Source organism: Tursiops truncatus, chromosome 18, assembly GCF_011762595.2.
Source record: "Tursiops truncatus isolate mTurTru1 chromosome 18, mTurTru1.mat.Y, whole genome shotgun sequence".
NCBI classification, from domain to species: Eukaryota; Metazoa; Chordata; class Mammalia; order Artiodactyla; family Delphinidae; genus Tursiops; species Tursiops truncatus.
The window spans coordinates 34,416,509-34,488,597 of NC_047051.1; the positions used below are offsets into that span (position 1 = coordinate 34,416,509).

At 38.8% G+C, this 72,089-nt stretch overlaps 2 pseudogenes; one reads left to right on the forward strand and one right to left on the reverse strand.

Moving 5' to 3' along the window:
• The first annotated feature begins 12,869 nt into the window (after window positions 1-12,869).
• Window positions 12,870-19,852, forward strand: LOC141277102 (ferritin light chain pseudogene; annotated as a pseudogene).
• A 2,092-nt stretch (window positions 19,853-21,944) lies between these two features.
• On the reverse strand, window positions 21,945-35,580 carry LOC117308810 (UDP-N-acetylglucosamine--peptide N-acetylglucosaminyltransferase 110 kDa subunit pseudogene; annotated as a pseudogene).
• Between the last annotated feature and the right edge of the window lie 36,509 nt (window positions 35,581-72,089).

Consider the following 72,089-nt stretch of genomic DNA (forward strand, 5'->3'; position numbering starts at 1 on the left):
CTGGTTTTGTCAATTATGTTGGAGAAAGAAATGTTCTCTTAAAGGCAGCTGCCTTTGGTCTATGCAGTTCCATAGCAGGAGGCAGTGAAATTGGCCATGGCTGCCTAGGACTGTCAAATCTATGCATCACAACTGGAGGTATAATGTCACTTCACAGAACCCGTAATCAGTTCAGTACTGCAGTGTGAACCACAAGGTCATCAAAGAGGAAGGATAACTCAAGAGTCCATGTGTGACAGATGCTCAGGGCTGTGCACTGCACATGGCAAATTAATAGTGACAAATCAACGTCAGTCTTCAAAGATTCCTCCTGGTTCGAAGTTCGCAGGTCAGAAATTTCAAATAAATGGCATAGACTAATGGACATCCTAGTGAGGCTAAAACGAAAGAGACTTTATCTTTCTCTCAAATGCCATTGAGTTTCTGCTTTGTTCTTTGGTCAAATTCTGTACTGGATTCTGGGAACAAAAATGTGCCTAGTTTCTCTCTTCTAGGAGTGGGGGATTGATTGGCTTGCTTTTGAGATTGTTTTTAAATTTTGGGGATAGTGCTGTAAAATCAAATTGTATCTTAGTAACTCTTTGGACTCTTTAAAAGCATGGCTCATGAGAGACTTGATAAACTGATAAAACAGCCAAGGCCCTGAGAGACCCACACCTGTGTCAGTGACAGAAGTCCAAGCTACAGATACTGAAGGAGGCCTCAGTCCCATTCAGGCAATGAAAGCCCTGACACTGAGAATGAACCAAATGTACATTTGGGAGGATGGTTTATGGACATTTAGGACTTTGGATTTTTAACCCACAGTAACAAGGAAACTTGATTTCAAAATTGGGCTTTAATACTTTGGGACCTTAATTCATAAGAGCATTTAATGTGTGCCCTTTTAATTTCTCTGTGAAGAATTTGATACTGGCACAGGTGTACTTTCACGTTTGCAACATTTCTATGATTTCTGAATTGTATTACTGGATGCTTTTATGTATTTAATCTTAGTTCTCACTTAACCTCATGAACTTTCTATGGTTAGCTGTGCTGTGGATGGCTGATAGAATAAAAAGTTGTTTCTGATCGTTGGATATGAGTAGCCCTGGAGTTATTTTAAGTTAAGGCAATTTCTCACCCATATCAGAGACTTCTGGGATGAAACTCTAAGTTGTCCACCAGCAGTTCCCGGAGGCCACTCAAATGAGTAGCCCCATAACAGTGTGAGCAGGACTGTCCTGATAAAGGTTTTTTCTTTTTCCTGAAGGGAGAGCCACATTCCGTTAATTACAGGCTTAAAGGCATAGTTGAGTGGGTTAAGAGATTGAAAAAAACAGGGAAGCATTAGTGACAATTTCCCTTCTCATTCCTAATGGTACCAGCATGTGAAGGGAATTTGAGTAGTATAACTTTTAACCTCCCTGCTCTTATATTCACTGACACTGGCTAGGTGAGGTGACCTACTTGACCGGCAAAGTTGGGAAGAATAACTGGCTATGCTTTGCTAAGCTCTTCTTTCCTTCATCTTGGGAGTGACTCTGGTGATAGAGAGACAAAAGTTCTCTGCTCCACTGTGGACATGCCCCTTTCACATGGGTTTGCCTGGCACCAACTTGCTGCAATAAAGTGGGTAAGTCTGGATAATTCTAGAATTCAGTTGACAGACTCAGTTGGCTGTCTCCTGAAGCCCCACTTTCCAACATGGGCTCTAACAGTAAAAAGTGACATAACGTGTGGGCTCCAGTGCAAAATGAAAATATAGTGCCTCTTTTTCAAACTGCAAAGAAAAGGTGTTGTTGAAAGTATTTGCACCGGGGTGCATAGTGTCCTCCCCAAATTCATGTTTACCTGGAACCTGTGAATGTGCACACGTAAATTCTTTTTTCAGATAGAATCGAGATAAGATGACATCGTACTAGATTAGGGTGAGCCCTAAATGGGTTCTATGTGTTGTCCTCTCTTCTCTTTTTCTTATATGTCATCTTTTTCAGCAGAAGTGTTTGGCTAATATTGGGAAGTAACACGAGTAAGAAAGGATATGATAAGATTCCTTGGACATTCTTCTTTCTTAAAAAACAAACTGCTTTCTTTCTGTGTTAGAAGTAAGTTCAGATTCAAATGGAAAGCATGGCCTCCCGGAGCTCTTAACACCTTCACTTAGTCTTGGATGTGACCAGTAGCACAGAATTCTGGTGGAACTCAGTAAGACTCCAAATGGGTACCAAATAAGCATGTCATGGAAAGCACACCATAAGCAGGGTGAAAACTAGATGTGAATGGGGCAGCAGGAATGGTGGCAGACACACATATTGCACATGCCTCCTCTGCTCATGCGTATATTTTATTGTCCCATAAAGTTTACTTACAAACGTAAGTTCAAAGATAAAATCATTAAGAATTTCAAGACAGCAATAGCAGAGCATGAAACCAAGCAAGCGTGGGGCCCTTCTGAGCATGGTTCATGCGGGACTTGATCAACTGGTAAAAGAGCCAAGGCTCTGAGATACCCACACCATGTCAGTGACAGAAGTCCAAGCTACAGATATTGAAGCAGCCCTCAATGCCACTCAGGCACTGAAAGGCCTGTCACTGAAAATGAACCAAAATGTAAATTTAGGAGGATAATTTATGGACTTTTAGGACTTTGGGTTTTTAACCCACAATAACAAGAAAACTTCATTTCAAAAGAAAGTGTGAGGTCTTCAAGTTTGCTTTGGTTGTTGAGGGTCCTTTGTGGTTACATATCAATTTTGAAGTCGTTTCTTCTATTTCTGCCAAAATAGGGGATTTTGATAGGCATTGCATTAAATCTGTAGGTAGCTTTGTGTAATATGGACATTTTAACAATAGTTCATGAATGTGGGATGTCTTTCCATTTATTTATGTTTTCCTTAATTTCTTTCAATAATGCTGTAGTTTTCAGTGTACAAGTCTTTCATGTCTTTGGTTAAGTTTATTCCTAAGTATTTTATTCTTTTTGATGCTATTGTAAATGGAATTGTTCTCCTAATTTCTTTTTGGGATTGTTCATTGTTAATGTGTGGAAATGCAAGTGATGCATATATGTTGATTTCATATTCTGCAAACAAACTTTGCTAAGTTGTTTTATTAGTTCTAATAAATTTTTTGTGAAATGTTTAGCATTTTCTACATCTTTTTCAATAGTTTCCCTTTCAGCCTAAGTGTATCCTTAAATCTAGGGGACATTTTGACCTCCATCTTAGGCTTTCATCTTAATTCTCAACTTCTTCAGAGTCTTAGCTGGTTAGTGGTTAGTGTTCTCCTTATTGTTTGCCACTTTGGAGAATCCAACAAAATGTTGTACTCAAGGTGAGACCTATTTTCTCTTCCACCTCTGAACCTGAATATCACTTATTACTTACTTCATTCTCTTAGAACTTAGCATTCGAAGTTTAAATGGTGATCTTTCTTAAAGGAGGTCAATATGCTCACCGAATTCAAGACCTCTGGTGAGTTGTGTCAAGTGTGTAGGAATCATATTAACTTTTTGGCTGTTAGCCCCCCTGGAAACATTTCTAAAGTGGTGTTTGAACTTGATATTCAGGTTTATTGGACACCGCATTAAAGAGTTTAACAGAGTAAGAGTAGGCTGGTCATTCCTAAAGCAGACTTTATCCAAGGGTGACCTTGTAGCCACCTGCATCAGGCTCATCCTCGTTGAGTCATTGAGTGCCCTCAACCCCCCTAAACTGTAAACTCCTTATAGACAAGAATTATGTTTTATAGCTCTTGTTCCCCTTCCCTATACCTAAACATGCCTGGAATAGAAGGTGCCTCTACAAACAGGTGTTGCTTTATTTTAAACTACATTTAGTACATGTATATGTTCATTTCCCTCTGGGAAAGGAGGCTACATTCCACAGGATTCAAATATCAAGCCTTTAAACTTCCTTGAACCCATAGATATATAAATAATTGCATAACTATCCTCCCTCTATACAATTCTAAGATGATCATATCAAAGTATGGTCATTAATTTTTTTTGTTGTTTTTTTGTTTTTGCGGTACGCGGGCCTCTCACTGTTGTGGCCTCTCCCATTGCGGAGCACAGGCTCCGGACGTGCAGGCTCAGCGGCCATGGCTCACGGGCCCAGCCGCTCCACGGCATGTGGGATCTTCCCGGACCGGGGCACAAACCCGTGTCCCCTGCATCGGCAGGCGGACTCTCAACTACAGCGCCACCAGGGAAGCCCCCATTAATTGTTTTTAATTGCAAACAGATAATAAGCAAAGTGAAAGGAACTTTTTCCACCAAAGTAAAGGCCAAAGTTCAAAAAGTCAAATTAATATTGGATTTGTTACTATTCTAAATAGTAAAGAACACTGACAAGAAATATCACAGTACTGGTTGCTATTATCATCTTTTCATTTTCCATTACAGTTGTTTATATTATCTTCATGGGATATCACTGAAGTTATCAAGGTTTCTTAATTGTCAAATTAAAAAACAAAATCCCTTGAAATACCAATACAAAGAAAAATGAGTCAGAACATGAAAAAATGTTTTAGACAAGTTGACAACATATATTCGTTGCTCATTTCCCTTTCAGAGAGAAGTTCCATCTTATTCACACCCACATGTACAATAGACTGAATAAAATACAACCCCATCACTCAATGGTGATAAAAAAAGGAAAGACAAGCTGGTTCCAGAAAATTCCCCTATTTATTCCTAGTATCTGGTTGCATCTGGCAAAAAAGAGCATTTTGAAATATTCTCTAAATTTTTGTATTTTATTTTATAATAATTTGCTTATTTATCTCAATGTAAATATTAAAAACACATGAGAAATATTTTAACATTTGGCATTTGACTATTTCTATCTATTTCCTTAATGTTTCCTTTGCGTCCTATGATGATCTTTTGGGATAGACAGCACATACCACTCTCATACTCCCCAGAGTCTACAGCACCATACACATGCAAAATAGCTTGTGGGGATGTGTTAACATACACTTGGTTGAGGCAGGAAGGCTGTAGAGTACATAGTTTTTACACCTCAACATTTTAAGTGTTTTTGGAAAGTAACCCTAGTTTGAGTGCAAGTTCCATCGATTTATCAAATGCATTTCAGGTATACCTAGGTATGTCCAGTAAAATGGTAAGGCTATATTACTGGGAGACTATTTACATGAGCAAGTGAAAAGACATCGTGAAAAAATATATTATAACCAAGAGTCAGATATAATATGTCAATCAAATAGAATGTAGATCCCAGAAACATATCCACACATATAAGGACAATTGATTATTCAGCAGAGTTGCAAAGCCAATTTCGAGGAGAAAGGATAGTCTTCTTGACAAATGGTGCCGGAAGCATATAGCACACGGATATCGTGCATAGATAGCCATATGCAAAAGTATGACCTTTGATCCCTACTTCACACCATATAAAGAATTAACTAAATGTAGATCAAAACATAACTCTAAAACGTGGACAAAATCTTTTTGACCTTGGGTTAAGCAAAGATTTCCTAGAGATGACACCAAAAACAAGATCCATAAAAGAAAAAAAAGTGATAAATTGGGTTTCATCTTTGGAAGCCATTATTAATAAAAGAAAAGCCACAGCTTGGAAGAAAATATTTACAAATTATATACCTGAAAAGACTTGTGTCTCTAACATGTATAGAACTCTCAAAACTCAGTAATTAGAAAAAATTTTTTAAATTAAGAATATGGGTAAAAATATTTTAAAAGAGAATCCTGCCAAGGAGGTGCACGGATGCAGATAAGCACATGAAGTTGCTCAATGTAATCAATTATTAGCTAAATGAAAATGAAAGCCCCAGGAGATATCACTACACACGTATTGAATGGCTAAAATTAGAAAAGTCCAACCACACCAAGTATTGGTGAGGCAGTGTAGGAACTGCAAGTCTTTTACACTGCTAGTGGGAAGGAAAATGGTGCAGTCACTTCAGTCAACAGTTTGGCTGTTTCCTTATAAGTTGAACATACACCTACCATATGATCCAGCATTTCTGCACCTAGATATTTATGCAAGAAAAATGAAAGCATATGTTCATACAAAGACTTGTACATGGATCATCACAGCATCTTTATTTTTAATAGACAGAATTGTAACAACCTCGAGCACCCATCAACAGACAAATGAATAAACCTACTGTGGTATACTCATACAGTGAAACACTACTCAGCAAAGCAAAGTGATAAACTATTGATACCCACAAAAATATGAATTACTCTCAAAATAATTACATTGTGTGAAAGAAGCCAGATAAAAGAGTCCTCACTGTGTGAATCCATTTATATAAATTTCTAGAAAGATGCAAACACATGTCTAACGATAGAAAGCCTATCAGTGGTCACTTGGGGATGTGGAGGGGTGGAATTTGAGGGAAAAAAGGGGCTTTATGAATGAGGCATAGAAACACTTGCAAGTGAGGATATGTTCCTTTTCTTGATTGTGTTGGCAGGTCCATGGGTATATGCATATTTCAGAACTTAAATTGTGTTCTTTAAGGATGTGCAGTGTACTGTGTGTCCATTCTGTTTAACAGAGCCATTAAAAAAAGCCTAAGAACAGATGGTTGTCTCAACAAATAAATGTAGCAAAGAACAGAAAAGTCAAGTACAGTATGATCTCTGTCAGTTGAATTTTCCTATAGTTTATTTCCCTCAAAAAATATATCTGAGTCCTTAAAAGAGATGGGACTCTTAATAAAAGGTAAAAAAAAAAACCTGGCAAAGCCATCAGCAGGGTGAGCACCAGCTACTTTTCAATTGTGGGACACTAGGTGCACGGTGCAGACATGCTAGGATGTTTGTTCTTCCTGCCCAATATTTTAGAGAGGATATTAAACACCCCCGTTAAATGCCTGCAAGTGATGGCCAGAGTGGAGCTTGGAGAATGATGTCTGTGATCTTTAATATGGTTGTGCCTTTGTAAAGAGTCTCACTCAGAATTTCCAGGGTAATTTTAGAGTCAACTTTTTTTTGTTTTTTGGATGATATATATTGTTTAACTCACCTCAAGAATATATCCACGTAGACTTGAAGTTAGGGACCAGCTGGTGTAAATTTGTGTGGTTATCTCCTGACCTAACCTTTTAGCTTCTTTTTGTTCCTTGATTGTAGTTAAGCTTCATCTTGCCTCAGGGCCTTTGTATTTGCTGTTCCCATGTTCTGGAAATATTATTTCCAGAAAAATTGTCCATAAATTATTCCTTTCTATTCTTTGACACTCATCTCTTAAAGATATTTTTTTCCTTGATTGTCCTACCAGCCTAACTTAGTCCCAATTTATCAGATTACCTTACTTCTTTCACAGAATAATAATAAAAACAAATATTATCTTTGGTGTCTCTTTGTATTTAGATCAACTTTTTCCCAAAGAACACAAGCCCCACAGTGACAGAGGTTGTTACCTTTCTTATCCCTTATTCTGGGTCTTAGAACTGTGTCTGGCATGTAGTAATAACTCAAGGTCTGTTGACTATGTAAAGAATATGTGAGTAGATGAACAGATTTGGAGTTATTTGAGGTCGCTGTTAATGATGGCTGGTGTTGGTGATTAAATTAAAATTGTAGGTTTTCGAGTTGGAAGTGATCTTACTGAGTCTCACAGCTACGGCAAATCTCTCCCTACTGTAGCATCCCTGACAGATGATCAAGTCTGAGCTTGAATAACTGTATATGAAAGACCCTAACCAGGGCAACCTCGTAGCTTTCTTCAAGCAGATCAGAACCTTCCTTGGGAGTTTGCTCCCTACTATTCAGCTGTAGTTAGGAGGAAACGGTTTGATTTACCCAGAAGCATCTTCTCTCAGTCTCCTTGTTCTAGTTTCTAGAGAATAGACAGGACAGAGTTTCCTCTAAATTACATCCTTTTGGGTTTGCATTCCTGCTTGTAACAAAATAAGCACCATGCTATGGCAAAATTCCCCTTGTCTGCCACTTGTTACTACATTCCTTGTTAGTGTTTAGAAATAATTTGTCTTAATGTTCCACATTATAATTGATGGAGTACAGAAATCAAAGCGATCTGGGGGTTATGTCAGAAGCAATCAGACAGATATATTTTTTTTAACATCTTCATTGGGGTATAATTGCTTTACAATGGTGTGTTAGTTTCTGCTTTATAACAAAGTGAATCAGTCATACATATACATATGTTCCCATATGTCTTCCCTCTTGCGTCTCCCTCCCTCCCACCCTCCCTATCCCACCCCTCCAGGCTGTCACAAAGCACCGAGCCAATATCCCTGTGCCATGCGGCTGCTTCCCACTAGCTATCTACCCTACTACGTTTGTTAGTGTGTATATGCCCATGACTCTCCCTCGCCCTGTCACAGCTCACCCTTCCCCCTCCCCATAACCTCAAGTCCATTCTCTAGGAGGTTTGCGTCTTTATTCCTGCCTTACCCCTAGGTTCTTCATGACATTTTTTTTCCCTTAAATTCCATATATATGTGTTAGCATACAGTATTTGTCTTTTTCTTTCTGACTTACTTCACTCTGTATGACAGACTCTAGGTCTATCCACCTCATTACAAATAGCTCAATTTCATTTCTTTTTATGGCTGAGTAATATTCCATTGTATATATGTGCCACATCTTCTTTATCCATTCATCTGATGATGGGCACTTAGGTTGTTTCCATCTCCGGGCTATTGTAAATAGAGCTGCAATGAACATTTTGGTACATGACTCTTTTTGAATTATGGTTTTCTCAGGGTATATGCCCAGTAGTGGGATTGCTGGGTCATATGGTAGTTCTATTTGTAGTTTTTTAAGGAACCTCCATACTGTTCTCCATAGTGGCTGAACCAATTCACATTCCCACCAGCAGTGCAAGAGTGTTCCCTTTTTTCCACACCCTCTCCAGCATTTATTGTTTCTAGATTTTTTGATGATGGCCATTCTGACTGGTGTGAGATGATATCTCATTGTAGTTTTGATTTGCATTTCTCTAATGATTAATGATGTTGAGCATTCTTTCATGTGTTTGTTGGCAGTCTGTATATCTTCTTTGGAGAAATGTCTATTTAGGTCTTCTGCCCATTTTTGGATTGGGTTGTTTGTTTTTTTGTTATTGAGCTGCATGAGCTGCTTGTAAATTTTGGAGATTAATCCTTTGTCGGTTGCTTCATTTGCAAATATTTTCTCCCATTCCAGACAGATATTTTAACTTACCCTTTTAATGTATTTAATGCTGACAGTGTGAAGAATTGAGCAGTATAGTCACCGCATTATTGCCATTGCTGAAAAAAATGTATTTATGGTGAAATTTATGGTAATTTTGAAAGCATTAGCTGATGGGGGAATTGTCAGCTACATCTTAGAGCTCTGAGCATTTCTCAAAAAGTTGTGATACGAAACACCTCTGACTTTTCTTGTATTTCTGTTATGTTCAACTACTTCACAAAAAGCATTCTTCATATTCCTGAAATAATGATGGGCTTAGTTGAGATTCTTTTGGGTCCTAACGGACCAACATGTGTGCATAATAGTGTCGAGTTACACAGAGCCTGGATGTTTGGCTCCAGACTGAAAGCCTCATGGAGTCGTTTTCTCACATCTGTTCACCAATGTGTATGAATGGAGAAAGCCAAAGTTCTGGTTTGTTTGATCAAGGGGAGCCACACTCCTTTTACTTATGCTGAGACAAACAAGTAAAGAGGTGTAAAATATCTGAAAAGTGTCTCTTAAGGCTTGGTAGAACGCTTAAGTAGGATGTAGAGAATATACAACAGAAAGAAAAGCAAGTGAGTTCTGCTGGCAAACTTTTTCAAGGACAGCTAACAAAATAATAATAGTAGTAACAACAATAGTAAGATTGATTTTAAAAGACAAGAGTGGCATGGATTCCTAACCACTCTACATGTATTAACTCCACGCCACAGCTCTGTAAAGTGGGTGAGGTTATTAAGCCCTTGTTTTTCAAAGAGGAAGTGAAACACAAAGAAGTACCACTCCTGAAATCCCACCACTAATAAGTGGTGGAGCTGGGGAAAAATTATCCAGGCAAATTAATTTCAGAGTTAGTGCTCTTAACCAGTAGGTTATGTCCCACAGGTAATATCTGCACATTTTGAAATCACTTTACAAATACTATTTTTACCCCTAAAGTACACAGGGAATACCCAGGGAAATTGGCATTATATTTATTTTTATTTCTTTGCCAATAATCTGTTAACTTTGGCAGTTCAGTATTCTTCCGCAACTTCTTAAAAATTCAGCCTACAATCCAAGAAAATAAGAGCTAGTGAAAATAAATGCCTTGTAAATCCAGTTCAAGAGAGCAACTAAAAACTAAGGTCCCCTGGATGTAAAAGAGAATGCAAAAGAAAAGGAGACAAGAAGCCCAAACCTTATGATTAAGCTCCACATTGTTAGGTAAAGGGGAATTTAATTAATGCTTCTTTAATACCTTGTGCATGGAGGCATGGCTCTACAGAAGCCAAGGAGTCTCCCTTTCATCACTGACTCATGGTATGCTTCTGGCAGGGTCACTTCCTTCTTTGAGCCTCAAAGCTTTTCATCAAGACAGTGAGGGAAATGGAACAAGGTTAGCTCTCACAAGCCAGCTCTCATGTTCTCTCATGTTACCTGTGAGTCTAGGTAAGTGCCGAATGTCTTTAACATGACAGATTATATTTTTTCTTAACCATTTCTCTTCTCCTGATTTTTACGTGATTTGAACTTTAGTTAAACAGTAAAACGAGCCCTGACTCTACTGGCTGGAGCTAGACAAGGGATATGGATTTAGTGGGATGAGAAGATAAAGAACACCAGGGAGTAAATCAAATGTTTTACACCTGTGCTTAGCTAATTGTTACTCAGATAATTCAGACAATCTTACAGCACCTGAACCCTGAAATTCCTTAGTTCTGTTTAAGAAAAAGTAACTCTTCAAGTAACTGAACTCTGAGAATCATGTAAATCATAAAGAAAAAGAAGAAATCTTATTTTTTGAATTAGTTGATTTCATATATACTGTTTCACTTTCATGATATTAACTAGCTATCTTTCCATTTTATGTTTGAGGAAAGTAAGGCTTTAAGAATCTCAGTAATTTTCTCAAGGTCACTTGTTAGGGATGTGGTAGGCAGCATAATGGCTCCTAAAAATGCCCTCACCCTAATCCCTAGAACCTATTAATATGTTACCTTACATGGTAAAGAGGACTTTGCAGATATGACTGAAGTTACAGACCCTGAGATAGAAAGATTATCCTGGATTACCTCATGGAACAAATCTAATTGCATGAGTCCTTAAAAGCAGAAAACCATTTCCAACTGTAGAAAGAGAAAGAGAGAGATGTCCTAATAGAAGCAGAATCAGAGAGATGCAACATTTTGGGTTTTTTAGGTGGAGAAAGGGGACTCTGAGTCAAGGACTACAAGTGACCACTGGAAGCAGATAAAGTCCAGGGAACAGAAACATCCCTAAGAGCCTCCAGAAAAGAATGTAGCTCTGCCAATACTTTTTTTTTTCTTTTTTAACCATCTTTATAGGAGTATAATTGCTTTACAGTGGTGTGTTAGTTTCTGCTTCATAACAAAGTGAATCAGCTATACATATACATATATCTCCATATCCCCTCCCTCTTGCATCTCCCTACCACCCTTCCTTCCCTATCCCACCCCTCTAGGTGGACACAAAGCAGAGCTGATCTCCCTGTGCTTTGCGGCTGCCTCCCACTAGTTATCTGTTTTACATTTGGTAGTGTATATATGTCCATGCCACTCTCTCACTTCATCCAGATTACCCTTCCCCTTCCCTGTGTCCTCAAGTCCACTCTCTATGGCTGCATCTTTATTCCTGCCCTGCCCCTAGGTTCTTCATAACCATTTTTTCTTTTTTTTTTTTTAGATTCCATATATATGTGTTAGCATATTGTATTTGTTTTTCCCTTTCTGACTTACTTCACTCTGTATGACAGTCTCTAGGTCAATCCACCTCACTACAAATAACTCAATTTCATTTCTTTTTATGGCTGAGTAATATTTCATTGTATATACGTGCCACATTTTTTTTTTTTCTGCAGTACACGGGCTACTCACTGTTGTGGCCTCTCCCGTTGCGGAGCACAGGCTCCGGACGCGCAGGCTCAGCAGCCATGGCTTACAGGCCCAGCCGCTCTGCGGCATGTGGGACCTTCCCGGACCAGGGCACGACTCGTGTCCCTTGCATCAGCAGGCAGACTCCCAACCACTGCACCACCAGGGAAGCCCTGTGCCACATCTTTATCCATTCATCTGTCGATCCTGCCAACACTTTTACTTTACTCAATTGAGACCAATGTCAGACTTGTAAGGTAATAACATTACATTGTTTTGAGTCACTAATTTTTTTGTAATTTGTATGAAAGCAATAAAAAACAAATACAGAGGTCCTACAACAGCCAGGCTATATATTTATACTTAAGTATTTCTGAAATGAATTTACCTTGTGATTGACAGCAGCAGCAGCTTCCGAGGGATCCCACCACACACCTGAGGCAAAAGCAGCCTAATACAAAGCAGTGACAGCATCAGGTCACTGCCCCACACTTGGGGTAGAGGGGGACTTGATCTACTGTAGCAGCAGCATAGCCTGAATGGGAACCCATCCTCCTGTGGCACTAGTCCCATCAACATTAGTCTAATCTGCTAGCATCTGCTGCGCCAACAGGCCCAACATATACAAACCCTCCAACTCAGTAGCATTAAGTGAGCCAGGCTCAGTGTTTCCTGAAACTCATATCCAATGGCACTGGAAAGCCCAGATATCACCTACTGTTATGAAAACATAAAAAAACAATAACAGAAGACTGGGAACTTCAGAAAGAAAAGGGGAACAATGGAATGGGTGAAAACAAATGGGGTAAATATCAGAGACTATCATTAGCCTCATGAGTTTCTTGATGGTCAAAGCAAAAATGATGACACCATCTGATGTGGTTCTCAATGCAGAGAAAGGAAATACTACAGAAAATCATACTTTAAAACTGGGGAATATTAAGAGACCTAAATGGAAGTAAAATTTTGAAACTTCACTTGAAGTAATAAAACACTGATTCCAGTAGGCTATGATAAGTTACATATGTATACTGTAATGCCAAAAACAACCACTAAGAAAACTATACAAACAGTATACACAAATGATTATAAATAAATTAAATTAAAATGGACTTATTAAAAAATGTTTAAGTAACCTACATGAAGGCAAAATAAGAGAAACACAGGATTGAGAAACTAAGGTAAAAGACAAAACAAAAAATAAAATGGTAGACCTAATCTAACATAGCAATAATTACATTAACTGTAAATGATCTAAATAACCAAGTCAAAGACAGAGATTGGAAGAGTAGATGAAAAATCAGAAGCATGATCCAACTATATACTGTCTATAAGAAGCTTACTTTAAACATCATGATATAGGTAGTTCAGAATAAAAGGATGAAAATGATATATCCTGTGAACGTTTATCAGAAAAAGCAGGAATGGCTATATTAATATCAGATAAAGTAGATTTCAGAGCAAAGGAAATTATTAGGGGCAAAGAGGATCATTACATAAAGATAACAGGAATAATCCACCTAGATGACCTAGTGATACTAAATGTGTGTGCACCAAACAACAGAACTTCAAAATACATGAAGCAAACACTGAAAAAGGTAAAAGGAGAAAATTTTAAATCCACAATTATTATTTGAGACTTCAACACAGCAATTTATAGAACTACCAGAGAGAAAAATCAGCAAGGATGTGGAAGAACTGAAAACATCATCAATCAACAGGATATAACTGACATTTAAAGAACACACTCAATAAGAGCAGAATACATATTCAAGTGTCCATGGAACATTCACTCATATACCATATACTGGGTGATAAAAAAACATTAGCAGATTTAAAAGAATTAAAATCATAGAGAGTATGTTCTCTAGCCATAATGGAATCAGACTAGAAATCAATAACAAAGACAACAGGAAAATCTTCAATCACATGAAAACTAAACATCACAATTCCAAATAACTCATGGGTAAAAAAGACAGCATCAAGGAAAAAATTTTAAATTCAGAGAATAAAAGAATGCAGATATAACAGATCAAAGTTTGTGGAATGAAGTGAAAGCAATGTTGAAAGGGAAGTTTATAGCACTAAATTGGGAAAGAAAATATTTCAAAGCAATAATCTAATTTTCTATATTAAAATAGTAAAAAAGGAAGAGGAAAAAACACTAAACAAGCAGAAAGAAGGAAATAATAAAGATGAAACAGAAATCCATGAAACTGAAAATGGGGGGGGAATCAATGAAACAAAAGGCTGGTTCTTTGAAATAAACAATCTAATCAATAAAGATCTAGCAAGACTGATAAAGATAAAAAGAGAGATGGCACAAATCACAGATATCAGAAATGCAACCAGGGATACCATGACATATCCTGCAGGTTAATAAGGGACAAGTTATTATGAAAAAGTCTACACTATAAATTCAAAAATGTAGATGAAATGGACCAATGCTTCTACACCCAAAACTACCAAAACTCAGCCAAGATGAAATAGATAATCTCAATTTTCCTGTAGCCATTAGAAACATTGATTTTTCATTTAAAAACTCCTAAAAGAAATATTCAGGCTTAGATGTTTCACTTTTACCCAAGACTTAAAGAATTAACACCAATTTTACATGACTTGATAAGAAATAGAAGTAGAGGGAACAGTTCCTAATTAATTTTATGAAGCCAGTATTACCTTGATACCAAAACCAGACAGGGATAGTATAGAAAGAAGAAAACTACAGACCAATATGTTTTATGAAATTGGCTGTAAAAATCCTCAGTCAGATATTAGCAAATTAAATCCAGAAATATATAAAAAGAATAATATACCATGACCAAGTGGTATTTATTCCAGTTATGCAAAGTTGGTTAAATATTTGAAAATCAAACAATGTAATCCACAATATCCAATAGATTAAGGGGGAAAAGTCATGTGATCCTATCCATTAATTCAGAGAAAGCATTTGACAAAATCCAATCCCATTCATGATTTTAAAAAAAGAAGGAAAAAAAAACTTCAAGCAAACTAGGAATAGAAAAGGAACATACTGAAACTCATAAAGAGGATCTACAAACAACCTATACCGACATTATATTTAACTGTGAAAGACTGAATGCTTTCTCTGTAAGATCATAAACAAGGCACTGATATCTGCTCTCACCACTTTTATTAAATATATTACTGGAGGTTCTAGTAAGAAAATAAAGCAAAAATAAATAAATACATAAATTTAAAAGTTAAATTTTTAAAAAGTTTATTTAAAAGATAAAAGGACTATTCCTACTATGTTGAATAGGAAGGAACATATCCTACTGAATGTTGAATAGTAATATATCCTATTATATTGACTAAGGAAAAGTAAAACTGTCTGTATCTGAAGATGAGATGATAATCTAAATGGAGAAAATACCAAGGAATCCACAAAAAGCTTGAGAAATAATATTAGTTTGTAAATGTTTTAGAGTACAAGGTCAACACAATTTTATCAAATTATATATTAATAACAAATGTGTAGAAGCTTAAATAAAAATATGTGATGCCATTTACAACTGACCTAAATAAATACTTAAATATAAGCCCAATAAGACATTTATAGGACCTCTATACTGAAAATTACAAAATGCTGATGAAGAAAAATTTAAAAGTCCCAAACAAATAGGGAGACATACTTTGTTCATGTATTAGAAAACACAACATAATAAAGATGTCAATTCTCCCCAAGAGGCTTAACACAATTACTCTTAAAATGTCCTTAAGGTTTTTGTGGATATAGATAAGCTTATTCTAAGATTTATATGGTAAGAAGAGGCTGAAGAATAGCTAAAACAATTTGTAAAGGAAGATTAAAATGGGAGGAATTAATCTACCCAATTTCAAGATTTTGCAGTAATGATGGAGGGTAGATACATAGATCAATGGAATGGAATAGAGAACCCAGAAATAGACTGACGTAAATACATTTAACTTGCTTTTGACAGCAGTGCAAAAGCTATCAAGGAAAAATAGACTTTTCAAAAAATGGTACTGAAACAGTTGGACATCCCTCGACAAAAACAAACAAAAAATGAACCTTAACCTAAACCTCCACACCTTACACAAAAATTAAATCAAAGTGGATCATAATCTTAAATGTAAAAGCAGGACATTTTTAGAAAAAAAAATAGGAGAAAATCTTTGACATCTAGAACTAGGTGAATAATTCTTAGACTTGACACCAAAAGTATGATCAATAAAAGCAAAAACTGATAAATTGGATCTCATCAAAATGAGTTAAAAATGCTTCATAGAAGATCCTTTTAAGTGGGTGAAAACTCAAATTACACAGTGGGAAAACATATTTGAAAATCCCATATAAGACAAATGACTTGTATCTATAATATACAAAGAACTCTCCAAACAACTTAAAAAAATCCAACTAGAAAATAGGCAGAAGACAGGAACAAACATTTCATGGAAGAGAATATACACATGGCAAAGAAGCACATGAAAACATGCTCAACATCATTAGCCATTAGGGAAATGCAAATTAAGACCATAATGAGATATCAGAGAATAACTAAAAGTATAGTGACAACATCAAATGCTCGCGAGTACGTAGAAAAATTATATCACGTAACTGGTGGGAAAATAAAATGGTTTATCCACTCTGAGAAACAGCTTGACAGTCTCTTTTAATCCTAAAAGTAGATTCACCCTACAACGCAGTAATTGTACTCTTGAGCATTTATCCAAAAGAAACAAAAACTTAATTAAGTTCCCACAGAAACTTACACATAAATGTTCATAGCAGTTTTATTTATAATAGCCCAAAACTGGCAACTACCCAAATGTCTTTCAATGGATGAATGTTGAAACAAGTTGTGATAAAATCTTATGATAGAATACTACCAAGCAACAAAAAGGAACAAATTATTAATATATGCAAAAATTGAAATGAACTTCAAGGGAATGATGCCGAGGGAAAAATTTTAAAAAGCCAATCTCCGAAGATTAAGTAATTCATGATTATGTTTACATATTATTCTTAAAATAACAAAACGGTGGAAATGGAGAACAGATTAGAAGTTGCCAAGGGTTAGAGATGGGGGTAGAAGGTACAGCAGGGGAACTTTGTGAGGTTTTTGTGGTCCCAGTACAAATAATACAGCAATCTTGGTTTTAATCCCTAAAGATTTTTAAAAGCAATTCCTAATAAGAGATGTCCAGATATTTAGCAATGGCAGCAGATTAGAGGTATAGCTCCCCAACATGACAACTTCAAAACAGATGGTACTAATTCAATGCATATGTTAATTTTTAAAAGGCCAGTCACAATACTTAAATGGTATATATCTTAATGATATTATTCTAAGGATCCAGCTATACCAGATGGACTAGCAGGATTTCCTGTACATTCAATCTTATTTAAGACAGTAAATCTTATAATAAGACAGTTAAAAAAAGAAAAAGAAAAAAAACAAACCAACTACAGGTGGATATTCTCATAGTAAGATGAGGTGAAAATATGTAGCAGTGGTTCAAAAGCTTAAGCAGTGGCACCTAAATTTGGCTGCACATTAGAATCATCTGAGGCACTTTTTTAAAAACCCTCACACTGACGGTTGGTCATCCTAGACTGATAAAATCATTTTAAATCTCCTCAGACGATGCCAATGTCTAGCCAGAACTGAGAACCAGCCGACTAAGCAGAAGGGGATGTTTCTACGAAGATTTCTTAACAATAAGTCCTTTCACCCAATCAGATTCACCTCCCCGCAACTGGGTAAAGAACGCTAGATGTTGTCCATACTTGCTTAGCTTTAATTAGCACTTGTGACTTGCCCAAAACCTAGATCATGTTTCCCCTAAATTTCATGTTATTCCCTACGTTTTTCAAACCCAGGGCTAAGGGGTTTGCCAGGATGAGATTTTAAGTGCTCACAGAGGGGAAGTCCCTGGCAAACCAGGACAGCCGTCACTCTACATCGAAATGTAAAGCATCCTAAATAACCCTGCCACTGCTCCCAGATCCTAGTCTGTGCCAACCAGTGGAGAAAAGGCATTCTCCATTACTACCACGGCAAATGCTGCTGTACTTGCCTTGGCTGGTCCCTATCTTTTCCAGGCGCCACTCCCCTTCACCTGCTGGTGGACGCTTTGGCCAGCTGACAATGCAGATATTTTCAAACTTTAACGTGAATAAAAATCACCTGGAGGGCCTGTTACAACAGAGATCACTGAGCCCCACCAGAGTTGCTGATACCATAGGGCTGGGACAGGGCCCTAAAACTTGAATATCTGACACATTATCAGGGGACGCTGGTAAAGCTGGTCAGGTTGTTACCGAATGCAGGTTCCTGTGTCTGAAGCACAGTGAGGCCAAACAAACTTAAAGGTTGGAGTCTGGAGCAGAGAAAGGTTTATTGCAGGATCAAGCAAGGAGAGGGATGGCCCGTGTTCCAAAAAACCCTGAAATCTCCAAAGGATTTCAGCAAAGCATTTTTAAAGGCCAGGTGAGGGAGGGACATCCCAGGGAATGTGATCAGCTTGTGCAAAATCCTATGATTGGTTGATGTTGAGGCCACAGGGCAGGTAACATTATCCATCCTTAGGTGCCAGAAGGTCTGGGAGCTACATGCTCATGATCATCAAGGAGTTAATTTCCTCCATTGGGGGGTGGTTTTTAGCATCTGAAAACTCAAGAAATATGCCTGAGATACTATTATCTGAGTACTTCAGAGAGGAACTACAGCAGAGGATATGGAGGATGGGTCTGTCCTAGGAAGGCCCCATAAGGTACTGCTTGGTTACAAGGTGACCATACTTTGAGAACCACTGCTCTAGTGGCTTGGAATGTTAAGAAAGTAATGGAAGAATCCCTTCCCAAATCTAGATTCTAGTATCGCCAGCTATTTTGGTGGGGGGAAGGGTAAGTTTTTTCCTTTCTTGGACTTCTTGTTCATTTATATCAAAGCCTATTTGAGGCAGTGCGCTCGGCGGTCCTGCAGATCTGTCTTTTGCTTCAACAGTGTTTGGAATGAACAGACCCAGGGACGCTCCTTGCTCCAGCCCCCGACCACCCTCCAACATTTTTCCTGTCGCAACCTTTGGAATCATCCACTCAGCGATCCTCAGCCTCCAGGACAGGCCAACACCATTTTTTTGAGCTTAGCTCCTTATCACTGATCAACCACGAGTTCCCAGGTTCGTCAGAATTATTCCATCGAGGTGGAGGCGGCCGTCCACCGCCTATTCAACATGAACCTGTGGACACTTACCTCTCTCTGAACTTCTATTTCGACAGCAACAATGGGACTCTGGACAGTGTGGGCCACATTTTTCGCCAACTGGCTGAGGAGAAGTGTGAGGGTGCCCAGCTTCTTTTGAAGATGCAAAACCAGTGCTGCGGCCGTGCCCTCTTCCAGGATGTGCGGAAGCCTTCTCAAGATGAGTGGGATAAAACCCAGGATGCTGTGGAAGCCACCATTCTTAGGGAGAAGAACCTGAACCAGGCACTATCGGACCTGCGCGCCCTGGGCTCTGCCTGCGCAGGCTCCCACCTCTGTGACTTCCTGGAGAGCCGCTTCATGGAGGAGCAGGTGAAACTCATCAAGAAGATGGGCGACCACATAACCAACCTCCGCAGGCTGGTGGGTCCACAGGCTGTGCTGGGCGAGTATCTCTTTGAAAGGCTAACCCTCGAGCACAAACAGGAGTCTCTGAAGTCCAGCGGCCTCTGAGAAGCCCCTCTGGCGTCAGAGCTTCTGCCTGAAGCACCGCTCTGCAGCCACTAGGCAGCTTTGTAACTGCCCTGGAGCCCTCTACCAAGCCTTGGACCAAATGGAAACAATAACGCTTTTTGCAGAAGAAAAACGAAAAGCCTATTTGAAACACCAACAGAATAAAGAGAAAAGATATATATAGATATATATATATATATATATATATATATATATATATATATATTCATCATGTTCTTTTAACATATGAATTGCCCCACTTTATCTGTGTGAAATAAGTTTGTTTCCGTTATTGGGCTTGTTCTCAAGCTTTGCTGCTCGTTTGAATTACCTGAAGAGCTTTTAAGAAAAACATTGGCGTCTGGATCCCAGCCCCAGAAATTTTGATTCAGTAGGTCTAGGGAGGAGCCTGGGCACGGGGAGGTCTCAGAGTTCCCCAGGTGATTCTAATGTGCAGCAACTTTGTGAACCACCTCTTGGCTTCAATCCAGCTAATGATCAGATATTAAATCTAAGACACATGGGCTAGTGCGTGAGCTCTGTTGCTAGGTGTATTCCATTTTCTTCCTCCTGGAAGATTCGTGCCAGGGAAAATGATTGATAGTTGTGTTACTTCTCTGAAATTGATTGAAATTTCCAATTAGCGTGAACAGGGGAGGGTGAATGGGTGAATGCAATAAGGTGTATCATTTACGTATTGCCCTATATGTATGGCTAGAAGCTTTTGCAACTGAGGTCTGCCCTACTTTTCATGCTAATGGTAATGCTTGTCCTCCTAATGCAGCTGTAAACTTTATAAGCCCATAGGTAGACAGCATCACAAAATATTTACCCCTCCCCACTAGCCCACTCTCAAGCTTCACTCTGCTTCCCCAATACACAAATGTACATCAATCCACTTGAGACCAATATCAACATATTGACCCTCAATTCTTCTACTTTGCAGCTTCCCTCTTATCAGGAGATGTCAGCATTTAGTGCAAGGACAAATGCTTACCTCTTGGTGAGTAACGTAGACAATGCCTCCAAGAGACAAATAGCCCTTAGGGAGGGGGAAAAAGTCTTTCAAAAAGGTTGATGCCCAGAGGAGGCATTTTCAGTCATCTCAGCTTAGAGGTCAAATATCCAAAATAAAAAAGGTTAAAAAGAAGAAGAAGAAGAAGAAAGCAAGGAAGAAAAGAAACAATTTTCTTATCTCATAGTAATAAGGCAGTTTTCCTTAAAAAAAAAAAAAGACTTAAGCCTTAAATTCTCTTTCCTAATCAAAATGTGCTTTTCCATCTTTAGACTATTCCTCTTATATCCTGTATTATTCATGATGTTTAATTCTTGAAATAGCACATGGCTGAAAACAGAAGCTAACCTCTTGTCCACTATGAATTAAATCTTCTTTTCCTAGGACCCGTCTACAATGTACAATTTGGGGTTTGCCAACATAATCATTTTCTCTGAAATAAGTTACAGCATTTTGCCTTTTCACTATATATAGTTATGCAATATATTGTTAACACAACATAGTTAATATAGTAAATACAACTATAACACACATGATATGATGCCACTTTGGTGATTTTCTTCATCCATGTAACTCTGAAATTTGACAGTATAGTTTTCATATTCTAATGAGCTGAGTATTACCTTTGCAAGGATACAAAAATAAAATAAATTCATAATACTCTTGTGTGGTTTGCCCCTGGGGTGGATTACCATAATGGGGGGATATTTGAGCCTTTCCCCAAGTCATTAAAAAACCTCCAGCGAGCAGTCCCTTGTCCTCTCCAGGGAGTGGGGGGAAAGGATCTTTAATCATAATAATCCTGGGAGATTTCCTGAGAAATCTTGGAAATAAGACATCTGCTTCTGTGCCTTGTTGTTTTGCAGAATAGCAATGATTGCTTTAGCAGCTTCTATTGCCATATGTGTACAATAAGTAAATGAACATAAAATTGAATGAACGCATAAAAGAAGGATAAACCCACCCAGCTTAACAAATCCACTCTCTCACCTGCTGTGCCCTGAAACATGAAAGAAAGAATCACGGGATCATAAGGATTAATAAAATAACAGTCTCTGTTAACAATATTGACAGGAGGTATAAGGATAATTTGTCTGATGTGGGACAAACAGCTTAACTGCTTAATTTTTTTTTTTTAAGGGCAAATCATTCATTTATTGTTTAAAGATTGCAAGACAACGTCTGAGTTTCTGTAGCACAATTTAAATGTTTTACTTTTTTGATAAAGCAGAGTATAATAGAAAAAACAATTAGTTTCCAGTAATATCTATATCTCTATTCAGAATTAAGTCTTCCACAGACATGTAACCTGGAAACAAAAGACTGTTACAATAAGCAAAGCTTCAACAGAGCAGCTACTTTTTGGGCCAGGGAAAGGTTCATCCCTATAGGAGGATGATGTGCTATGTAAAATGGCTGCAAGGTCACAGCCTTGAGGGCATTGGAAGTCTATTATCCTATTCCACATTAAGTAGTTTGGTGAACTTCAAACGTCCGTTCATCTGCAACCAAGCTGGCAACTTTTAACTGATATTTCAAGCAGGTAAAAAATAAATTAAAAGAAATCCCTACACTGATGTTCCTTGATTTACACTGTAAAATGGTTCATTAACATGTAATTCTGGCTAAGAATTACATTTGAGACTCCTTGCTCAGATTTTGGTTAACAGTACAAATCTTTCAGAAATTCAAGTTCTTATTAATCAATAATTTTCAGCTAGGATACCTTCAGGCATCAGCTGCAACTACAGAATAGGTGCACTGCCTCAGCGCTTTGGAAAGACATAACCTAGAACACTACTAGCAGACAAAATACCTGTTACTAGACAGCATATGTGCAGTAGAGCAAGACAAAAACATATATTCATATGTGCTGCGGACCAGCCGGAGAAAGAGGATTTCACCGCCCAGGACCAGAAGGGAAGGGGTAAGGAACTGAAGTAGCACCGATGATTGGGGTCAGAAGGACGAAGACAACTGATGGTTGCAAGGCAAATTTTATTGCGCTGCAGTTGCAGATTATATAGACTAGAAAAGGGAAGGTTGCCAGACGGTGGTTTACATTATGTACAGACTGTCTCGGCTCAGGGTTAACTTCCCTGGGAGAAAACCCATAAAGCCAGAATCATCAAAAATAACCTACACGTGCAGGGGGGAGACAGCTTTGCTTATCTCAGTTTACGTTCTTTCTGATCTCTGGGCCCTAGTGATTTATTTCCCATGGAATGGAACAAGAAGGGGAACAAGTAGGGACAGTCCCTTCGAGCAGGCAGTGAGCGGCAGCATGCCTGGCACATCCATAGCCTGCTCTCATGGCTGACTGCTTCCCACAGGTCCCCCTTTTTTATTTTTTAATTTTTGCTGCAAAATTATTCCATGAAGCTTAGTGCCGAGAGTAGTATATTGTTGCATGAGGATACGAAACAGACATGAGAAGATTATTATCAATAATAGGCAAATTATGGCCAGGGTAATAAATCCTGACAACCTTCCAGTAATCCAAGACTGAGGGTTTAACCACTTTAAATGATCCAGTAAAGTTTGAATTACATCTTCTGGTGAAATATCATGAAGATGTGCATTTTGTATAACCTGAATTTCAGCATTTAACTTCTTAAGATCAAGACTAATATTATTATCTGACCAAACACTCAGCAGATGCATTTTTACTTTTTCCCATTCCCAAATACAGTCATTGTACTTTTTAGGAGTAACACAAATCCATGTATACTTTGCATGACAAGCTAAACGCATCCTCAATTTTAATGCTGCCATCTGATCTCCAATCCCCATAACTGCATTTTTAAATTCATCTAACTTGTTATTAATCTGTAAATCTATGTGACTTTGTAAAGATAAAGCAAGACTGGTATTCTGAGATAATTGATTAGCAAAGTGAGCATGATTAATACTCTGTGAAAGAGCAAGACCGGCAGTAGCTGCGGTAGCAGACAGAGCAGCCAAGGCAAGTAAACTTACTATTAGCCACCCAATAAAGCATCTCCTTCTCTGCAAGGCTTTAGAGAGTTCCATCCATGCCTGTACTCCAGTATCTTCATACCAAGGTTCTCTCAGATGTACAGGCACCATAACATATATGGGTTGCTTTAGTATAAGCACAGATTGCGTTCCTGCAGAAGGGAACACACAACTACTAAAAATACAATTAACACAGCTAGTATTATATCCTCCTTTGGAAGAACTACCAATGTTAATAGAACCAATCAAAAGTGTATATGGAGGAGCAACACAAGTTATAACAGGTGTATTGGAATAAGTTAGAGCTAGTTTCCTTATATCCCAGTTCTTTTGAAATATGATTGATAAACCTATCTATGAAGGGAATAGAAGAGATAAGAATTGACCCCTTGGTATAATCTATAGTACACCATATTTGGTTATTATTCCAAGATGCATTGCAACGTTCAAAACTGGATCCAGGAAAATTAATGGTCATAAAAGGAGGAAATTGATTTTTTGATTTTCTGTTAAGAATAGTAACCTTATGTCCAGCTATAAGTATCCCTTGTCCTCCAAGTAAACACTTCATACAGAAATAATTTCCTGAATCTTCACCTGTAACCTTGGCTATAGTAATAGTGGAATCCCTAAGTGGTGAGGCGTATGAGATTCGACCTCTAATATTAATAGGTTGCCCATTTTATACCAAATGATGGTATCGTTAAGATCCTCTCGTCGGTTGGTAGCCGGGCATGTAAGAGTAATGTTGGTTCCTGTAAAACGAAGGATGCCTGGAGAGTCTGACAAACTAATTGATTGATCCGTTCCCTCATAAACATCTGTATGCTCATAACTAATAGCCTTTACACATCCAGTTTCCAGATTCAATGGGCTAAGACAGACAGGATGGGTACTAAACCAGTTAGTATAATTTACAGACATATTGATTTGTTTTATATTCCCAATAAGAGGCCCATAAACAGTATCATTGTAAAATACAGGAAACTCTGCTTCAGACCAAGATATGGGTTGTAATAGTGGAGGATCAGGTACATAGGCCCAGTAAGTTGCTGCATTAACAGAGGGAACACATGAAATGGTTGCCAACATAGCCAAAAATAAAGTTACAGGTGTAACAGGATTATTCTGTTGTTTCACTAACTCTTGAGCTCGTGAAACCAATTGTTTAATTTGTCCCCAAGTTGGAACATCACTCCTTTGAGTCGTCCTGGCAAGTGGTCTCCTCTTCTTCTTTTTCTGAATCAACAGTGTCAAATTTTCGGGAGAGATGCAGAGCTTCCTCATCTTCTGAACTAGTTGTGGGCTGTGGCGAGCCATCTATTTGCTTGACTAAGCGCTCAGAAAGCCAGCGACGTCCAGGCGCTGATCTGGGAAAGATACACACGTGACCACGGCCCCAAATCAACACAGGATCAGGACCATGCCAAGTGCTGGTTAACGGATCTTTCCAGAGGAGCTCCGGAGATTGAGAGGCCAATCTTGGCTCAGCCATCAACCTCTCCCCTGCAGACCGGCCAAATTTATCAACAGTGCGAAAATTTAAAATAAACAAAGCATGATTTATAAGGTTATGTGGTGTTGTTCTGTATAATTCCCCCTTTTTTATTTTTTCAATAGTTAGCTTTCAAGATCTATTTGCACGTTCTATAATACCTTGTCCTTGAGGGTTATATGGAATGCCTGTAATATGGGTAATTTGTAATGAATTACAAAATGTTGCAAAAGCAGCACTAGTGTAAGTGGGCCCGTTATCTGTTTTAATAATTTTGGGAAGGTTCGTGAAAGCAAAACAGTGTAATAAATGAGTGATAACATGTTTAGTAGCTTCTCCGGTCTGTGCTGTAGCACAGAGGAAACCAGGATAAGTATCAATAGTGACATGAACAAACTGTAATTTCCCAAAAGACGGGATATGAGTAACATCCATTTGCCATAAATGACTAGGTAATAATCCACGAGGATTAACACCATAATGTGGAACAGGAAGGTGACGTAAGCATTGCTTAACAATTTGTCGGGCAGCTTCACGAGTAAGGGAAAATTGTTTGCGTAATGTAGCCGCCGACTGATGGTGTAAAGCATGCGATTGTTGTGCTGCTTGTGAAGCAGTTTGATCATAACTTACCATAATATGAGGGTGTCCAGGACATGCACCATGAGTATCAACAGTATGAAGATAATGAATGCAATACATTAGCCATTCTTGACAGCATGACGAACAGAAAGTAGGAGTACGGTAAATTGGGATATGTCCTGCTTTAGGGAAAAGAGATTGAGGAGGAGGAGTAACTTCAACTCTATTCTTGGGAGGAAAGTGCACAGGATAAAGGTCACGTTTAGATGGAGTTAAAACATCTGCTGTCACATTAAGTTTAGTCAATGGACCAGGCAAGTTAGAATGAGCACGGATATACAGACCTGCAACAGGACCATCGTGGGAACGAATAAGCTGTTGAAGCAAACAAAAAGAGGATGATAATTCAGGGTCATTAGTATGTCCTATGGTCGCAGTCTCCAGAAGAAATAATAAGCTAATAAGATATTTACTATCAGAAAACAAATTAAAAGATATAGAAGGCAAATGTTTAAAAGCCATAATGACAGCATACAGTTCAACACGTTGAGCTGAAGTCAAGGAAGTTTGTCTAATGAGTTTTGTTCCGTCGTCAATGATTACAGTATCCACTCCTGAAGAAGAACCGTCTGTAAAAACCAAAGGTACATGAGGAATAAGCTGTTGCCTAATTATAGAAGGAAAGATATGAGTTAAGTTTGCTGAATTGGATCAATTTATCAGCAGGGTAATGGCATTCCAAGGTATCTGAAAATCCTGCAAGAGCAAGACCCCATTAATTACTATGTTGAAAAAGCCAATTTTGTTGACTAACTGAATAAGGGATAATAATTTGAGAAGGTTCTGTATTTATAAGTTGTAAGCATCTAGTTCTACCTTGCATTATTAAATTACTAATAAGTTCATAATAAGGGTTAATAACTTTAGAGGGTGTAGATTTCATATGAATCTATTCAATAATTCCAACAGTTTGCCATAAGACGGCAGTAGGCACATAAGGAGTTGGACAAATTATTAAGAAAATTGGAAGGTGAGTATGAACTCTAGTTAATTGTGTAGAACTGACAGATCTATTGACTATTTGTAAAGCTTGAAATCCTTCTGGAGTCATAGAGCGTGAAGAAGAAGGATCTGAGTCACCTTTAAGAATATCCAACAAAGGCTGTAATTGAGCAGTAGTAAGTTTTAAGGAAGCCCTTAGCCAATTAATATCTCCAAGTAATTTTTGAAAATCATTTCATGTTTTCAAATTATCAACTCAAATTTGCAGTTTTTGAGGCCTAATAGTAGTGTTATCAATATATTTTCCCAAATATAAAAATGGAGATTGTCTTTGACTTTTGAGGCAATGACCAAGCCAAATGATCGTAAGGATTGTTGTAAAAATTGAAAAGCAGTCTCTAATAAAGAAATATTATTAGTGGCTAAAAGTATATCATCCATATAATGTATGAGCTATAACGTTGGCAACCTTTTTCTCACAGGAGTCAAGGCCTGAGCCACATATTTTTGGCATAATGTAGGACTATTTGCCATGCCCTGAGGCTATATTTTCCATTGACATCTCCTCATGGGTTCCTTAAAATATAAGGAAGGCAAGCTAAAAGCAAAATGTTTTCTATCTTCAGGAAACAAAGGAATAGTGAAAAAACAATCTTTTAAATCTATAACTAAAACATGATAATTGTGTAGTATGGCTGTTGGAGAGGGTAGGCCTGGTTGCAGAGCTCCCATTATTAGCATAGTTTTATTAACAGCTCTTAGATCCTGTAATAACCTATATTTTCCAGATTTTTTCTTGATAATAGAAATAGGAGTATTCCAAGGACTATTGGAAATTTCTAAATGCCCTAATTGTTCCAGTACTAATTGTTCTGCAGCTTCTAATTTCTCCGTTGTGAGGGGCCATTGGTCCACCCACACAGGGTCATCAGTCAGCCAAGTAATTGGATCAGCAGTGAGTGGAGGAGAATCCAAGGCCCCTAAGAAAAACCTAAAGCTTGTCTATCATTTTTTATTTTCACATCAGTAGGATAGACAGTTCCTTGTTGATTTGTTCCCAGCCCTTTTGTGGGAAGAAATCCTTGATTCAACATCATATTAGAGACTTGAGAATTTGGACTATAAAGTAATACTCCCATTTCTTTTAATATATCTCGGCCCCAGAGGTTTAAAGTCAGCTCAGGCAAAACATAAGGCTGGAAGTATCCTGAATGGCCCTCACTATCTTGCCATAATAATAACTGACTACTTTGCACAGGAGAAGAACTTTGTCCTATTCCTTGAAGTTATGTAATAGTAGGACTAATGGGCCAATGTTTAGGCCAGTGTATCTGTGCATAACAGAGACATCAGCTCCAGTGTCTAACAAACCTGAAAAAACCTTTCCATTAATGGTTAATTTCATTTCTGGACGTTCTTTCCCTATCTTCTGAATCCAGTAGGCAGCATTAGATGATCCAAAAGCCTCTGTTTCTCTCTTTTGATGTTGTAAAATTTGTCCACGAGGTACAAAGGGCAAAAGTAGCAATTGTGCAATTTTATCGTCAGGAGAAATAGTTATTATATTTTTAATAGTTTGTGCCATGATTTTTATTTCTCCTTCGTAGCCAGAATCTATGACTCCTGGCATAATAGTTAAACCCTTCATGGTGACACTACTTGTTCCCAATAACAGTCCCATCAAACCCTTGGGTAAAGGTCCATAGATGCCCGTAGAGAGGGCCTCAGGACCCATTTCAGGAGTTAATACATATCGGGTGGAGGTACTGAGGTCCAGTCCTGCGCTTCCTGGTGTTACTCTGGAGAGCGAGGATATTGTATGTTTTTGTTTCTGGTTAATGTCTGATTTATAATTTGAGAAGGATACACAGACATTGGCCCTATTGTTTGTTGGGGCCGGGGAAGGCCCCGGCAGGAGTTTTCCGACAGTGGTGTCCCATCCTTGTTGGCCACTGAGCAACAATCTCGTGCCCAATGTTTTCCCCTATTGCATCTAGGGCATAAACCAGGGATTTTCTGACCATCTGGAGATTTTTGAGTAGGGAAGGAAGGACTAGGTTTAGAACTAAAAGATCTACATTCTCTAGCAAAATGACCTGCCTTTCTGCATTTAAAACAAGTCTTTGTTTTCTTTTGATTGTTTTTAAACCCCACTTTAGTTAATGCTGCAGCCATAGCAGCACCCTGTATATAAGCAGGCCCAATGTCTGCACAAAGGCGAATATAATCCTCCAATGTTCCCCGTTTTCTCCAAGGTCGAATCGCAGCCTGACATGCATTATTAGCGTTTGCAAAAGTTAGTTGCTTAACTACAATTGTACCAGTGAGTCCATCCACAATGAGTCTCCCCACCGCCTGTAACAATCTATCTACAAAATCAGCATATGGTTCATTAGGTCCCTAATTTTTGAAAGATCCTCAGTTGTGTGTGTATAAGGTAATTTCCTCCAGGCTTCTAATGCTAAATGATGTATTTGAGGATAAGCAACAAAGGGATAAGTTAATTGATCTTGTAAAGAAATACATTGTCCTTCCCCAATCAGCATATTACAATCAACTGGAAAATTATGGGCCGCATTCTTTTCTGCTTGTTCAACAGCCCGTTCATAAAAATCAAACTTCCATATTAAATAATCTCCACCATTTAAACAAACTCGTGCTATAGATTTCCAATCAGCGGGGGAAGAGCTTCTCCTGCAATAGCTTCTCCTGTCAACCATAGCAGTAGTAAAAGGAGCAGTGGGCCCATATTGAGCACAGGCAGATTTTAAATCTTTCAAAACTTTAAAAGGAAGAGCCCGATGCTCCCTAATAGCTTGTTGAGGATTATTAGGATCAGGTCTTTCTATGACAGGACAACAGAAAATAGGATCTTCTCCTCGTTTTATTGCTCCTTGTACAGCACGCTGCAAGGGACTGAGCATTTTTACAGATGTAGATTTTTGAGGAAGACAGTCCTTACTAATTTGAAGCTTTTTCACTGACTTATTTATCATAGCCATTAGAAAATGTTCCTCTTCGGGCTTCCCTGGTGGTGTAGTGGTTGAGAGTCCGCCTGCCGATGCAGGGGACACGGGTTCGTGCCCCGGTCTGGGAAGATCCCACATGCCGCTCATCTGAAATATTTAAATTAATTAGCTCTTTCAGTTTATGAAGTGGCAACGCAGTAGCTGATAATACAGTCTTTTCTTCTGTCAGAGGCTTATGTTTTTTTGACTTTACATTCAAATCAACACTATCATGAGAAGAATCTAAACATTCTTTTATCAGATTCCACACACTAAATGTAACAACAGGAGTATGAGTAGGCCCTCGAGACTCATAATAATTTTTTAAATCTCCAACTTTCTGCCAGATTTCTATGTCAACAGAGCCGCCATCGGGAAACCAGGGAGATACATCACGGATATGCTGCAAAAACTCAGTCAGCTGTGAGGTAGAAACTTTATTACCCCGAGCTTTAAGCATCGAAAGTAAAACCTGAGCAAATAATTCACACTCCTTTGAGCCCTTTTGCCCCATCTTATTTTACTTCTGACTATTGCCTTATGCCTCTATTAGTTTCACTTTTATTCGTGGCCACACATATTTTGCATAAGGGTTCTCTTACTTGCATTTTCTTTTTCTTTTAATTGCCTTCACGCTTCAGGTCCCTGTTTGGGCGCCACTTGCCGCGGACTAGCCGGAGAAAGAGGATTTCACCGCCCAGGGCCAGAAGGGATGGGGTAAGGAACTGAAGTAGCACCAACGATTGGGGTCAGAAGGACCAAGACAACTGATGGCTGCAAGGCAAATTTTATTGCGCTACAGTTGCAGATTATATAGACTAGAAAAGGGAAGGTTGCCAGACGGTGGTTTACATTATGTAAAGACTGTCTCGGCTCAGGGTTAACTTCCCTGGGAGAAAACCCATAAAGCCAGAATCATCAAAAATAACCTGCACGTGCAGGGGGGAAACAGCTTTGCTTGTCTCATTTTACATTCTTTCTGATTTCTGGGCCCTGGTGATTTATCTCCCATGGAATGGAACAAGGAGGAGAACAAGTAGGGACAGTCCCTTCGAGCAGGGAGCGGCGGCATGCCTGGCATGTCTGTAGCCTGCTCTCAAGGCTGACTGCTTCCCACACATATGTTGGCTTGTTTAAGCCTCAAGCCCTCGATCCTTTGTGGAAATACAATAATTTCTTTCCTATGGTTTTCAATACCAAAAACTCAACTTCCAGAAGGGCTAAAGTCTAATTTGTACTCTAAACCAAGTAGCAGTGCAGTTCACTACTACTGAGGCTGAATCCATAAAGACTTCAAGACCACGTCCAGAAGACAAGTTTTAATATATAATACCCTAGAATATCTGAAACATAATTATCATATACATAGCTGGTCCTTCAGAGCTTTTTACCTATAACGTTTTTTGATGAAAGTTATTTAATGTACTGGAGATAACTGTGACTTACTGATCAAATATTTGAATACTTATACTTACCTGGGATTTCATTTCTGCTGAAAGAAAAAGGAAGAACAGGACTCAAAAAAAAAAGCAAACTTTAGAAATGAAAGTAAAAATCTTATCACACACTATCACTTTTGGAAGCAGCATAGAGGGGCAGTCAATGGTAAAACACTGGTGAAATAGGTCAAAACTCTAGGCCAAAAATCCATTATTATTATCATCAGTGACAGTACCACAACTGTGCCCTTCATAATTAATAATCACTCCTAAGAATCTTCATTTGGCACCAGATGATGCGGTTAAGAGAAACACTCTGGGAGGTTTTGAATCAGACTTGGTTTTTTGTTAGCCAAGTTACAGGAGAATTTTTAAAGTGGGGGGAAGGGAAGAAGGAAACGGACCAGAAAAAGAATTTAAGCCATCATCTATAAACCAACAAAGCACTGATAGTTCCAAACATTATATCAGACACTAAAATGAGTGATACAGGCTCAAGTGGTTTATAAAACCTATAAAAAGACTACACCAGCAAAGTCCCCATTTATCTGTAGGGTTCAGAAACTAAAACAAGGAATATTTTAGCTTAAAACCTTATCTCAAGAGAATCATATACACTTCACATGAACAAAAATACCTGAAACCAAACATTTTTAAAAGCTCCAATACCTAAAATATAAAGAAAAAAAATTATTCAGAAGACTCAATCAATCCATGATAATCACAAAACGGCTGGGCAATCTCTATCTCGCTTCCACACTAACTATCCATCCCATGGAAGACCAAGGGAGATCAGACCTTCCAGACTTACCTTCCAGACCTTCCAGACACCTGGCTGCTGCAAAATTCTATGGAGACTCCTTGTGGAACAGCAGTTTCCCATCTCTTGTGTCTCTCCCTATCATGATCATGCAGGAAGCAAGTCTGGCTGTGCTATTTCTTATCATTGTCATCCATCTTCAACATGGTATTGTACAGATAAGGAGAAAGTAATTCCCTTTCCCCCAGAAGGTTGAGGCTCAGGTACAGGGGTAATTCTCTTGTACATACAGTCATTATTTAGGCCGACTCAGTGACTTCAACAGGCTTAATCATGTGATCAGGTTTGTTGCCAACTGCATAATGTTCCCACATCTGTAGATAGAGCCTCTCTAGTTCCATTGTGTATTGTTTGGTGTTGAACAGAGGGCTAGATGTTCTCTGCTTCCAGACTTTGCCACGAATTTTCTTCAGGTATTCTAGATCAGTTCGCAGTTTCACAGCTATGTCTTCGTATTCTTGTCTATTTTTAGCAATAAGCTCAAGACAACCTAAACAAGTAAGCTGGGAAGCTGCAACTCAGGAAGCAAGAGTCTCTCCTGGCATAGTCACCATGGGTGTCCCTGCCCAAAGGACATCCATCCCTGTGGTGTGTCCATTACAGAGTGGAGTGTCCAAGCAGACATCAGCCAGCTGACCTCTCCGAACATGTTCCTCTTTAAGAGCAACAGGTGAAAAAATGATACGGTTCTGGGGGAAGGCCCATATTTTGTGCATACTGTTGAATATTAGGTTCTCCTACTGCTGGAAAACGCAACAGCCACAGTACACTATTGGGAACACCCTTCAGAATATTTGCCCACATCTGCAAAGTAGATGGGTCAATTTTATATAACTGATTAGTTACAGTACACAATGGCATCTTCCAGTAACCCATACTGAGAACGTGTGGTTACAATAATGGTATGGGGAACCTCCTCTCCAGTGGCAGCCTTATTGTTGATCAAGGTAGTTGCCAGCCCATTGCTAATACTGAATCCATTAATTGCTATCTGAATTTGTCCTCTGTTAATCATTTCAATAACTGCTTCTGCAATAGTATTCATTGGAATGACAGGCATATTAAGAGCTGTATTACTGCTGTCGGTGTTGTGTCCTCCATCAGGACATTTCATCTTGACAATTTTCACATCTGGTAGACTATCAAGAAATGCTTTGAGGTCGATGTCATTCAGCACAATCCGATTGTCATAAATGTGCCCATTGGACTTAAAATCGATGACTGCTTTCTTCTTCAGGTGAGGGAACATATTAGCATGATCACCAATAAAGAAAGTATGGGGCATATAAGCCAGTTTCTCAGAATACTGCTCAGCAACTTCAGCAGGTGAAGTTTCCTGATCAGTGATGATATAATCCATGAAAAGCGTGCCACTAGTCCCAGGGTACCCCAGCCACATTGCCTGAATAGGAGCTAGCCTGAGAGCAAAGAGTTCATTTCGAGCACCCTTGGTATAACCATTCATATTTACAAGGATGTGTATACCATATTGATGGATGCGATCAGCTGCTTTTCCATTGCATGGAATCTGAGAAAGATCAATGAAATGATTGGCTTCTGCCATCACTTTCACTCGGAAGTTTGTGCCATCATCTGGGCTCAGGGCATAACAGAATACCTCAAATTTATCAGGATTGTGCATGCCTGGAATAGACTGCATAAGATGAGAAGTAGGATGATTCCCAAAGTCAGAACTCACATATCCTACACGCAGTCGACCATCACTGAGCTTCAAGTCTTTTGGATGTTCATACGGTGGTTTATGAAGGACATTTATGTTATCCAAGCAGAGGTTCCCATGCCTCTCAGCAATAGCCTTCCTGACGCCATGAGAAAGAGGATACAGCATACTATGATGAGGCTGCACAGAAGGCAACCTATTCTTCTCTAACTGGTCAGCCACAATGCTGACCAACTTCTTCATTCGCTCATCATAGTCTGTCCAATCAGAGACAATCTGCAGGCAATGAGCCAAATGACAATAAGTGTCAGGAAAATCAGGTTTAAGCTTCAGAGCAGTGCGATAAGAAGCAATTGCTTCTGGAATATTCCCTGAATCCTTGTGAATGGAAGCCAGATTGCTGTGGGCATCCGCAAATGCAGGGTTAATCTGAATGGCACGAGTATAACACTGCAAGGCTCCCTGAACATCCTGCATTCTCCTTCAGAGTGTTTCCCATATTAGAGTATGCATCAGCAAACGTAGGACTGATTCGAATAGCCTCCTTATAATGCATCAGAGTTTCCTGCAGTTTTCCCTGATGCTGCAATACACTTGCTAAATTTGAATGGGCAGCAGCAAACTCTGGGAAGACTTCTAATGCTTTACAATACAAGCGAACTGCCTGTTCAATGTTTCCCTGTTCTCGTTTGAAATTGGCTAGGTTATTCAGAGAGTCTGCATGGGTGGGACACAGCCGGAGAGCTGTATTATAACAACCTTCTGCTTCGGCAACACTGCCCCTCTCTTTGAGAGCGTTAGCTAGGTTGCAGTAAGCATCAGGGAAATGTGGTTGCAATTCAATAGCTCGCCTGTAGGTGTCTATTGCCAGATCTATCAGGCCTTGCTCATAGTATACACAAGCCAGGTTGGCATGTACCATTGCATGATTTGGACTCAAGCTTAGGGCACAAAGGTAAGCTGCCACAGCTCTGTCACAAATCCATGCCTCTTTCAAGACATTTCCTAAATTGATATAAGCATCCAGAAAATTGGGGTCAAGGGTGACAGCCTTTTCAAAGTAATGAATTGCAAGCCAAATCTCCCCTTGTGCATTGAAAACACAGCCAAGATTACTCCAAGCTACCACAAAGTTCGGTTGCATCTCAATTGCTTTCAAATAACATGCCTTGGCTTCTTCCAAGCCACCCAGGGCTTTAAGCAGGTTCCCCAAGTCACTGTGAACACGGTACAAATCAGGATTGTACTGAAGGGCAGAGACGTAAGCTTGTACTGCCCCTTCCATGTCACCTGCTGCCACCAAAGCAGCTGCCAGGTTAATATAACCATCGATGAAATCTGGTCTGAGATGCAATGCATACCGGTAATGCTCAATTGCTTCCTGCAACTGCCCTGTTTCCTTGTACACATTCCCCAAATTCGAATAGGCTTCTGCCAGAATAGGGTTCTGTTTAATTGCCAGAGTACTAAAGTGGGCAGATCTGTCCAGCCTTCGACACTGGAAGTGTATAGATTAAAGTAATAAAAGTACACCAGTGTTGTCTGGCTCTTGTCTCCAGAGCTGCATGCAGTGTCTCTCAGCTGCCTCAAAATCTCCTGCCTGATATTCTCGATGTGCCAACTCAGCTAACCCTTGGAAGGAAAGCATACGTTTCGTTGGTTCTGTGCTGTCGGCCACGTTGCCCACGGAAGACGCCATCTGGAGCTTCTGGAGAGAGAGCGAAAAGGGGGTAATTGAGTCCCGCTGCCGCCACTACTGGCAAGAATGTTTCTAGAGGTAGCAAATACGAGGGCAGCAGCCATACCACTGCTTTGGCAGGCTTAAGCGACGGCAACAGTTACAGGCACCGAACCTTAGGAACTCTGGTTGGCCATCTACCTCTCACGGTCTTGAAATCTTAATTCTTAACCCTGCCCTCTTCCACCATTTTTCTCCTACTCAGGGAATAAAAATTACCTATACATTTGCCTTAGAAGAAATCAAAAGTCAGTAGTCCACTTTTTAAAATTTTGTTTTCTGTCCAGTTGGAAATGAAATACATGATTGAATTTTCTTCATCATTCATATAGTCAATGTGGAAAACATTAGGGCCATGAATTTCAATACGGTAAGATCAGAAAATTTTCAATTGGCCTTCCCAAACCACTAATAAGTAACCAATGTTGTATATAATGTTAAAATCTTAGAGACTGAGTTTGATATTTAAAAAGTTCTGAAAACATTAGCTAATTTTTCCTCATCATATTTCTCATGCCTCAAACCTGAGTATTACTTTTTTAAAAATAAATATTTATTTTTATTTTGGCTGTGTTCGGTCTTCAATGTTGTGTGCAGGCTTTCTCTAGTTGTGGTGAGCGGGGGCTACTCTTTGTTGCGGTGCCTGGGCTTCTCATCACAGTAGCTTCTATTGTTGTTCCACAACTCTATGGGTTCCTTTTTAGGTCCTACGAAGAAGCCTAGAAATTAGTTCATGTAATTATAGGTTTTTGCAAAATTGTCAAAAGTGAGATATTTTAACTTCCATCAGGGAAGACCAGCATCTCTTTCTTTGCCAATTTTCCTTCCATCATATTCTGCTACACTGGATCATATTGGAATGGCCACCGGCTTTTTTGAAATCTGGCTAAGGATATATATATATATATATATATATATATATATATATATATATATATATATATATACTTTTGCGTTCCGCGGGCCTCTCACAGTTGTGGCCTCTCCCGTTGCGGAGTACAGGCTCTGGACACGCAGGCTCAGCGGCCATGGCTCACGGACCTAGCCGCTCCATGGCATGAGGGATCCTCCCAGACCGGGGCATGAACCCGTGTCCCTTGCATCGGCAGGCAGACTCTCAAACACTGTACCACCAGAGAAGCCCTAAGGAGATGTTTTAAGTGAGGCTATTATGTGATTTTCAGACACCACCATATGTAATTGACTATATACTATCCCATTACAGGAATAACTTCCAGTACTCCTACTGACTACTCTACTGACTTAACTAGCACAAGACACAGAAGCATAAGGACAAAAACCACCTTACAATATAGCCATGTCTTGCACTTCACAGCTCTCAAAGCATGTGCGTTTGAAGAAGAAAAAAAGAACTGAAAAGTATAAAACCATAAGCTATTCTGTGGAAAATTATTTCAATCATCAGGCATGTGAAAGATAAGTCAAAGATTCAGTTCTCATCAATGCTTAGTCAAAACGGAAATTTTCTTCTCTCAAGAATATACTCCAGGGTCTTCCCTGATGGCTCAGTGGTTAAGAAGCCACCTACCAATGCAGTGGACACGGGTTCGAGTCCTGGTCCGGGAAGATCCCACATGCCGCGGAGCAACTAAGCCCGTGCGCCACAACTACGGAGCCTGTGTTCTAGAGCCCGTGAGCCACACCTACTGAGCCTGCAAGCCACAACTACTGAAGCCTGCGTGCCTAGACCCCGTGCTCTGCAACAAGAGAAGCCACCGCAATGAGAAGCCTGCGCACCACAACAAAGAGTAGCCCCCACTTGCTGCAACTAGAGAAAGCCTGTGCACAGCAACAAAGACCCAACACAGCAAAGAAGAAAGAAAGAAAAGAAAGAAAGAAAGAAAGAAAGAAAGAAAGAAAGAAAGAAAGAAAGAAAGAAAGAAAGAAAGAAAATATTCCATCAATAATGTGTGTAATGGAATGGTGTGAATGAGTATTTTATCAGAATTCCTGTTATGCACAAACCTATAGCAGTACTGAAATCAGTAATGCATTTATAATAGTAAATATTTATGAGGAAGTAATCTATAGAGGTTTTCTTAAAGTTAACAATGAAAATTAATGTGACATTATCAATAATAAATTGTGAAGCTGAAATAAACTTTTCTAAACTATTAATAACTAAAAGCAAATTCTAATCAACCATGTTAAAAGAAATCTATGTCTATAAACTACAAAGTTTATTTCTTAAAATTTTATTTCTAAAATAGATAAACTGTCATATGAGGAGGCAGTTAAAGAATATATAGATAAAAGAGTGGGGGAAAAGTTTTATAGAGACACACCTGGCAGTAGTTAATTTTTAAATGTCATTTTTCTAGATTTTGTGACACCTATAGTATTGATATTTGAAAGCATTTAAAAAATTGTAATTTGAAGATTTGCTACTTCCAGGTAGAATAAAATATTTTGAAGCAAAACAACATTTCCACTGAGAAAAACAAAAAAAAAGCCAAATAAAATAGCCAGCATTCAATCAAAAAGTTCTAGACATACCAAGAGATAGAATCATATGACTAAAATTCTAAGAAAAGAACAGATAATACAAAAATATTTATATAAGATATTGTGTATCTTTATCAGGAAAAGTCTTTATCAATAAAATACTTTAAAATCATCAGAATATTATATTTTATTTATTTGTATATTTTATTTATATATAGATATTTATATATTTATATAAAGAACTTAAAGATAAAGCCCTAGTTAAGGCAGTGACAATAGCAGTAGCAGTGGGAGTGAAAAGAAATGGTTATATTCAAGCATATTTTGTCAGTAAAAGTCCAAGATCAGATGTCTGACTGCATACATGGGATGGATAGACGGAGTGGGAAAAATCAAAGTTAACTATAGAGGTTCTAGTGAAGATGGGGTTGCCATCACCCAACCCAAGGGGTTGCGATCATCCCCAAGGTCTAGGAGGCTCAAAGGGAAGGTTATGGTCAGCAGAAAAGTTAATTGGTGGGAAAATAAAACTCCCAGTCTCTCCATCTCCTTATACCAGTTTTTTTTTAACATCTTTATTGGAGTAGAATTGCTTTACAATGGTGTGTTTCTGCTTTATAACAAAGTAAATCAGTTATACATATACATATGTCCCCATATCTCTCCCCTCTTGCATCTCCCTCCCTCCCACCCTCCCTATCCCACCCCTCTAGGTGGTCACAAAGCACCAAGCTGATCTCCCTGTGCTATGCGGCTGCTTCCCTCTAGCTATCTATTCCTTATACCAGTTTTGTTTTTCTGCTCATATACGTAGCAGCATTTCATTCAAGGGGAAAGTCATTGATCTGACTGGTCCAATTAAACAACATAGTTCAAGGCACATTTACAGTGGTTACTTCCTCCACAATTTAGAAAGTCACGTTCACAATTTCCCTCTTCCTACACCGTGGAACACATTGGTCATTCCTCCAAAGTTTCCACTCCATAGAGTGGACTAGAGAGGACGTTAGCTCAGAACTGAGAGCTTGGCATGAGATGGTGTCAGCCCCACGCAGAGCTCTGGCATAAGTTATAACCCAACCCAGCTCTACAGAGAGCTCTGCATGGAATCTTGGGAGTAAACTCAGCCATAATAATGTGATTCTGTTTTTCATTTGGTTTTCTTCCTTGCTTAACTTTCCTTGGCCACTCTGACAAACAAACTTTCAGGCATTCCTGGGCCACTCACTAACTTTATTCCATTTAATGTCATTCAGATTCCCAAGAAAATTAGTAACAATAAGGAGGGAAATTTGGAACATGGTGAGTTTTAGATGCCTGAAATATATAGGTAATTGAATCCAGTTAAGTAGCAAATTATCTGGATCTCAAATATGCCAGTAGAATAGCAGACTAAGCTCAATTTAATGTACTCTTACTGGAGACACATGTAAATTCTGGGTCAATTTTGAAAAAATTAAAAGCACATAGCTGAGATTAAAATAAAGAAAGGAACACTGCATGTTTCAGAAAGTAACAGAGAAATTAAATCCAGAGAAATAAGAGCAGACTGATGTCTATGGGTTCTGTTCCTTAGTATAGGCCTTATGTAAATAGGGGCTGGAGCTAGAAATCTAACATTACCTTGAGGCCAGGAATTTAGACTCAGGATGGAACAATATTGAGAAGTTAGTACAGATATCCTACAGAAATTTCTTGAGGAACTTCTTAGTCCATTAAGAGGGCCAAGGGAGGTGGTGAGGAAGATTGGTATCTCTTGAAAACCTTCAGGTACAGAAAACATCAACACCTCTGAAAAGTAGGCCTGTCCTTCCCAGAGTTGTGATGGCCAGGTTGTCACTAACCTGTAAGGCCCTGTATGAATCAGAAACTGCAAGGAGAATAATTCAAAGAAAAACAGATGCAGGATGGGTGTGGCAATAAATCCTAGGACCCTACCAAAAACAAAATTAAAACCACTCTAAAGGGAAATTTTAACAAACCACAGCAGATAGTATCCTAACCAGAATAGAATAATAATTCTGAGGAAGTTACTTTAGTTATTTAAGTAATATTCAATGCATTTCCATGGCTAGGCCCTTTTGAAGAATTCTAAAACATATACAAACAATTCATTTACATCTTATATCCCACCATCCAGAGCAAAATTCACTTAAGAACTGTACTGGTGGAAATTGGGCAGCACTATGGAGACAATAAAAAGGTGTTTATCATCAAAAAACGTGAAGGTAAGAAAGATAATGTCTAATTTTTAATTATCCTGTGGTTTATTGAAATCTTTTGGAAACCCAAAATAGAGAAAACCTAGGAGGAAATGAAGATTTAAATAGTTAGAGATTTATCAACTCATCTACAAAAGCTTTATTAATCTCTTCTTTTAATAACATTCCTGAGAGGTATAAATGTGTCCAGTGATAGGGTTGTATAAGCCTGAGAGAATTTCAATTGTTTACTATTCTAGGTCAGCTATTAAGACCTTTCAGGAGCATCTTTATTTTCATGGCATCATCCAACAAAAAGCAGAATATTTTACAGGAAGTCCTGGTCCACTTTTTGGCTTGCTTTTGTGTTTATGTTTTTGTTTTTTTCACATTGGGCGGTACATTAGGCTACCTATTGCATACTCCCTCATTCATGCATGCATTTATTCAAACAATATTTACTGAGTTGAGACATTTAATTAACACTCAATAAATGATGTTTAGATGAATGAATGCGCTTTTTATCAAAGTAAGTGTAAGTACTGAGAAAAATTACAGAATGTATGATCCCGGCCCCGCAAAAGCTTATAACTGTGTTGAGGATATAACATACGTTGTTGAAATAACTAATATATCATATTGGCCAGTTTCTAAGTTCAAAAATGAGTTTTTATAAATAATCAGAGCCTAAGGAAGACAAAGAAGGGACAGTTCATTATGGGTTGAATCTATCAATAAATGTACATTTCAGATGAGATTTGAGATTGACCTTAAAGAAAGAAGAGGACTTAGATATATGAACAGAGAACAAAAAAGGCATGGTGATAGCATGTGCATAGATAGTGTGGCCAATATTTATGTTCTTCATTAAGTATAGTCAGAGATAACCCAAATGTAACTGTTCCCATGGGTCCATTCTCAGTATCCAAACAAAACGGCAAATCCTATCTTAGTAAAAATAATGAAAAACAGTCTTTAACAAAGAGATTGTGAAGGAAAGGGGGAGAGAAAGGCTTGCATCCCACACCACACAACAAAACTTATTTAATTATTTATTTAATTTTCTCCCTCTGAAAATTTCCTCTCCCTCTCTCTGTACGTCTCTCTTCTCCCACATCTGGCCACACTCTACCAGCCATCTTTCCAGATCTTTCCAGAACTCTCCATCCTAGTTTTATTATACCACAATTTAAACATCTCACAGGTCTCCAGGATGCATCCCATCACTTATTCCACAAAGACAAACAAAGGACACTTCTCAGGATCACGTTTCTTTGAAGGAAGAGGTCATGAGGCGTGATTATAAATAATATAAGGTGGAGAACAGTGACTTAAAATACCATTTTTCCTCTTAGAATGTGAAGACAGGGAACTTTGGAAAACTAGAAAATCTAGAAAGGATTCATTGATAATTATTTATTTTCAATGAATAAAATAAAATGTAATAATATGGCTAAACTCTGACAGATTAACTTTTTCAAAAGTTGATTTCACACACCTTCACTACTGGGATGTTTGATAAACACAACCTTCCTTCTTTACTTTCTTCTTTCTTTGCAGATATACTGGCACCAAACTTTCAAATAATAAGAACCTTCCCATAAGTCCCTTGCCAGGCAAGATTAAGGTATAACAATCCAAACAAATTTTTGAAGAAGATAACTGGCTGAAAGCACAGGAAAAGAGCTGGGTTTCTCTTATTCAACAGTCACATAATGAGTAATGTGGGAATTGGTTTAAAATGTCTCTCTCCATGAGGGGCTAAGGTTAAGATTAGAACTTCTGAGGCCAGAAGAGCAAAATAACTACAACAATCCACATATTTTCAAGAGCCGCCCTTTGGATGTGAGGGATTAATTTTTCCCACTATTTTTTCAGCAACACAACTGGTGTCTTTATTAAATGACATAAGAGAATACAGTGTGGCCAAGAAGGCTTAGATTTCCTTAGCCCCAAGTCAGATATTCTCAAGTGACTGTCCACTCAAATTAAAAAGAGAGATTTACAAGAGGAAACTGGATACAATTGAGTGTACTTTTATTTCAACCCTTTACCTGAATTTTTTGTTTTGTTTTCAATTCTCCACTGAAGTGCCTACATTAATATATTTTTAAGAACATTTCCTTAAGTTGAAGTATTCATTCAGTATATTCATTTACTATAATTTAGAAAAGCCAAATGACTTAGGCAAATTCATTTCTACGTTGCCACAGCAGTGTATTGTGAACTAAATGACACCTGGCAGTTCTTTACTCAGATACTAACTCAATTAGAAGGCAGAACAAGGATACTTACCCATTCAGGGAAGGAAAGGTCACTTAGCCTCTGTAGCTGTCTTAGGTCTCTTATCATCACAGTAATAAACTGAAGACTAAAAACTGTATGATCATCTCAATAGATGCAGAAAAAGCTTTTGAAAAAAAATTCAATATCCATTCATGGTAAAAACTCTCCAGAAAGTGGGCACAGAGGGAACATACCTCAACATAATAAAGGCCATATATGACAAGCCCATAGCTAACATACTCAATGGTGAAAAGCTGAAAGCATTTCCCCTAAGATCAGGAACAAGACAAGGATGCCCACTCTCACCACTTTTATTCAACGTAGTTTTGGAAGTCCTAGCCACAGCAATCAGACAAGAAAAAGCAAATAAATAAAAGGACTCCAAAATGGAAAGGAAAAAGTAAAACTCTCACTGTTTGCAGATGTCATGATACATAGAAAATCTGAAAGACACCAACAAAAAACTATTAGAGCTCAAAAATGAACTTGGTAAATTTGCAGGATACAAAATTTATATATAGAAATCTATTGTATTTCTATACACTAACAGTTAACTACCAGAAAGAGAAATTAAGGAAACAATCCCATTTAAAATCGCATAAAAAAGAATAAAATACCTAAGAATAAACCTGCCTAAGGAGGTAAAAGACCTGTACCCAGGAAACTATACGACACTGATAAAAGAAATTAAAGATGACACAAACAGCTGGAAAGGTATACCATGGTCACGGATTGGAAGAATTAATATTGTTAAAATGACCATCATACCCAAGGAAATCTACGGATTCAATGAAGTCTATACCAACATATCAAGGGCATTTTCCACAGACCTAGAACAAATAATTTTAAAGTTTGTATGGAAACACAAAAGATCCTGAATAGCTAAAACAATCTTGAGAAAGAAGAACACAACTGGAGGAATCATGCTCCCTGGCTTCAGACTGTGCTACAAAACTACAGTAATCAAAACAGTATGGTATTGGCACAAAAACATCAATCACTGGAACAGAATAGAGAGCCCAGAAAGAAACCTATGCACTTATGGTCAATGAATCTATGACAAAGGAGGCAAGAATATGCAATGGAGAAAAGTCTGGGCTTCCTTAGGGATGGTTTCATCAATTAATTTGTTTTCTTAAATGGCCCATACTTTTTCATGTCTTTGTATACCTTGTGATATTTTTGGTTGAAAATTTGGCTTTCAAATATTATAATGTGGTGTCTATGGAAATCAAATTCTCCCACTTTCCCAGGGTTTTCTGGGCTTTTGATTGTTGAAGGCTGTAGTAGTCTGTTTGTTTAGGGACCTTTCCAAACTATTTTTGCAATGACTGTATTCCTTATCGTATGTAGGCACTGAAGTCTCTGTTCCTTTAGTTCATGTTTAGCTAATGTTTTGACAGAGATTTCCTTGAATTCCTGCACCTAAAACAAACAAAAACAAATATACACAAGCACATCCACATGCACACTCAAAACCACACACCTCTCCCCAGTGTGCAGATTGCTGGATCACTCCTTCAAGATTTAGCTGACCTGAATTGAGTTCAGGGCTCAGCCCATGGTAAAAACTTAGAGACTCCTCTGGTGTTTTCAGAACATGCATCTTATCTTGAGTATGCATGTGGCCTTCTTAATTTCTCTGGACACGTGTACTTTTTGAATGTTCTTATTTCCCAAAGAATCTCCCCCAACTTTTGCTCCTGCATCTTATGTGGTCTATTGTATTTCAATGCACAGTCTTCTGCCCCAGCCATCTGTGCTTTGTTAGTTCACCTTGCACTTTTTTTGAGCAATGACCGCTGCTTTTCCAGACTGTGTTCCAAGTTAGCTAAGACAGAGATAAGCACCTTGTGTCAGTCCTTCAGGTAGCTCCCAGACAGGTTAGAACAGATACACATAATAATCTGAGTGTACAGTCTCTTCTGCTCCCTCCTGAAGCAGGATTGAGGGTCCCATACTAGGAATGGTCTGCTGCTACTTTAAGACTATCACTGCATTAAGACTCCACCACTTTAAGACCATCACTACACTAACAGTGGATGGGGCAAGGGCAAGTAAAAATGCCACAGAGCTTTCCTGCCATTTTCAAATTGCCTCTTCCCTGGTTCAGTATGTGTTTGGTTGCTGTAAATCTTTGGCTGATTTCAGGACTAAGAGAAACTCAAATAACCCCACAACAAGAAACAGTATAATCAAACTCTCAGAAGCCAAAAGACAGAGAAAGAATCTTTTCTCCCAAAGGAGAAAGAAAAAAGAAATTTGTTACAAAGTAGGGATCCTCAAAAAGATTAATAGCTAATTTCCTATCTGAAACCACGGAAGCAAGAGGCCAGACATATTTAAAGTGCTGAAAGAAAAAACTGTCCACCAAGAATTCTATATTTGGCCAAACTGGTTTCAAAACTTAGGGAGAAATTAATACATTCCCAGATGAACAAAGGCTGAGGGCGTTTGTTTTACAACTTCCTACCACTGCCCTATGAGAAATGCTAAACTGAACCTTCAGGTTGAAATGAAAGGACACTAGACAGCAACTCGAAGCTGTATAAAGAAATAGAAATCTCCAGTAAAGATAAATACATGGGCAAATACTAAAGCCAGTATTGTGTTATTGGCTTGTAACTCTACTTTTTATTTCTTACATGATTGAAAAAACAAATGCATAAAATAATCATAAATCCATGTTATTGGGCTCACAAAGTATAAAGGTGTAATTTGTGACAACAATAATGTAAAGAGGAGGAATGGAACTGTAGAGGAACAGAGTTTCTGTGTGCTACTAAAGTTGGTTTCAATTCAAATTATATTGTTTTAACTTTAGAATGGTAAATGTAATCTTCTTGATAACCACAAAGAAAATATCAATAGACTATAAGCAAAAAGAAATGAAAAGGGAATCAAGAGTTCACTACAAGAAAATCGGCTAAGCACAGAAGAAGTCAGTAATGCAGTAAATGAGGGGCAAGAAATGCATAAGACATACAGAAAACAAGCAGGAAACAGACAGAATTAAGTTCTTCCTCATCAGTAATTTTTGAAAAAGTAAGTGGATTAAGCTCTCCAATAAAAAGATAAACATTGGCAGAATGGAGTTTAAAAAGAACCATAATCCAAGTATATGCTGTCCGCAAAAAACTCACTTGATTTCAAAAGACACAAGTTGGTTGAAAGTTAAAGCATAGAATAAAATATCCCATGCAAATAGTTAAAAAAAAAAAAAGAAAGAAAGAGAGAGAGAAAAAGAAAGGAAGGAAGGAAGGAAGGAAGGAAGGAAGGAAGGAAGGAAGGAAGGAAGGAAGGAAGATAGATCTGGGATGGCTACTTTAATATCACACAAAATAAACTTTAAATCAAAAACTATCACAAGAGGAAAAGAAGGCCACTATATGTTGATAACAAGTTCAATCTATCAAGAAGATATAACAACTATAAACATATATGTACCAAACAACCCTGAAATATGTGAAGCAAACATGACAGAATTGAAGGAAGAAATAGATAGTTCTAAAATAACAGTTGGAGATCAATACCTTGCTTTCAATAATGGATAACACATCTAGACAGAAGATCAGTAGAGAGGTAGGGGGACTGAATAACACATTTAACCAACTAAACCTAACAGCCATATATAGATCACTCCACTCAACAACAGCAGAATACACATTTTTCTCAAGTACACATGGAACATTCTCCAGGGAAGACCATAAGTTAGGCCACGATACAAGTACCAATACATTTTTAAGAAATTGAAATCATACAAAGTATCTTCTTTAGCCACAGTGAAATGAAGGTAGAAATCAGTAACAGAACCATTGGTAGCCATTTCCCATCATGCCTGCCACACATGATATAAAGCAAAGAAGGGAAAAACATATTTTACCATTTAGAAAAGTGGGAAAGAGGACATACCACTAACACAGAGTATGTGCTGTTTCCCGTTGTCAGGGATAGAAATAAATTAGCATCATTTATTCATTAGTGCATTAATTTCTTGGTCAATCATTGGGCAGCCAGTGTTTCTGCCTGATGGGAAGATTTCCTATACTCATGTTGAGTGGAGCCAACCTTGAAAGGGACATTTAAAAGGATTATACTGTGATGGGTTTCGCAGTATCCTTCCTCCTATGCCAGTATTTAGGCTGGGGTATTTCCATGGAGTGTGTACAATCATAGGCCCCAGGTCACCAGAATTTAGTTTGATTCCTTTTGTTAATACATTCCCTCAGTACTTTGTCTTTTGTATCCTTTTGCATTTACTTCATTCTTTATTATCACTGCAAAACAACTTTGTTTCCTGTTCAGTTGCCAAAAAGTGGATATCAATATCTCCTGAGTTTTACACCTCACAGATTAGTTTTACATATCAGGGACAGAGACAGCAACTATTTCCAATGACTTTGAGACATACTTTGAACATGTGATTAACATGTGGAGTGTTGAAATGTGTGTCGAGCTCATTATACTTGCTCTAAAGATTTAAAAATCTTTATCTTTGAATAGTTTTCCTGCGCTGTCCCTTTGTGTCAGACTGTTAATGTGCAGTCTGGCACCTTCAAATAATGTGGCTTTGTAACCAATTATTTACATGTTGTTTTATCCACAGAGAATCTTTTTTTTAAAATAAATTTATTTATTATTTATTTTTGGCTGTGTTGGGTCTTTGTTGCTGCACATGGGCTTTCTCTAGTTGGGGCGAGCAGGGGCTACTCTTCGTTGTGGTGTGCGGGCTCCTCATTGCTGTGGCTTCTCTTGTTGTGGAGCATGGGCTCTAGGCGCTGGGGCTTCAGTAGTTGTGACACGTGGGCTTCAGTAGTTGTGGCTCATGGGCCCTAGAGCACAGACTCAGTAGTTGTGGCACACGGGCTTAGTTGCTCCGTGGCATGTGGGATCTTCCCGGACCAGGGCTCAAATCCACGTCCCCTGCACTGACAGGTGGATTCCCAACCACTGTGCCACCAGGGAACTCCCCACACAGAGAATCTTAAGGTCAAAACATATAACTCGATTAATTACACTTCCTCCTGTTCACATTTCCCTCATCTTTTCTTCATCTTCTGTCTATGTTTCCTTGGCCCTGTTTATATTAAGTGCTTCTGCCATTATATTTGATTGTCTGTATTCCAGTGAGTTACCACACTGCTTTATGAGACACGGTAGGATATAAATGCATCTAAGTAATATATGTGTGTGTGTGTGTGTGTGTGTGTGTGTGTGTGTGTGTGTGTGTGTGTGTAGTTTGCTTGACTGCAGTGTTTTTTGTTTTCTGTACTGAATTCATTAGCATGGGTTGGTATAAAATTTAGCATAGGTCGATATGTAATTTGTAAACTAATAAAGTCTTAAAAGTGAGGAATTAAGTCTTTTAAATTTAATTATTTATTGCAAAGAGCAGAATAGCATACATAAACAGGTGCCTAATGAAAACTTGTATTCTAATTTAGAACTCTCACGAACACCTTTTTTTTGGTTCTTCTAATGGTATGATAGTAGGCCATTTGATTATTTTTATTTTTATGGCTTTAACTGTAGAACAATGAAATATTCGTAAATTTTAAAAAGTATTTTTCTTTATTCGATGTGGGTGGGATACTGGAGAAATGAAAGGTCAAACACCTATTGAGGAATCCATACTTGTCTATATATTGTGTACTTTTATTTCAATAACTGATTTAAAATTCCTAAAAGGATGCTATAATAAGTTATTATGCCATTTTACAGACTGAATTAAGTGAATTTTAGGGAGGTATGAAACTTGCCTAAGGCTATCGAGCTGCCAAGTGGTAGAAGTGAGAATTAAATCCAGGTATACCTATCGCCAAAGTTTCTGCTCATTTCTTTACATCATCCACTTTTAATAGCCAATGCTTTCCTGCTTACAAATATGACTGAGGTTTCCAGACAGTCAACATTGCTTTTTAATCAGATAGAAAAATTACTGTTGATTCTCTAAAGACATATTCCTTTTCCATTAAGTGACTTTAGTTGTCCAAATAATACTTCCAGACAGTAGTAATCATACAGTTGGAGACTAAGAACAGAACCCAGGGATGTGTCTAGCAGTCAATAAAGACCAACTGGGCTCACTGATGATATTTACGGTCATTTCCTCTAGACTAACATAATCTTATTAATAAGAACCTAATAATTCACAGTACTGCCCTTGCCTGATTGTTTGTTCTTCTCCCTCTATCACTCTCTCTTTCCCCATATTATTATTTTTTTGGACAATTTTTGCTGAATTAAATTCAGGGATTAATATTCAGGAGTACTAGTCACAAAAGCAGAGAATCTTAGCTCACACCAAAGGAAGAAAATAGAGAAAAAGTATAAACTATATGAATACACACACATACACACATGTACCAACTATATGTTGCACTTCTCTAAAATCTATTCGGTATCTGCACATTTATTGTATATTAGCAGTAAGACTAGAAATGAGCGTAATGCTCTATTTACAAGATACAGAAAACAAACCCAAATATGGAAATTACTAGCAATGAGAATGGGGAAGAAAGACTACAACAGGAATCTAGATGATATTTTTGTTTCCTAGCTATGATGCCAAATATTGAACTTTCAACTTGAGACAAGGAGGTCATAAAAAGTTGTATTAGTTTCCTAGAGCTGCCATGACAAAGTACCAGATACTGAAGAGGTTAAACAACAGAAATTTACTCACTCACAGGTCTAGAGGCTAGAAATCTGAGATAAGGTGTCAACAGGATTGATTTCTTCCGAGGTATCTCTTCTTGGTTTGTAGAAGCCATGTTTTCCTTTTGTCTTCACATGATCTTCTCTCTGTGCATGTCTGTGTCCTAATATTTTCTTTTTATAAGGACGCCAGTCATATTGGATTAGAGTCCACTCATTTGACCTCATTTGACCTCAATTACCTATTTAAGGGCCTTATCTCCAAATACAGTCATATTACGAGATATTGGGGGTTAAGACTTCCACATATTAACTTGAGCAGGACACAATTCAGCTGATAATAGAAGATAAGAGTAATTTAAGTAAGTAACTACTGTTTACAGTGAGTTGCTTAAGGATATGAATTTACTCAAGAAAAACTAGAAGAAATTACATAACACTGTACGTTATACAAAGATATTAAATAAATCATCATAACATCCTGTGAGATGGGCATCAAATTAGACTAAGCAAGATTAAGCAACTTATCCAGAATAGTATAGTTGGTACTTTCCAGAATTTAAACCAGACATTTTCCCAGTTCCATTCTACATTGTAACTTCATTATTTGAAATGCATTTTGAGTCTTCATTTTGCTTAGTTTCTTAAGTTATATGGGGATAGAATGGAGTTGGATATTTTCAGTGACATTCACACATGGGAAAGGAAATTGAGTCCAGAAGCTTCAGCAATGTTTCCATGGAGAACGCTAACAACAGAACCAGAAACATCGTTATCCTTTTGGTTCAGTGATCTTTCCTAAAGCACTACAAGAATCAATTTTAAGAAGCCCAATGTTTTCTAAACTTTCACCAATGGGCTCTGTAGGGTCCTCTAACAATATCTAAGAGACTAACTAGTTTCACATTCCAAGCCACTTAAGACAAGGAGTTCTGATTGTTCTCTGTGAGGAAATCAAGTGACAATCATAGCTGGTAATTTAGCATAGTTTCTTCAGGGCCCAGGCAAAACCTAATACACAGTAATAATCATTGTTAACTGCATCTTTGACAAGGATTAATGAAGTATCAAAGAGGTCTATAAATTGGGAGAAATTATGATCAAAGAGAAACATAGACCACAGATATTTAATTAATGCTCAATTATTTATGAGTTTAACTTTGGTTAACCTAATTTTCCTTCTTCTAGACAATTTCCAATTCATCTCTGCAAAGAGACCAGAATACTCACCTTCCAATACAAGATTTATTGTGTTCCTTTAATTAAAAGCATACAGTGACTTCTACATTCACTCCACAAAGTTTTGCTATGAGAGAAAAGGAGCCATTATATTTTGTCTTGAATTAGATCTGCCACCATACTTGACTTAGCTCATCTTACTGGAAGCACGTTGAGGGCAGATCCTACAGTCTTGTCTTATTACATCCTCTACAGAATAAAACCAAGGGAATCACACATAGTTACAGCTGGAAAAACACTTGTTCTGGGTTGATATTTTCAGCCTTTACCACCAAGACTTTATCACCAAGACCTATCTTTAGAGTCTCTAAACAGAAGACCTTCTTGCCTTCCATTTTCACATTGACTAGGAATGTAAAGGGAAGAACTGAGAAGTAGCCATAGTCTGCTAGCTGCCAGCCCACATAACCCATCTACGGAGATACTGTTTCTTTCAAAAGATATAAACCTAAGAGGAAGTCCTAGAGTTTGTAACAATTGTGCATAATAAAATTCCATGAAAACCTAGAAATCCAGATGCAGATCAGTAATATATTGGTTAAATAAGCTGTTATGTTCATGTAATGGACAAGTGTACAGACATTAAGAAGAACGAGATACTCTTTTGTATGAGATTCTCTTTTCATTGAACTCATCAGTGCTGCAAAAACAATGTTACATAATACTTTTTCTTTAAGATTATATCAGGCATCTTCATCTTGTCCTGCATTTATTGCCAGTGTTACTAAAGTTTATCATTTACCTCTTTCTTTTTTAGACATATAATTTCTTCTTATTTTGGAAGCATTCATCAATCCCTATTTTACTCTTTCTTTTAAATTACTAATGAATATTGAATTTTATAAAATATCTTTTGGGGTATATTTCAAGTGATTGTATAGTTTTGCTTTCCTTGGACCTTGTTATATGGTAAATTATATTTTGTTATTTTATATTATGCTATTTATTATATATTGTATTATGTTTACTAATTATATTTATTATATTATAATTACATTATAATTAAGGTAGCATTTTGTTTTAGATAGACAAAACAACCAGTGGAATAGGAAGCATCTTAAAACTAGATGCAAGAGCATAAGGGAATTGAGATTAAAATAAAATTCACATTTTGGATCAGTAGCAAAAATTATTCAACCAAAGTGGGAAAATATGGCTATCATTACTAAATTCTAGATACAGAAATTAGTTAAAAGTTTAAAAATAATGAAACTGTAAAAGTATCAGAAACCTGGTAGACTTGAAATAAAGTATTCATGAGGAACACCTTTCTAAGATACAAAGAAAAAAGGATACATTTAATTATATAAGAATTAAAATTTTCCTCATGCACTACAAAGGTGAGAAAACAAGCAAAAGAAATTGGGAAATATATTTAGAAGTGGATATGCTTTCTTTACAACTTTTGAGAGAAGCACATGTTTCTTTTTCGTTTAACCTGCTATGTGGGTATTAATCTATAATGTAAGTGCATGGTTCCTTTCCTTTAACGTGTAATGTGAGATTTAATCTATATGGTAAGTGCATGCTTCCTTTCATCTGTAATGTGAGTGTCAACATGTGGCACTGTTTCCAAGCACAGACTTTGGATGTTCCTGTACTGGTCCCATCACTGACCATCCACAAAAACTTACAAATGTTGCTTTACTTTCCTGGGGGTTAGAGTCTTAGATAAGAAATGGAAGCAAAACAGAAGTTTTCCCCAGGGATGATAGAAGGTTTAAAGGAGTAAATATGTAAGTGACTTAGCACAGTGCCTAGTACAAGAGAGATCAATATAAGTATTTATCAATTTTTTAAAGAGACAGATGAAAGAAAGAAAATGTGGTGTTTGCAATCTATTGATATATATTCTTGACATTAAACTACCTTTTCATTCATTGGATGACCTAACTTGCTCATGCTTTTTCTTACTCTAGTGAACTTGAGTAGCTAATATCATAGTTTAAAATTTTTGCTTTTATATTTACAAGTAAATTTGACCTGTAAATTTCTTTTTCCTTAGAGCCTTAATCTATTTTCAGTATTAGGATTATATAGACTTCATAAGATGAATAAAGGAGCATTCTTCCTTTGCTACTCTCTAGAAGTTTTTCTTTGTTAATATTGATGTTATCTGTTTAATAGAAGTTTGATAGAATTCACCTCCCAAATGATCTGGGTGGGTCTGTTATTTTCTTGGTAAAAGATTGTAAACTATTGACTTAATTCCTTTACTGGTGAAAGAACTCCAGCTATAAATTTCCTCTTGTGTCAGTTTTGGTAAACTTTAGGAGCTAGGAAATTGTCCACTTTACATAAATGTTCAAATTTACTGGCATTTCATACATTCTCTGCTATAACATTGTCCTGATTCTTTCTGTATATTTAATATTTAAAGTATAAATATACTTATGTTTTTGTTTTACTTAATCAAAGTGTGCTTTTTAAATATTTTCACAGAATATTCTTTTGACTTACTAAATCACCTCAATTTTATACTTTTTTCTGTTTTATTAAGTTCTGCTCATATCTTTATTATCTATTTTTTCTATGTTCTCAGGATTTATTGTTTTGCTCTTCTGCGTACCACAAAAAAAAAAAAATGAATGAGTCAAGTTTCATCTAGGATACGTTAGTATTTGACTTCAGTTTCTGATTTGGAAAGCGAGCAAGCCAAAATTATCTTCCACTGACAACCAAAGGAGACAAACAGAAGAAGAGCTGGCATGCTATTCTGGATAACAAGGAAAATATGTAATAACTCTCTCCATTTTCTCAAACACATCCTGTCTTATTCTTCCACTTCTAAAGGGTGGGATTCATTGAAAGTAAACAGCAAAGGGCTTCCCTAGTGGCGCAGTGGTTGAGAGTCCACCTGCCAATGCAGGGGACACAGGTTCGTGCCCTGGTCCGGGAAGATTCCACATGCCACGGAGCGGCTGGGCCCGTGAGCCATGGCTGCTGAGCCTGCGCGTCCGTGGCCTGTGCTCCGCAATGGGAGAGGCCATGACACTGACAGACCCGCGTACTGCAAAAAAAAAAGTAAAGAACAAAGAAAAGCAGTGTGAGGAAGCCCCCAATAAAGCCAGGCTCGCCCCTCAAAGCACACACATAATTCCTGTTAAGGTTAATAGGAGTCAACTGCACGTCGACAAAGAGAAGAGACGCAAGCAGGGAAACCAAGTATCTGGTAATAGGCTTTGAGACTGAATTCTGGGCCTCCTTTGCACAGCTAGTAGATATTCTGGTTGACATTTACATCAAAAATTTAGTGTCGGGCTTCCCTGGTGGCGCAGTAGTTGAGAGTCTGTCTGCCAATGCAGGGGAAACGGGTTCGCGCCCCGGTCCGGGAGGATCCCACATGCTGCGGAGCGGCTGGGCCCGTGAGCCATGGCCGCTGAGCCTGCGCGTCCGAAGCCTGTGCTCCTTAATGGGAGAGGCCACAACAGTGAGAGGCCGGCGTAACGCAAAATAAATAAATAAATAAATAAATAAAATATAAATAAATAAAAATTTACTGTCTACCCTCTTTGATATTGTGCTGCCTCAGGCTCCCCAGGTGACAGTCCAATCATAGAGCTGGAGCAGCAAAAAGGACACATGAGTTAAGGGGAAAAAATATTAAAAGGGGGAAGAATTAGGAACCTGCATTTACAAAGAATCTGTATTTACAGTCATCCCCCGCACATTTACCCATCCTACTGTGAACGTAGATCGTATCATCACAGCAACAGTGTCATAACAACTAGAAATTGAAGATTAAATTTGCACGGTGCCCGAGAGTGTCCCTGCTGTGGGGCTGAGGGAAGGAAGAAAAAGATGAAGGGGAATCGGCTGCTCCCAACCTAGCAAGACGGCTGTGGAGGGAATTCAAATTCCACAGGACAAGCGCTGTGGAAGCACAGAACTGAGCAAGTACCTCTGCCTGAGGGAAGATTGATGGTTTCAGAGGAAGGGAGGTGGGAGGGGTCAGGACAGGGGGAGACAAAGGAATGGCATCTGGCAGAGAGCTGTCTCTGCCAAGGCACCGGGGACACCAGCAAGTTCTCTGCAGCACCTGGGGTGCTGGGTGCCTGGCTGGGGACAGGACTGCAGACCGCAGAGGGCCCTGCGGACACGCTCTCCTGGGAACTGGATCGATCAGATCCTGGAGGAGCAAGGAGCAATCAGGTCTGCACGATAAGGAGTTGTGCGTTTTAGATAAAGCACTAGGACATAGAGGCTGGAGGGTGGGGACACTGGGGGAGAGGCCTGCTAGAAAGCTCCCACAAAGAACTTTCTAGGTCAACAGAATTAGGGCTCGTGACCAAGACAGGGACACTGGGGAGTTTCAAGCTTGGGCAGTAAATGCAAATGCCAATAGGGACCCAACGGTCATATAAATGAGTATAACAGGCCCAACATGACAGACTCAGCACAAACTCCCTACATTACCTGTTAACTGTGAGGGCCCGTTCTTTACTTCAACAGAGAAATAGTCTCCCTTTTCCTTGAAACACACGGCCCTCCCAGTCTGTTTCTCCCACTTTCAGAGACACGGGGATTATGAAATAAGACATCTGGATTTAAATCATCTTCCCATGTTCCAGTAAGGGCTCAAATTGTGTGTTTTAAACCCTGTGAGCCACGCCGAGCACTGCCGTGGGCTGTGCTGGGCCACTGCTCCCAGGCGTTATCACTAAATCCCAGAGCAAGGGCAGCACCTGTGGCCTGAATGAGTTGGGGGGCAGGGAGAAGGTGCCAGGCTGACAGAGCGCTGGCAGGGGGCTGGGAGGGTGTGGAAGCAGCGGGTAATCCTGAGACTGCAAAGCTTCCAGGACAGAGTCTGAGCAGCGCTCCCCAGGGAGTCTATCAGGGAAGCTGATAAGGATGGTTGTGACTGGAAAAGTGGTGCCACAGTCAGGCCTAGAAATTTAGGAAATCCTGAACTAACAGGGCTACACGGGTTTCTTGACTCAACTTCCTAGAGCGTCTCAAGAGCTCCGGTGAATCATGAACTCCCAAGAGGATAATTCATACAGGAACAGAGTTTTCCCCAAATGCTTGTGGCTGAAAAACCCACTGCATCTCTGGGATGAGTATTCTAGAATGCCCACTGAGAAACCCCGGGACTCCCCAAGGTACCAGAGGGGTGTGTGTGAGGGGAAAGGCACCACCTCAGCGCGAAACAGCATCTCACAAAGGTGGTGAGGGTTAGGAGGGCGCAAGAAAACCGCAGGCAGTTGGCGAGCGATGACAAGACACTCGTTTCAGTGGTGTCTGCTCCAAAAGACAAACCAGAAACAACAAGGGCGCGAAGAGTGCATCCTGTGGTGAGAGAAGCCCACAAAAGAGTCACTAGGCTTCTCCTGACTGCCTAACTTTTAAATAAAAAATTAACTCTAAATTTGCATATGATTAGGAAAACTAGAGTAAAAATATAAAGATCTATTCCCTTCCATAGAGGTGGTTGCCATTAACAGCCTTTTGTGCATTTTCAGGATCAGATACACAAATGTGTATACGTGTATATATGCGTGTTTCCATATGTACATATATACATATATAGTATTTACAAATACAAACACTGTGGGTTTCTAACTGGAATAATAGACATGTCCTTTTCTACACCTGCTCTTTTTCCTTTTGACCTGATGACGTATCATGTCATTTTCCCAGTTTGCTCACAGACCTTCCCTGTTCTCCACACACACCTTACTCCATACCACCGATGGATCCTAATTTCCTTCATCAGACCCCTCCTGAAGGACATCCGGGTTGTCTCTAGATTTTCCCCATTACATAAGTATCCCTCATTGGACTTGCGGGTGCCTGATTTTATGCACACTTCTGTGCAAGGCAGAGTACTGGCAGAGGGCAGGTGCCTAGAAGTAAAAGTCTTTGGACAAAGAGCAAGAGAGTTTTGAACTTTGATGGACGCTGCAAACCTCGCTCCAAAATTGAACACATTTATTACACTTAACATAGGCAAAGTGTGCTTGTTCCCTCGTCTATACCAGATGTTATCAGTCTTTAGAATTTCTGCCCATCAGAGGGGAAGAAAATCCCATGGTTTTAATCTGCATTTCCTAAAGAAGTTGGTCTCTCTTCATTTGTCTAGTAGCCAGCTGTGCTTCTTCTGAGTTGTTTGCTCATACAGGTAGAAACCAGCCCCTGCCTTTTTAAAATTTGGTTATCCTTTTTCATTTATTTGTGGGTTCTTCTCTATATCAACAGTAACCTTTACATGTTAATATACTACCAAATTTTTGTGTCTGTCATTTTGTTTTGTTTACGTCTTGAACTGTAGAAAAGTTTTAAATTTTCATGTAATTAAATATCTTTTACTTTATGGCTTCTGAGTTTTATGGCTTACTTAGGAAGGCTTCTGTACTCCCTACACTTACACCGAAATTCTCTCCTGTATTTTATATTTGCTTCTTGCAGTTAGGTGCATTTGCACCTTTTCGACTGACTAGAATTTATGTATGCTGTGATGCAAATATCTAATTTCTGTTTAAATGAATTATCAATGCTTCAATCAGTCAATTAGACAAAAAGTCAAGTTAGACTTTAAAATTGTCTAAGTTAAAATACAATTCTCAAGTAAACACGGATCACTTTCTGGACTTTTCCACCGATCTGTCTTTCCCTCTGCCAGTGGCTTTATATGTTAATAGATCATATGTTAACATTATATTTTATTAATATTAACATATATGTTTAAAATGATTCATCTATCCTTTTGCACTAACTTTTTCAGGTGAACACTGAACTGACTTCTAGATATTTACTAATTTTTGTGACTATTGCAAATGGGATCTTTCCTTGTTTTTTAGTGTTATTTCTGGAGAATGGGAAAGTAACTGACTTTTACATATTAAGAAACAACTGATCACAATTCTGAACGTGATCCTTTCTAGTTTTTCCACCGATTCCTGCATTTGGAAAAAAACAGTCATTATCATCTGTGATAATGGAACCGGCCCTCCCCCCGACTCTCCCCATGTCCTTTTCCTGCCTGATCCCACTTCCCCGCTGCACCTGACCCTAACCTGTCTGCGCTGCTGTAAAACACTGTCACAGGGTTGTGATGCCAAAAAAATGTATTCATATCTGTAAAGCGCCAAGGGCTCTGCCTACTTGACTTTGGGGTTGTCACTAGACACATCACATGCTTCCCTCTCTTTCCTAAGGCCTGGACCCCACAAGAAAGGGAGAAAAGGTGACCTCATATCTGGATATGGATTTTGTCACTTCATGAGCTTTATCATATTAAAATTAATATCTAATACATATTAAAAACTATGTGTCAGGAACATCCTAGGTGCGTTCCATAAGAACCACCATAACATAACATTACATAACATAACATCCATAACAAATAATATTAACAGCTAACCGTTCAGGAAATAATTAACCGTTAAGGAATAACCATTAAGGCTGTTTTAATTTTAGCACACCGGATATATAAGGGGTATAAGTTCTAGTAACATTAAAAAAAAGAAAGAGTTACCAATTCTAATTGTAGCTTTTCCTTTTCAACCACTTCCCAAAATTATAGTTCTCTTTTTCTGTCTAGCAGCTTTGCATGGTTCCTTCACCGATGGAGAAGTTATCCACTGGTACTGAGAAAGCAATGATAAATATGCCATTTACGTTACAGGTAATTTAGGAGGGTTTGATCTTCATTGGAAATTAAGATATTTTAAATTAATAAAAGGTCTTCAATCTGCATTTCTGGGAAGCTAAATTAAAGCATCACACAACATTTTCAAAACCAGAAAAGCCATTTCATTTGACTAAAAACTTAGTTTTAAGATGGCAGAAAGTACCTTGATAATTTTCTTTTAAGAAGGAAAGAAAAACAAGCCATTAAAGAGAAATTCTTCCAAGAGAATTAAAACATATTATATACCTCTGACTTGGCACTCCTTCCATTCTGGAGACCTTTTTTGATAACTGTTTTCATCACAGAATGATTTAAAGTAAAATAAATTGAAATTAGAGTAATTATTTCCCAATGAGTGGCTACTGCCATTTAAAACCAAAAGCCAACTAATTATTGCTCTTCCCATAAAATTAAATATGAAATCTACATTATGCAATTATACACTTATCTCCCCCTTTGTGTATTCTAATTTCTTCCTCAGAAACCTAAGATGCCATCTTGCAGACTGCCTCCAGTGGCTACTATTTTGGCAGCAGCAAAGGTCAACTTTAAACATTTTGCATCTAAAGTGGCTTTAGATACCTTTGGATAGAAAGTACAGTCTGAGCACTGTCCAGACACTTAGATACCTAAAGGGCATCTAAGATAACAAACCAAAGTCCTGATATTCCCTCAAAAGCTGCTCCTCCCATCAGCCCCCTTTTTCTAAGTGATACCACCCAGTTGCACACATAATCATCAATGACTTGTCTCCTTGTTACTATTCCCTTCATACCCCACATCTAATCTATCGGCAAGCCTTGTCAGCTACACCCTCAAAACACAACCTGAATTCAACCACTTTTCACTTGCTGCAAAGTTCCAACCTAACCTAGGCCATAAACATCTCTTATTTGGACTCCTGTGATAGTCTCCTAACTGGTCTCCCTGTTTGTCTTCTTTATTCCCCCAAGTCTATTCTCTATACAAGGTCATCTTATTCAGATACTATTTGGATCATACCTTTTTCCACTTCAAAACCTTCTACTCATATAGAATAATCCACACCTTTACTCTGGCCTTCAAGACTTGACAAGAGCAGACCCCTGGCTAGCTCCTTGACCTCATGTCATACCACATCTTCTTCACTCAGTACTCTGGCCATGTTGGCCTCCTTGCTTTTCCTTAAATACTCCACCCACCTACCTGCCTGCATACTCATTGCCTCCTTGCTTTTCCTTAAATACTCCACCCACCTATATGCCTGCATATTCATGGGCTCCTTGTCCTGGAATGTGCTTACACCAGATCTTCCATGGCTTGCTCCTCTCTTCATTCAGGTCTCCGTTCAAATGCCACTTCTCCAGTGAAGCTGTTCCCTAACAAACCTATCCAATGGAGTCCTACCTGCCCCCGCTCACTCTCCTTACATTACGATATTTTTGCACTTCCTACTATCTAAAATTATATGACTTATCTGTTTACTCATTTCTATCTGAACTACTTCACTAGAATGTAAGCTCCACGAGGGCAAGACTTTTGTCTGTCTGGTTCACTGCTTTATCCCTAGTGCCTAAACCCGTATCTGGCACACAGAAGATATTAAAAAAATTACTTGTGAATCTGACAAATGAATAAAGTACTCCTTGCAAGAATTCAGAGGTTGCACAAGAAAGAAATAATGCTCTTGGTGGAAGCAGGTTTAGTATCTAGGTTCACCTCTATTCAGAGTAGGGATAAAAACAATTTGCAAGTATAATTCACTTTAATTAGTAAATTACCTGCTAAAAACATAAGTGCAACACTAGAAAAGTACAGATGACTCTTGAACAACATGGGTTTAAACCTCGCAGGTCCACTGACATACGGGTATTTTTCAATAAATATGTACTATCATGCTACACGATCCAAGGTTGGTTGAATCCACAGATGTGGAACCACTGACTATAAACTTATACCCAGATTTTCAACTGCATAGGGGTCAGCACCGCTAACCCCACGTTGTTTAAGGGTCAACAGTATACGATGAGGAAAGTTAAACACATTAAGTTTTAAAAACTGTCAATACATGAACAAATTCTTTTTGTTTTGTTATGTGTTAATCAATTTTTAAAAAGTGACCAAATACCAACAAGTGGATATTTTCTTACATCCAGAAAGAGCAGCGTTCTGTTGGTTTCAAGGGCCTTTAGTAAAGCCTTTGCTCCTTCACTGGTGAGGCCACACTGCTGCAGGTCAAGTGTTTTGATGAAAGACAAAAGGTCACTTGCTAACTCTACAGATTTAACACATAGACAACTCTCATTTTCTCACGTGTCGAAGAGTCCTGCCCAAGACAAGTCACGGCAGGTTTGTAATTTTGGGTATGGAAAAACAAAAGAAAGGTATACGCACACACATAATGCATAATCCAATTTAAAAACCTCTTCTTGTGCAATGATGTGCAATGATAACCCTTGCTTTAGTACCAATAAATCATCCAACATATTTTACAATTACAGAACTGAAGAATAACTGTATATATAACCTGTGAGCAAAAAGCATCACAAAATGAATCTCAGTTCATAATTAGCAAGGGTGGCAGTGGCATGTAAACCTCACAAGCAAAACCTGGTGGAGCTCAGAAATGCAATGCATTCTTTTGATCATGATCTTCAGCTCCAAATCACACTTGAAACTAGTTAAAAGGGGAAAACAAAATAGAAGAAATGTAATAACTGTTAGTTTTAGAGCAAAAAAGACAAGTCTAAGAGGATACAAATAATAACAAATTTAAACAATGTGTGAATAGAGAATACATACTAATAACAAATTCAAAAAATGTGTGAATAGAGAATACATACTAAAAACTTATCATGAAAGTATGATGGTCAAGAACTCTCTCCATAAAAAGTCAGACAAAACCCAGAAAAACTGATCATGAATTCCAGTAGTTCTGGGGCTGAACAACCTACTCATTTAAACAAAAGGGATCATCACCAAAGCACAGGTATTAAAAAATATTACATGAAAGGAAACTATCATGAGTCATTTATTTAAGTGTTGAGTGGACCATCACATTAAAATAACTGGAGTCTTTCAACACCCCATAACATACAGAAATAGCAAGTCAGACATATGGATCTGACAGGATATGATACAACCCCTACAAACTCTCACTACAGAAGAATGGACACACGGTGTAATTAACCAACTAGCCAAATACAAGCAGCCAGTAAACCTCACCAGGAAATCAAATGAATACAAAATAAAACAAAATGTGGCTATTCTCCTATCAGATTAAGCCAAGATTCTGTAAGAAAAGCCTTTAAATAATGTCTATACCCTTTTGATCCAACAACTCTCTTTCTAAGAATTTAACCAAAAGAAATAGTCAGAGATATAGGTAGGGATATATAGCAGAGTACAATTTGTAACTGAAAAACTGGACAAAGCTTATATACAAGAAAAGATAAGCTATATGCACTGTGGCATATTCATATAATGGAATACTGAACAATCACAAAAAATGATGCAGGAGATGCAAATTTACTGACTTGCTAAAATGCTCATACTAAATTAACTGAAAAATGTTATAAAGTTTGGAGTAATCCTACTTGCATAGAAAATGGAGAGGTACTCATTTTTGTAGTTTTACATTTTTTTACAAGTGCTACAAGCCAGTGTTTGTGAGAGGCAGGCTTCACATCCACTGTTGGGGTGTACTACAGATTGGCATAGCATTTCTGGATGGTAATTTGGCCATGTGTATCAAAAGTCTTAAAAATATGTCACACTCAGGTCATTCCACTTCTAGTTCCTTATTCTACAGAAGTAATCCCGATGGACACAGAGATGTATATACAACGTATTCACAATGTTTCTGACAGGGAAAAACAAACTGTCTAAATCTAATGGCAAAGAATTGATTAAACTATGGGACATCAATATGATGCTATACTACATGATACATCATTAAATGAAAAAAGCAGGAATATGAAATAGCAAGTATACTACAATTTTATTTTTGTTATCCCTAAGTGTACAAAATATATTCATAGAAAAAAAGAGACTGAAAGTATATACACCAAAATGAACAGTGATTATGTCTGGGTATTAAGATTATAGGTAATTGTTCTCTTGTAACTCTGCATTTTCTACAATGAATATATGCAACTCATAGAGAAAGTTTACAAGCAAAATAAAACCTATCAGAAAAATGAGGCTTTAAAAAAAATTCCTATCACAACAGTATCAAGCCAAAAGCTAAGCATGTATCTTATTAAAAATTCAATATTTTCAATTTTAGAATTTACTTACACAAATCCCCACTAAGAGATTCTGCAAAAGCACTTGCACCCAGTTCACCAATGAGCATGTCGCAGTTCAGAGTGATGCATCTCAAACCAGCCATACAGTCAAGATCAGGTCTCCTGGAACGAAGACTCTCAGCCCAGGTTTCTTCGTGCCTTCTGGTAGTCTGATACTTCAAAGATTTAATGGGAGAAAATTAAGATGCTTCAATAAGGAAACAGGGTGTGCCTACTGAGTATGGCTTATTATGTCAGAGATTTACACACACACGTATCAAGCATATGTGCCAGGAGAATCAAGCTGAGAAATTAAACAGTCAGTTCTGCTTTACGAGTCCAGTGACCCACATTCTAGTCGGTCAGTGATTAGATTCCAGCCACTGGATGACCTGTTTTTGAACAGTTATGTAAAGTTGGACAACTCAATTACAGTCTAAGAATTATTTTCCTGATCTTCTAAGTCAGGGAATTGGTTCTAAATTCTATCATTGCTGAGGCTCTAAATGTCATCATTCTGTCCTCCACTGGTCTCCAAACACCTGACTGGGCAACCCATAAGAAAACTTTTTAATATGCATCTTATTTATTAACAAATTATATACACGAAGTTCTATACATATAATGTATGTACATTATAAACAAACAGATATTTTAAAAATGATACAAAGGCAAATACGTTCTAATATTTTCTTTTCCTAAATCTAAGGCATTATTTTATTATTATTATTTTTTTTAAATATTTATTTGGCTGTGCCGGATCTTTACTTGCGGCATGCCGGATCTTTTAGTTGTGGCATGCGGGCTCTTAGTTACGGCATGCATATGGGATCTAGTTCCTTGAGCAGGGATCGAACCCGGGCCCCCTACATTGGGAGCGCAGAGCCTTAACTGTTGGACCGCCAGGGAAGTCCAAGGCATTATTTTAAAAACTATTAACAAAATAGATCTCACATGTTACCTAGGGTATGCACACAAACTTTAGAGGCCTGGACTATGCAGAGCCAGTTTGATGTGCCTTGGGAAAATAATGGTTTGACATTTAACCACAAGTACTGTCTTAAAGACATTCAATTCTTTATATTCATAAAATAAATTATGGTAATAGGGAACACTGACTTTAAATGAAAAAAGTCTCATTACATTCTTGAAAAAATAAAAGACTGAAAGTGCCTTTGACACTCTAAAACGAAAATCATTAGTGTCATTTTTCTATTAACAATAACTTATAAAAGCTGCAAGCAGAAATAACAGCAATCACTTACACAGTGCTTATTATGTGCCAGGCACTATTTATACAAATTAGTTCATTTAAACCTCATAATGAGGCACAGAGGTTAAGTGATTTGTCCATGGTCATTAGCTATGAAATGAGAGAAAGGGAATTTGAACCTAGGCCATTTGGCTTCGGCACCCAAGTTCTTGACTGTTTTCAACCGCAGGGGTCAATGCACTTGCCCTGTATAGGCTCAAAGAATTTTTCAATTTTTAAAATCTAAATTTAAACATTTCCAGCTTTGCAGGCTACACAGTTTCTGTTGCAACTACTCAACCCCACTGGCGTAGGGTGAAAGTAGCCATAGCTACCATGTAAACAATGGGTGCGACTATGTTCCAAAAAAACTTTCTAAACAATGGGTGCGACTATGTTCCAAAAAAACTTTCTTTACCGGGCGACAGGCTGGATCTGGCCCACCAGCCATAGTTTACCTATCCCTGATCTGCACCATCAAACTATTAAAAAGGCTTCATGTCAAATTATTAAATAACTTTAGGCCTAAATACAGTCATTATAACCACTGTAAAGTTGGTAAGGCATTATTTTAAAAACTGTATTTACAAATTGCTGGTGTAGTGATTTTATTAGTTTATAAACTACAGCAGCTAATAAACACTTGATTCATTTAAGTCTTGAAGACTATAATGGCATAGTTTTTTGACAGTATCACAATCAATGTTTTCAGTAACTAAAACTACATAAAATATTATTATGTATTATATATTAAATCTCTTATTTCTAAAATTAAGTGGACTATCTTTACTAAATGGTAGAATCCCAAACTGAAAACTGGTCATATTCTTTCAACAAAACGAAATCTGCATTCACAGATATCAAAAGACAAAAATTAACTGCCATTTGTACCAATATATTAATGTGCTTCAATCACATATGTTTTCATGAAAGTTCAAACATAAAAAAATCACCTTTAAGATCTTGGCCATGTGATCTGCTCCCTGCCATGTCAGATTACACCCCGTGAAGTTTACTGTCTTAAGAGTGATAGAGTTCTTTACACCTTGACAAATAACAGAAACACACACACGCACACACACACACACACACACACACAATAAGATGAAGAGCCTATACATTTGTCAATCTTGACTTATTTGCTTTTCTTGAGTCAATTGGAGGTTTACAGCCACATTCTTAAAATCATTAACTACAATCTTCCCAAACAGGTAATTGACGAACAGATGCATTCTAAAACTTGTCAGTAACAAAGTGTTATTCCAGTTAACAGCAGCAGTTTAATTCTATTCAGATACTAAAACTGAATACACTGAATACTGCAAACTTTATTCCCAACCACTCAGTAAAATACTACATACCTTTTCAGACATAGGAAAAAAAAGAAAAACCTAAAAATCTTAAGACTCTTCCTATTTTCATTTCCAATGATACATGCCAATCTTGATGATCAATCATCGAATTAAATGTCAACTATAAACCCAGTATTTTATTAGCTGCTATGCAGTATACTAGAGCAATAGAAGAGAGAGAACTTCAAACCCTCTGTTTCCTCAAATTGAAGGCAGGCTTCCTGACCCCTCCAGACCACTACTGGACACAGGGAACACACACTAATATTTCAGGACCCCAACTTACAGTCACCTGGTTTGTGATTACTTCCATGACACCCCCCCACTAACACCACTGAGTTTGCTGCTCTTACGGGACATGACATATATTTCCTATTTTAACACATACCACAGTTTATTATAATTATGACTGCAGATACATGTTCTAACAATTTAAAGATCATCATGACTTTTTTGCTCTTTATATCTTGCTATTTCTCTTCCCATAATTTTCTTGAAGAGAAACATTAAAATACAGACAAACACAAAAAACAGAAAATATACAAAATGTGTGGTTTGTGGCTTAACACAAACTTAAGTAAAATTAGTTCTGACAGTATCCAGCATGACAAACTTCCATGGTACAAATGAAAATGGTCCAAGGTTTGAGCAGGCACAGGAGACAACCCAGGCATGAACACCACCAAGATAAGGTAGACAGGAAGTAACACGGTGTGTAGGAAATCACGAGACCAGTCTGATGGGAAGAGACTTAAACAAGACTGAAACTCACTTTCTAAACCTCCATCTCCAAGTGGACAACTCGCAAGACACACGTGCACCAAAGTGGCCGATTTATTCAATCCATTTAATGGGGAGGAACAGTTTAAAATTTTATTGGTTTAGTTTGCCCCAAAAGCAGCTATCAAATGTTGGCAGGACACAATGAAGGCTTACCTTTGTTAACATAGTTAAGTCTCTCTCTCACACAACTACCCCACTTAGCTCCAGGTTCCTTAGCGCACACGACGCACTTACACAGCATTTAAGAGCTTTACACAACTAGAAGGTCACATCTTTATTTCTAATCGCAGGAACACGACTTCTGTAAACTTTATTTCTGTCACAACCTAAACCAAAATTATTGTAAAATGAGTGATTTAAACCATATATTTTATCATCATTAAAAAACATCTAAAGGGCTTCCCTGGTGGCGCAGTGGTTGAGAGTCCGCCTGCCGACGCAGGGGACACGGGATCGTGCCCCGGTTCGGGAGGATCCCACAAGCCGCAGAGCGGCTGGACCCGTGAGCCATGGCCGCTGAGCCTGTGCGTTCGGAGCCTGTGCTCCGCGGCAGGAGAGGCCACAGCAGTGAAAGGTCTGCATACCGCAAAAAAAAAAAAAAGCATCTAAATAAAAAACAAAGCATCTATTCTGTGCTAAGGATTAGAAACGACTCCTGCCCTTAAAGCCTTCATTAAGGAGGGAGAGGTATAAACTCAAAATTTCAATCAGATGAGATAAAGAACCATAACTTTTATGCACAGAGGTTCCTATGGAGGCAAAAAGTTATATCTAAGTGACGGCTTCACGATAACCCTGAAGTACAATCTAGAAAGATGAGAGTATGCAGAGTTGGAGTACAATGTGCATTAACTGCACAGGGAATATCTGTGCAAAGACACTCAAGCCTGACACCTGCTGGGCACATTAAATACTGCAGGTGGGGATGACTAAAGGCCAGGGGTCCAAGTGTGAGAAGAGACAGAAAGGAAAATAGAGATGCTGGCCGAAGCAAGCCTGGGAGAGAGCATGGCTTCTATCCCACAGGTGATGAGGCCTGGGGCTACCACTGGCTGAGTAGGGTGCCTCCGCTGATCAGAAAAAGGCACCCCGCTGCTGAAGGACCGATTAGATAAAGGGAGTGACCACAAAAAGCTCCCCTTCGTCAGGGCCAAAGAGCCCCATGAGGCTTGGCCGAGCACAGTTCAGACTACACGCCTCTGTGCAGAGCACACGCTGGGAGTCTAGTATGCACTAACTCGGTGTGGGCAAGCCATTAGCAGCATTATTTTAAGCGTATGTTTTTACGTTAGAAGATCACTTAAACTGAGTAGGCAGATAAACAGAGGAACGGAGCCCAGGGGCCGTGAAACCACCCAGGAGCTTCTGCCACAGTCCGGGCAAAATGTAATATGGATGAAGAAGCAAATTTAGGAGGAGGCCAAAATGTACAAGTTAGACGCACTGGATAAAAAACATAAAGAAAGTTCAGTGAAGGAACTCTGAAGAGAATGGGCTCAACAATAAATTTTTGTTACATTCAATGTAAAATATGTGGCAAAATTAAGTACCGTGGCCTTTCAGGTCCCTTCCAGCTATAATTTCTTTTGATTTCTAACTTATTACTCTGCTTAAGTAAAGTCCCTTCAGAGGTACAGAACAGTTCCTACACCTAAATGGGATGTAAAGAATAATCTGACTTCTCTTCACCAAGGGGATGAGTTGAACTGTCCTTGCAGAAGAGATAACAGATGGTGTGAACCCCAGATCCTAGAAAAAGGCCAGGCACACGATAAGTATTCAGCTTTTTTAAAACAAATGAACAATCATTTCCTATCCTAAATCTTCACACCTTTCCTCTGCTGGCTCCTTTCTCTCAGCTTATAAACATCCTCAAATATACTCACTTAAGAGAGGCCCACGCACCGCGATGGAGAGTGGCCCCCACTTGCCGCAACTAGAGAAAGTCCTCACTCAGAAACGAACACCCAACACAGCCATAAATAAATAAATAAAAATTAAAAAAAAAAAAAAAAATATATATATATATATATATATACACTCACTTAAAAAACTCTCAGACCCATGATTCTTTGTATTGTCTTGTGGGTAACCTAAGTATCTCCCATGCCTTCAAACACCTGTCCTCCCAAAAAGCCCAGATCTGAACCTTGGGCCCAGACCCATCTACCAGGCCCCTCTACAGCACTGAAGATCAAGTAAGATCCTCTCCCCATCCCCAATCCCTTCCTACTGTGCTCTGTATCTCACAAAAAGATGCAGCTGTAAACTGTCACCCAAGCTTGCTGCCCTTCCTTTTCTAGCTGGTCACCAGGCCCCACCCACTCTCTCTCGGATCTCCAAAATGCAGTCCAACCTTTTATAACTTAAGTGGGACCTTTACATTTCGATTCACCCTGCACCCAATCAACTGCCTTCCACATGGAGGTCCGAGTGAGCCTCTAAACCAGAAGTCCATCTTATTGTTTATTAGGGTTTCCCACAGCCTTCAGGATAAACATCCAAACTTCTGACAGGACAAACAAGGCCCCTTTATGTTTGTCCCCACTAGGTTTCCAGTATCAACTCTCATTTCTTTCCCAAACCCTGAGCTCCAGTCCTGTACATTATTTTGCCATATTTTCTTATATTTCTCAACCTTTGACACACTGCTCCCTCCTGCCACCCCAGGAGGTTCTACTATCCTTAGAAAGGATGGCACCTCCTCCAAGAAGCCTACCCTGAACTTTCCCTTTTAAGATTCTGTGCTCTGCAAAGGGGAAAGGTGGCAGGGAGGGATAAATTAGGAGTTTGGGATTAACATATACACACGGCTATATATAAAATAGGTAATCAACAAGGACCTACTGCATAGCACAGGGAACTCTACTCCATATCCTATAATAACCTGCACGGGAAAAGAATCTGAAAATGAATGGATATATGTATAACTGAAAAACTTTACTGTACACCTAAAACAAACACAATATTGTAAATCAACTATACTCCAATATAAAATAAAATTAAATTAAAAAACAAAGATTCTGTGCTCTGCAGCACTAGAACTCACTTCTTCCAGAGAACTGACTACTGTGCTTGTGTTTACCTGCTGCCCAGTAGAAGGGGAGATTACCTAGGGCAGAAGCATCGTCTCCAGCAGCCCTTGGTTCTGACAACTCATTCAAGTGCCAGGATACTTTACACACATAACCTGCTTAATTAATTGTAAGAACCCTCAGAAAGAGTGGTTTTTAATGTCATTTTACAAGTGTGGGGATTGCAGTTCAAAAGTAACCTGCACAGGCCACAGAGAGCATAAGCCCTGGAATTCAAACCCTAAGCTGCCTTCACACCGGTGTTCTTTCCACTATATGATATGACTATTGAAAAAAAGATTTTTGGGGGCCTCCCTGGTGGCGCAGTGGTTGATAATCTGCCTGACAATGCAGCGGACACGGGTTCGAGCCCTGCTCTGGGAAGATCCCACATGCCGCGAAGCAACTAGGCCCGTGAGCCACAACTACTGAGCCTGCTCGTCTGGAGCCTGTGCTCCACAACAGGAGAGGCCGTGACAGTGAGAGTCCCGCGCACCGCGATGAAGAGTGGCCCCTGCTCGCCGCAACCAGAGAAAGCCCTCGCACAGAAACGAAGACCCAACGCAGCTAAATAAATAAATTAAAACGAATTTATAAAAATATATATATATATTTTTTTTATTCTGAGACCTGTTTTAATGGATAGGAAATGAAGCTGGGATATATCCATTTCCTAATCGCTTTGGTCTGTACCAGACAAAGTCATTCAACACACCAGGTAACATCTGTGCAACCATTAACGATGCTCCAAACTGTGCTAAGTGTTCTACATTGCAGAGTCTACAAGCATTAACAGAGTGAGTCCTTGTAACCGCCACGGAGAGTGGGTCTTGTTAACCCCATGCTACAGATGAGAACACTGAGACCTAGAAGCCTTAAGGCACTCGGCCGGGGTCACCGAGCTGGCAGGAGTCCTAGGCCGCACACCCCGTCTAGTGCACGCACACCCGGGCACTGGGCACTGGTTCTAGTGCCCAGCCTCCACCTTGCACCATCTAAAACCCCGCTTCGCAGCGCCCACACGACAGCCCCTGGAAGCGGGAACTACAAACCTGTCTCGCCCAGCTGTGGCTGGAAGAAGCTCTGGATACAGATCAGGGACAGAGGGTGCTCAGGGGCGGCACCCAGTCCACCCCGTGGAAGCGGTCAGCGTTAAGTCCAGGAGGCCCTCCCGCAGGCAGAGGCACTGAGTCCTGCAGCGCGCACAGGTCCTCACAGCGCGGGAAGAAGTCGGCTGCTGTGTTGCAGCGCAGCTTCACCGAGTGATCACGGCCAGAGCGCGGCTTCGGGGACGCTGGCTGTGGACGCGATGCCCACACCCGCCTGGGGTCCCCGGCTCGCCTCCCAGCCCCTCGGGCGCTCACCTCCCGGCGGCTGCGCCCCCGCAGCGTGCGCAGGACCCGCGTCGCAGCCAGACGACGCAGGGCCACGGGCCGCAGCTAGGCCAGCCCCTCCATGCCGCGCTCCCGCGCCGCCGCCCGCGGCGAATCGCCGGCCCTTGGCGCCAGCCTCATAGCCCTCCGCGCGCGGGGATGCAGTTCAAACCGGCGGCGGCTCCGTCGGGGCGGGGCTCGAGGACGACTGCGCGCTCGCCGTGCGTCCGCACGCAGCCCCGCCTCACATGGGGATGCGGCCTGAGGAGCAGGGGCGGGAGCTTTGAGACTAGGGCAACGCGAAAGGTAGGAGGTGTGGAGAATTTGGGATTTACAAAAAGCGTTTGCTGACTCATCCAGTGAGACATGTTGTATCAACGCATTTTAAAAGTAGTAAGACTCCCAATAAGTGTCTGTGCTCGCCCCTCCCAGGAGAAAGCGTGCACTCCGTGAGGGACACAGGAGAGGCTGAGTGAACGTCTGCCTGTGGTCCCTTCCTGGTGCAAGGGTGTGTGAATTTCTGCGGTGAGCTCTTAATTTCTGTAGTTTCTGCTGACTTGACACGGTGGTTGGCAAATGGTGACGTATTCCATGCATTCACGACATGATCGTGGTTACTAATAATTACTTTGTTCTCTCTGTGCATGTCTGTGTCCTAATATTTTCTTTTTATAAGAACACCAGTCATATTGGATTAGAGCCCACCCATTTGACCTCATTTGACCTCAGTTACCTATTTAAGGGCCTTATCTCCAAATACAGTCATATTACGAGGTATTGGGGGTTAAGACTTCCACACTAACTTGAGCAGGACACAATTCAGCTGATAATAGAAGGTAAGAGTAATTTAAGCAAGTAACTATTTTTTAAAGTGAGTTGCTTAAAGATATGAATTTACTCAAGAAGAACAAGAAGAAGTTACATAACACTGTATGTTATACAAAGATATTAAATTAATCATCATAACAGCCTGTGAGATGGGCATTAAATTAGACTAAGCAAGATTAAGCAACTTATTCAGAATTGTATAGTTGGTACTTTCCAGAATTTAAACCAGACATTTTCCCAGTTCCATTCTATATTATATCTTCCTTTCATTATTTGAAATGAATTTTGAGTCTTCATTTTGCTTAGTTTCTGAAGTTATATGGGGATAGAATGGAGTTGGATATTTTCAGTGACATTCACACATGGGAAAGGAAATTGAGTCCAGAAGCTTCCGTGATGTTTCCATGGAGAACGCTAACAACAGAACCAGAAACACTGTTATCCTTTTGGTTCAGTCATCTTTCGTAACACACTACAAGAATTAATTTTAAGAAGCCCAATGTTTTCCAAACTTTCACCGATGGGCTCTGTGGGGTCCTTTAATAATATCTAAGAGACTTCTTAATTTCACATTCAAAGCCACTTAAGACCAGGAGTTCTGATTGTTCTTTGTGAGAAAATCAAGTGACAATCATAGCTCGTAATTTAGGATGGTTTCTTCAGGGCCCATGCAAAACCTAATACACAGTAATAATCATTGTTAATTGCATCTTTGACAATGATTAATCGGGTATCAAAGAGGTCTATAAATTGGGAGAAATTATGATCAAAGAGAAACATAGGCCACAGATGCTCAATTATTTATGAGTTTAACTTTGGTTAAGCTAATTTTCCTTCTTCTAGACAATTTCCAATTCATCTCTGCAAAGAGACCAGAATAACCACCTTCCAATACAAGATTTATTGTGTTCCTTTAATTAAGAGCCTACAGTGACTTCGATATTCACTCCACGAAGTTTTGCTTTGAGAGAAAAGGAGCCATTATATTTTGTCTTGAATTAGATATGCCACCATACTTGACTTAGCTCATCTTACTGGAAGCACGTTGAGGGCAGATCCTACAGTCTTGTCTTATTACATCCTCTACAGAATAAAACCAAGGGAATCACACATAGTTACAGCTGGAAAAACACTTGTTCTGGGTTGATATTTTTAGCCTTTACCACCAAGGCTTTA